Source organism: Salmo salar, chromosome 20, assembly GCF_965601325.2.
Source record: "Salmo salar chromosome 20, fSalSal1, whole genome shotgun sequence".
In the NCBI taxonomy this organism is placed as follows: domain Eukaryota; kingdom Metazoa; phylum Chordata; class Actinopteri; order Salmoniformes; family Salmonidae; genus Salmo; species Salmo salar.
This window is the reverse complement of record NC_138310.1, coordinates 54,534,296-54,605,982: the sequence shown is the minus strand read 5'-3', so window position 1 is coordinate 54,605,982 and position 71,687 is coordinate 54,534,296. Positions and strand designations below refer to the sequence as shown.

The 71,687-nt window shown below is 45.3% G+C and overlaps 3 protein-coding genes and 2 pseudogenes across 3 annotated transcripts in view; 3 read left to right on the top strand and 2 right to left on the bottom strand.

The window, feature by feature from the left end:
• Positions 1-11,221, top strand: part of LOC106580828 (zinc finger protein neuro-d4) — a 42,100-nt gene extending 30,879 nt beyond the window's left edge. The window contains exons 9-12 of the mRNA XM_045703628.2: positions 5,329-5,448; positions 5,626-5,738; positions 7,104-7,185; positions 7,586-11,221. Of these exons, the coding sequence (XP_045559584.1) occupies positions 5,329-5,448; positions 5,626-5,738; positions 7,104-7,185; positions 7,586-7,656 (386 nt within the window). The 3' untranslated portion in view covers positions 7,657-11,221. The remainder of the gene's footprint in view (positions 1-5,328; positions 5,449-5,625; positions 5,739-7,103; positions 7,186-7,585) is intronic.
• Positions 7,852-18,466, top strand: LOC106580901 (endonuclease domain-containing 1 protein-like; annotated as a pseudogene).
• A 54-nt stretch (positions 18,467-18,520) lies between these two features.
• On the bottom strand, positions 18,521-24,470 carry LOC106580827 (TRPM8 channel-associated factor homolog). Its single transcript, XM_014162292.3, has 8 exons — positions 24,352-24,470; positions 23,489-24,141; positions 22,216-23,207; positions 21,854-21,948; positions 21,509-21,722; positions 20,306-20,542; positions 19,486-19,823; positions 18,521-19,275 (listed from the first exon to the last, which is right to left on the bottom strand). Exons 2-8 carry the CDS (start codon positions 24,115-24,117, stop codon positions 19,033-19,035), a joined length of 2,748 nt encoding a protein of 915 aa, XP_014017767.1. The 5' UTR covers positions 24,118-24,141; positions 24,352-24,470; the 3' UTR covers positions 18,521-19,032.
• Positions 24,471-42,680: 18,210 nt separating this feature from the next.
• Positions 42,681-55,775, top strand: LOC106580891 (bifunctional polynucleotide phosphatase/kinase-like; annotated as a pseudogene).
• A 315-nt stretch (positions 55,776-56,090) lies between these two features.
• Positions 56,091-71,483, bottom strand: si:ch1073-280e3.1 (complement C2). Its single transcript, XM_014162291.3, has 18 exons — positions 71,326-71,483; positions 70,058-70,306; positions 69,733-69,918; positions 62,671-62,844; positions 62,405-62,509; positions 62,138-62,271; positions 61,772-61,922; positions 61,472-61,603; positions 61,263-61,367; positions 60,820-60,957; positions 60,537-60,652; positions 60,287-60,416; positions 59,917-60,070; positions 59,604-59,680; positions 58,821-58,927; positions 58,417-58,549; positions 58,234-58,283; positions 56,091-56,429 (listed from the first exon to the last, which is right to left on the bottom strand). Exons 1-18 carry the CDS (start codon positions 71,444-71,446, stop codon positions 56,265-56,267), a joined length of 2,427 nt encoding a protein of 808 aa, XP_014017766.3. The 5' UTR covers positions 71,447-71,483; the 3' UTR covers positions 56,091-56,264.
• Between the last annotated feature and the right edge of the window lie 204 nt (positions 71,484-71,687).

Here is a 71,687-nt window from a genome sequence, read left to right as displayed (position 1 = left end):
CAGAGTCACATGGGGGAGTGTATAGAACAGTAATCTGTTCTCCCTTCACCAAAGATTATTCATGTTTGCATTTTTCTGAGCATCAAACAGACATTCCAGTTGGCACAGGGGTGTATGTGAAGTGTGTATGTATGATTTGTGTTTGTGTGTGTATTATGCAGGTGTGTGTGTGTGTGTATGAATATATGTGGGTGTATATGCATATGTGTGTATGTGTATATATACAAATAAGTGTGTATGTACTGTTTATGTATGTGTATCTGCTACAGAGAGAGGTAGCCTCTTATGCTGCCACAGAGGCTGACATAGCGTGTGCAGGTCAGTGTGATTACACTGCAGCCATAGATCAAGTTTTATTATGCACCAAAATCTCCACCGTCCTCTCGCTTTGCAATGTCATTCTGTTTCAGACCCACAATGCACTGGGACTTACGCAACCTGCTGACTGGACAGGGAAGAGAAACGAGCATGTTATTGCATTGCGTCTTGCTGGTGTGTGTGTGTGTGTGTGTGTGCGTGTGTGTGCGTGTGCGTGCGTGCATGTGTGTTTAAAAGAGAGATAAAGAGGGAGAGATAGAGAATTGAAGGAGGTGGAGACAGATGGTGTAGGTATTTGTGTGACAATAGACGGATTGCAGAAGAAAAATCAAATTTCCTCTGTGAAAGAGAGAAGCACAGCCAGGATGAGAGAAGAAAGGTACCTCATGAGATATCTCATCTGTGACTGACACTTTTCGTCTGACTGACTCACACTCACTCTCCCTGCATAATACTGAATCCATTGTCTCTCTGTGCATTTGTGCTGTGTGTGTGTGTGTGTGTGTGTGTGTGTGTGTGTGTGTGTGTGTGTGTGTGTGTGTGTGTGTGTGTGTGTGTGTGTGTGTGTGTGTGTGTGTGTGTGTGTGTGTGTGTGTGTGTTAGCGCCATGGTTATGGATGAAGATCGTCATGAAAATAAAATAACCGTCATAAACATTTTTGGGGGGGGTGTAACGAACAGCTGACTGAAGACTGGATGGCCGGGCGTTCATGAGGTTGTCTGTTTCTGCGGTAACATGGACTACAACGTGATGAAACTTTGTTGCTCCTTGCTGAAATAAGCAACGTGTTGTAGCAAACAAGTCTTCAGTTGCCTAGGCAATACCTTCCTCCCCCATTTATATCATAAAATTCATGAAAACGTGGTCATTCAAGCTTGTAGCGTCATACCCAAGAAGACTCAAGGCTGTAATCGCTTCCAAAGGTGCTTCAACAAAGTACTGAGTAAAGGGTCTGAATTTTATGTGAATGTGATATTTCAGGTTTTTCTTTTTTATATACATTTGCAAACATTTTGGTGTGTAGATTGATGAATAAACAAACAATTTCATCCATTTTAGAATAAGGCTGTACCGTAACAAAATGTGGAAAAAGAGAAGGGGTCTGAATACTTCCCGAATGCACCGTACAATTATATTCTTATTCGTGGATTAATTCACTTTTACCTGATGCCTTTCATGAAGGTTTTCGATTGCTTTTACATTTTTTTTAACCTTTATCCATGAATACAAATATATCTTAAATGACCCCATTTTCATTAATTTTATGATATATAAGCCCAATCAAAAACAGTCCGGGACTTGCACCAGTAAGTAGGTGGGACATTCATAGGGTATAGCAGAGGAGAGGAGAAAATGTGTGAAAAAACAATAACTGTCATCCAAAATGTCACCCAAAATTCCATGACCGTCACAGCCCTAGTGTGTGTATGCATTGGATGAAAGCTGATACTGAAGGCTGGATTGGGGGCAGAGGGACTCTCATTCGTCACGTTAAAGAGAGAGGGTGGGGGTTGGGAGTGGAACGAGCCTTTAAAAGTTATTATGCAAAGATCTGCTGGCTATAAATCTGTGTGTGTGTGTGCGTGCGTGCGTGCGTTTGTCACAGTGTGTACTTGCACATGTTCCGGTGTGTGCTTGTGCACGTGTTTGCGCCTGTGTGCGTGTATTGTCTGTGAATGTGAGTGTATGTATACATTATATTAGTGTGTATCAGTATGTGTGTGTGTCTAGGTGTGGTGCTCCCATCATTAAGCAGCCTGGCGACAGGAGTGCAGAGTGTGTGTTTTCACACTGACGCTCTGACACAGCAGCAGCCACTTCTTCACTTCCCTCTCCTCTTTGTGTTCTGCTCTTCCTCTCTTCCTCTCTCCTCTTCTGTTCTAGTTGCTCCCCTGCCATGCTGCAATGTGTGTTGTGTTGTGGGGAAGGCAGTGTGTTGGTGTGTAGGTGAGACTAGGAGCTGATCTCTGTCTCTGTTGGTATGGTTTGTTCACAGGTAACATCATAGACAGCACCATCACTGGTTAACCCTAGACTAGTAGGATTGCTTTAGTGAAACCCTGTTTTATTGTCAGGTGCAAAACCATAATAACTAAGTTAAGCTTTCTAATAGTTGGCACTGTGTATGAGTTTAAGCTCATTGTACTGTATGCTGGGACCTGTGTGAATAGGTTTGTGCTCAGAAAACAGAGTGAAGAGACATGGGTGAGAGAGCAAAAGGAGGAATGAAAGTGTGGAGGAGAGTGAGACGCATAGAGAAAGTGAGACCAGGCAACAGGTGCTTGTGGGTATTCCTGCGGAAGTGTTAATTCGATAATGCTGTGGCCACTTTATTGACCAGCCAGTGCGGTATGGATCTTAGGCCAGGGATTGTGCTAGAATGAGATTGTGGAAACTCCAGGCGCAGGCTGTATTGAGAATGAAGGAGTGAGAAATGGAGAGTGAGTTGGAGAGAAAAAGGAGAGCGCGGAGAGAGAGGGTTGTAGAGAGATTGGGAGAGTGAGAGATCGGAAAAGAGGAAGAGAGAGGGGGATGGAGAGAGGCGGAGGGGAGAGGAAGAGAGGTAGAGAGGCTTATACTGAGAGAGTGAGAGAGAGGTAGACGAAGAGAGGGGAGAGAGTTAGGGGGAGAGAAAGCGAGAGAAGGGAACGGAAGGGAGTGGGGAGATATGAAGGGGGTATTTGAGGATTCATCTCTCTCCCCTAATTCCCAGTGGGTTCCCGAGACACACTTAAAAGCTGTGAAGTGTGCTGTTCTGCCTGTATTCTCCCAGTAATTGGAGGGGTGTTACAGGAAAGGTGGAGCTGGAGTTGAGATGGAGGGAGGGAGGTGTGCATCACCCTTGACAACCTCAGGAACGTGCTACTTGTGATCATTTTTATCTACCTCTCTCACGTATGTTCTTTGTCTCTGTCTGCCTGTTTGACAGTTTTCTGTGTCTCTCTGTCTGGTTTGGTCTGTATGTCTCTATGTCTCTCTCTTCCACTCGCTTTGCTGTCTCCCTCTCCCTCCCACCCTCTCTTTCTCCTTCTCCCCCCTCCTCTCTTTTTCACTCCCTATCTCTCTTTCTCTCTGTCTGTCTTAAGTATATACTACCTCAGGTTAGCGTCTCAGACTTTAAACATGGCCACAGGCATTTAATCATTGATGGGCTTTCCTTTCTGAGCAGGCAGGCCAGCAGGCAGCCCTCTCACACACAGATGTGTCAGGGCCTGCTGATTCACTCTCAGGGGTCCTCGCAGCCTCACGGTCCACAGAGCCCCAGAGCAACACTGTTTGTAGTATGTGCCGTTTGGCATATAGTTTTATGTAATTGTGTGTGCATATACAGTTTTGCTCCCCAGGGACTGTGGTAAAGCACAGTCAGCAGTAGTCTGTTGAAATAAAATACATACAAAGAAGGGGTGTGTGTTTTCTTCACACGGCCAGAGGCTTAATAAAAAAAAAACCTTACTCAAAGTGACGTATTTCATTAATAAACCTATTTTGCCTTGCTTTTAATGCTTGCACTGTACATGCATAATATATGTACCTGTTGTATATAGTCCATACATAGCTCAGTGCCCAAGTGGCAAGTGTTGTAGACGAAGGTGGCGATAGTGGTATGTTTGCCACAGTCCCCTGAATGTACGTAATGTACCACTCCACTGTACATTACTGCTCCTCATTATACAATAAAGTACAGAGCTGCCTGCTGCGCTGGTACCACGGACAGCTCCTCTGCTCTTTTCTCCTCCCCCCTCTCCTCTCATCCTGATCAGAGTTGTTTTTTTTCTCTCTGGGGTTTATTGACCAACCCTGTGGAGCAGAAAACCCAATCTCCCCCCCCCCCCCCCCCCCCCCCTGCCACAATCCACCCTGGTCTGGATTAATGACCTCGCTGGGGAGGGCCCTGGCTCTCCAAATCACACACCAGACAGCCACTGATTACTCCACCATGCCGACTGCTGCTGAATTCTCTGTGTGTGTGTTTGTGCGTGTGTGTGTGGGTGTGTGTGTGTGTGTGTGTGTGTGGGTGTGTGTGTGTGTGTGTGTGTGTGTGTGTGTGTGTGTGTGTGTGTGTGTGTGTGGGGGGGGGGGTGTGTGTGTGGTTTACGTATTCGGGATGAATTCCTGTGTGTACTTGTCTAGTCTACTGTATACTGTTGTCTGTTTGTCTTCTTCTGTCTTACATGGCACGATGATGAGTCATTGTGATGTTCCTGTCCATTGCATTGCATCTTAATACAGGAAAAAAGGACACAATCAAATACACTGTCCTGGTTACGTGATCAGAGCTATTAAAGTTATTATGCAATCGACTGCAGTCAGTGAGACAGCGAGGATGCATGCAGGGGGACGTTCTTCTCCATTAATGGTTATTCTAAAATGGCTTCCCGCCGCGCACCTGCCGCTTGATGCACAGCAAGTCTGTCCCAACCCCCCCACCGCTCCTTTGACAATATTTAACAGACCCCTGGGCCTCCCAGTGGAGTTCCCTTCCCGTCTTACTCGTCCCTTCCCTGGCTAAGCACGAGCTGGCGAGTCCCAGGCTTCAGCGGGCCTGCTGCTTGCTTTACCAAAACCAACATATGGAAGAGGGTGAGTTTTATCCAGCTGGGACGCTCTGCAGTCTGGTTGGCTGGAAGTCTCATATTCTCTCACTCTATGTTTCCTGTCTCTGCCGCTTTCACTCGTTTCTGCTTACTCTCTCTCTCGCTCTGTCTCTCGCTCTCTCTCTTCCTCTTTCTCTCTCCAAACCTGCGATGTTCCTCCTACGTCAGTCTAGTTCTAAGACTGTTGAGTCCTCAGCTCTACACCAGCCTCAGTAGCAGGTCATCAGTAACCACAGACCATAGCTATAGACTCTGTGCTCTAGGTCTGTGCTCAATGGAGCTTCATACAAATGCTGGATTACTCTTATATTCTAGAGCATAGAACATAAGAGTAATATGCAGCTTTTCTGTAAGAGAGTGTTTGTTATGGAAAGAGCTCTATCGTATTTAACCTTTCCACCTGTGTGATTTCAGCTAAGAAAGCTGCAGACGGGTCAGTCATCCCTAATGGCTACTGTGACTTCTGCCTGGGCGGCTCCAAGAAGACCGGCTGTCCCGAGGACCTCATCTCCTGTGCCGACTGTGGACGCTCAGGTACGGACAGACAGACACTCCTATGGACACCGGTTTCAGTTGGTTTTAAATGTGTCATTATTACACAGATGTTACTTTGTGTTGGTGTAGTGGAAACAAGCCCAACTTGATGACGACGACAACGATGGCGATGAAGTGGAACATGAAGAGTGTGTATGTCCCTCTCTGTGTCCCCAGGTCACCCGTCCTGCCTGCAGTTCACAGTCAACATGACCGCAGCAGTACGGACCTACCGCTGGCAGTGTATCGAGTGCAAGTCCTGCAGCTTGTGTGGCACCTCCGAGAATGACGTGAGCACCACACGCACACACACACACACACACACACACACACACACACACACACACACACACACACACACACACACACACACACACACACACACACACACACACACACACACACACACACACACACACACACACTCCTTCCTACTCCCAAAACATCTATACTGAAAAAATATATAAACGCAACATGCAACAATTTCAAGGATTTTACTGAGTTACAGTTCAAATAAGGAAATCAGTCATTTGAAATAGATTCATTAGACCCTAATCTATGGATGTCACATGACTGGGAGTACAGATATGCATTTGTTGGTCACACATACCTTAAAATAAAGTAGGGGTGTGGATCAGAAAATCACCATTTGCCTCACGCGACGCAACACATCTCCTTCGCATAGAGTTGATCAGGCTGTTGATTGTGGCCTGTGGAATGTTGTCCCACTCCTCTTCAATGGCTGTGCGAAGTTGCTGGATATTGGCGGGAACTGGAACATGCTGTCGTACAGGTCGATCCAGAGCATCCCAAACATGCTCAATGAGTGACATGTGTGGTGAGAATGCAGGCCATGGAAGAACTGGGACATTTTCAGCTTCCAGGTTTCGGCTTTCAGCTTCCATTCGGATGAATGGCATGACAATGGGCCTCAGAACCTCATCACGGTATCTCTGTGCATTCAAATTGCCATCAATAAAATGCAATTGTGTTCGTAGCATATGCCTGCCCATACCATAACCCCACCGCCACCTTGGGGCACTCTGTTCACAACGTTGACACCAGCAAACCGCTCACCAACATGACACTATGCACGTGGTCTGCGGTTGTGAGGCCGGTTGGACGTACTAACAAATTCTCCAAAACGACATTGGAGGCGGCTTATGGTAGGGAAATAAAACATTTCTGGCAACAGCTCTGGTGGACATTCCTGCAGTCAGTATGCCAATTGCACGCTCCCTCAAAACTTTAGACATCTGTGGCATTGTGTTGTCGGACAACTGCACATTTTTTTGTGGCCTTTTATTGTCCCCAGCACAAGGTGCACCTGTGTAATGATCATGCTGTTTAATCAGCTTCTTGGCAAAGGAGAAATGCTAACTAACAGGGATGATAATGATATTTCAGCTCATGAAACACGGGACCAGCACTTTACTTGTTGCGTTCATATCCCACTCTCCATTTACCCCAACACACACTCGCCTGGACTCTCCTCCTCCTTAGTAAAGGTTAATAACACACAAGAAAATGGGTGCAATCTTTGCACCGGGTGTGAACGTGTAGCAAATCTGGGCCTGTGTGTTATGTGTAGTATGTGCTATATTTGATTGATGATGTCATAACATTATTTGTGTTTGTGTGTTTCCTTGTTCCAGGATCAGTTACTATTCTGTGATGACTGTGACAGAGGCTACCATATGTACTGCCTGAGTCCCCCTATGGCGGAGCCCCCAGAGGGTAGGTACACTACAGGATATGTGGAGGATATAGGCCTAGTGTAGTCCTATAGAATACAGTATAGTATACCTAGGCCGGCATATTGTCGGTAATTGATGACCATGCAATGGCTGGGTTCATAATGTCACTTATACAGTAGATGCATTATTTTACATTTACATTTACGTCATTTAGCAGACGCTCTTATCCAGAGCGACTTACAAATTGGTGCATTCATTATAAGGGGAAAGGCCATGTGCATAATGCTTGTGTCATCTGCAAGTCAAGTTGACATGGTTAAGAGATTGCAAATCTATCACACTACCTGACCACAGTAAATTTACAGTGTTCATTTATTCTGCTAGGGTTAATCCCTAGGCTTTCCAATAACCAGTGAACTTGTGAACTGTTGATCTTCCAGGGAGCTGGAGTTGCCATCTGTGTCTGCGACAGCTGAAAGAGAAGGCCTCGGCCTACATCACCCTGACCTAATCAACCACGCTACCCACCACCCCCCCTAAACATAACAACTGGACCAACTCCAATCTGAGAAGACACCCTCAACGCCCTGCAGTTTTTCCTCCTCTACAAAACGACAACAGACGTCTGTCCACCTCTCCAGTCATCAGGTTTCCCAGCCCCAGCTGTTTTAACGTCAATGGAAGTACCTACATCCCAGGGTGCACCATGCTCCATCCAGGTCTCCCCCAGTCTGCCCCTGCTGAGGCCCAGCCACCTGCCCCTGGAGTCCCCTCCACCTCCGGCACCTCTGGCCCAGGAGGAACCACCTTCTATCCCAGCAGCCTCAGCGGGGAGCATCTGATCATCAATAGCCTAACTGGGCTGCCCCCCGGGGCTTGCCGGCCCTCCACCGTCTGCCTCCAAAGAGCCGTTTATCAGTAGCCCAGAAGGGCACTCAAGAGGCACGCTCTCCCCTGTGAAGGGTCCTTAGAGGAGCCCTAACGAGCATCAGCTGCCACTATGGCCCTATACTCCCATACATTTGGGCCCTGTATTTGGGCCACTCGGCTGTGGCCCTGGCAGCAGAGTACACAGAGAGAGGGAGAAGCAGGCCGTAGTGACGACCAGACTCCTCCTTAGGTTTAAAGCAGCTGCAGCCCCGCCCCCTTCCTCCCACATGGAGCCGCCACTCAAAGCCTTTGAAAGTGAAGTACTCTGGGATTGATAGCATCGCGCAGAGCTATTGTGGCTTTATGACATTTACAGAGGAGAGAGAGTGGAGAGGTTGTCACTCTGCCATCAGCCACTTAGATCAAATTGTGTGTCCAAAAAAATTATGAATTAGAGCAAAGGTTTTCCTCAACTATGAACTTCTGGTTACCTTCATTTCCTTCAAAACAACAACTGAAAAAGCCAACATCAGACTGCTATGACTTTGGCGGAGCTTGGTGTATTTTGTCTTGTGTTTAGCAAGAATGTAGGTATGTTTTAAGTGTGGACAATGCAGGTTTTATTGTCTGGCCTTGTCAAAAATGCAGGGCCCAAATGTTTTTTTTACATTTTATTTGGTACTTTATTTGCATGGTGTTAACATTATAGTTTTTAAAGATATTTTAAGGATAAAATGTATTTAAGAAAGCACACTTAATTCGCAATAATGTGTTTGTGACCCATTTGGGTAAAGTTGTGTGTGTGTGTGTGTGTCTGTGTGTCCATCTGTATATGTGCGTGTGTATGCGTGTGTGAGTGAGGGCAAATGTGCCCTCCTAAAACTGCGTGGAAATGAGAGCCAACCGTAGCCAACCAGGTGCTAGGCAGGACCTATGGCAGGGTCGGGGAGCAGGAAGGGGAGGGGCTTCTGATGATTCTGATTCCTAGAAACACCACCATGACTTACTGTATTACATTTTCTGTTGGACCAAACGAATTCAAGCCAGCTTGCGCCGTTTCTCTCTTCCGAGCCCTGTTTTTTCTCAAAGAATAACTCATTTTTGTGAAAAGTCATCAAAACTAGTAGAATGAGCTCTTTACTATCTGCAAGACTGCTTTGTGTGCTAGGAACTTGTAATATAATGTGCTTTCAAATAGTAAGCTAAAAGCAAGGACTTCTACTAACTGGGACGCCAGCATGTGAGTTTGTGAGCTTGCACTGAGACGAGTCTTTTTTCAACCCAAAGTCCCCTCCCCCAGTGGCCTATCTGACTGGACTATTGTATGAGGCTGCAACTTTGATTGGTCCAATGATCCCTCCTACTCTTCCTAGAGCTTTAGGTTGGGAGACATTTTGCTGTAAATAGATTGTCACTCTCTCTGTTTATCAAAAAGACTAATTGCCATTTCATAATTCACCGTCTCAGTGCATATCGAAATATGAACTCAAAAATACAATTTCTGTCTATTTAAATGCACTTAAAATTGGTTGTCCTATTAGCCTCCATATTTGGAACGTCTCTCACTCTTCAAATGTATGTGTTTATATTCTCCTATGGTATGATCCAACACACACAGCCATGTTGGGGAAAAGGTTACTACCTGTGCTACCCAAAATGTATGTACCATCATTTAGGCATGTGATACCAGAAATTCTCTCAATTTCATATTTTGATATCTACTTCATTTATTTTTCTTGAATAACTAGGGATGTTTTCACCTCTTCTCTCTCAGTATTGTTCTCTTATTTGTTTATGTCTGTGTTTTTCTACTTCAAACATTTTGCACAGTGTGTTTGTTTGTTTGGCATGTGTGTGTGTACGTGTGTGTGTCTATGTGTGTGAGAGAGAGGGAGAGACACTCAGACTGACTTGAAGGCGCTGTCTGTCAGTGGTTCCATTCCAAATGACACCCTTTCCTCTTTATAGTGCACTACTTTTGAACAGTGGCCATAGGGCTCTGGTGAAAAGTAGTGCATCACATAGGGAATAGGGTCCCATTTGGGATACACACAGTCTCTTTAAACTCATAATGAGGTCCTCGAAAAACAAACAAAGACAGTGAAAAGATGGTTATTATTTTTCAAACTTCCTCTCCATGACACAGGCTGCATTCCGATACCTCCAACAATACAGTCAACACTAGTGTACTACACTAGAATGGGTACTGCTGAAGCCTCAGTCCTCGCTACTGTAGTTGGTCCCGAGTGACAGTAGCCTGATCCCAGATCTGTTTGTGCTGTCGCATGACAATGACCCTTGGAGAACAGATGTGGTATCGGGCCAGACTGACAGGATGTTATTCTACTGAATTTGATTGATTGTGATAAGTGCAGTGTGTCATGATAGATTGTGTCCTAGCGGTGAATCCTTCAATAATTCAACTCTTCACCTTTTAATGGACGGACTCCTCAAAAGACAATGTGAAAAACTTCACCACATTACTGTTCCATCCTTTTAAGTTTCCCACCAATACCCAATCAGAGTTGTGTTCAGAGCCAGTACTGAGGGAATAGCCAGATGATGACTTGTGATTCTGTGTGAATGAGGTGAGCTGATCTGAAAGTGTTTACTGATAAGCCTTTACTTCTGAATTTATTCCTGGCACTTATGAGGATGTGGTGGTCAAACTACATTGATTGTACTATCTGAGAAGATGCAGTTGCAGAAAGAGGGGTGACTCAAGCTCAGATATGACCTTTGACCCCCCCCCCCCCATCTTTAGACTGGGGGTGGGATCAGAAGGGAAAGAAGATTATTGGCCAGTCCTCAAACGAAGCAGGATTTTGGCCCTCTTGTAAATTGTCGTGCTGTGATCTTGCTTTTTATTCCCCAAATAATAAATTCCTGTGTGAGTGTGTGCACATTTTCCTTTCTTGTAACTGTCTGTTGGAAAAAAAGAAACACTGGATAAAATGAATTTGTTAGTATTTACCCTGATGGAGATCAAATGTTCCTGGACACGTGGGTTGTTTTTTCCTTCTCTGCTGTCTCCTACCTACCTGGGAACGCTTTGAAATATTGACTGCAACTGCATAGCTGTCATTCATTCATTCACTGTAAATTCATCTTGTCTTTCTCGAGGCACCCAATTTTCCCACATTTTTCTGTCCTGACTCCTTTTTTCATTTACAAACAATCATTAATAAAAGTAGTAACTCCTGAAACGGTCTGCTGTGGTGTGTGTCTGTGTGGAGCCTCTGAACACCCACCAATTTAGCAATGGTTGTGTATTTCTGAAGAAAATGTGAAAAGCTGAAAATTCATCCATTATGTTTTAAGTGTCATAAATACGCTATTTACAATAGATGGTTTGGAGCTTGGATCCATAAACCCACGCGAGCACTTTTCTCCCAAAAATATAATGATCTACCACAGTATGATTGCATTACTTGAACCTCTTATGGCTTGAAAGCAAACAGGTTCTCTTTGAGCTATAATGTTTGTATGGGATAGATTGGAGAATAGGCATCTATCATACTGTAGTCCTGGAGAGACCTGGCTCAAGCAAATCCTGAATTCCATTCTTCACCTTCCAGAAGCCAGAATCATCACTAGTGCACACCTTTTTTTCTTGGGGAAAATTTGTATTTTAAAATATATATATTCTTCCATCCATTTCTTGGCAAATTCCCACTTCCACCTTATCCCAAATTCTGTATATCCATCCAACCCCCCCGCCCATCCAGCAAACAAGAGACTACTACTAGCCTACTCCCACCTCTCTTCCTGCCCACGTTATTCTGACCCCTTGTCTCCCTCTTCCATTTCCAAGGATGTCTGTGAAGCTTATGTGGATTGTGTTTGTGTGTTTATAGTACTGTATGCGTGTTTTGTGTTTGTGTGTATCTGTATGTGAAGTGGATGGGGGGGGGGGGGTTGAGACTCCCAGCCAATTACCACATCTACCAGACAGGCTCAGACTGCCTCTGTGCCAGCCAATCAGGGAAGAGCTGCGCATAGCTGGGCCCATGGTGGTTGCCATGGTAACTCTGGGGCTGTTTGCATGGTGGATGATGGAACAGTGATGGATTACAGTAACAGGGTGTGGGGAGGGAGGGAGGGAGGGAGGGAGGGAGGGAGGGAGGGAGGGAGGGAGGGAGGGAGGGAGGGAGGGAGGGAGGGAGGGAGGGAGGGAGGGAGGGAGGGAGGACTAATACATAAATATATTGGAAATGTATGAATACATCTTAAATGAATTGATGTTGGGAAAGAAGAGGGAAATGAAGGGAGTGATTGGGTGATGGGGGTGCCTAAAATGTAGGCTACCTATTTGATTCTGTCTGTCTGTCTGTCTGTCTGTCTGTCTGTCTGTCTGTCTGTCTGTCTGTTGTCTGTCTGTCTGTCTGTCTGTCTGTCTGTCTGTCTGTCTGTCTGTCTGTCTGTCTGTCTGTCTGTCTGTCTGTCTGTCTGTCTGTCTGTCTGTCTGTCTGTCTGTCTGGTCTAAGGCTGATAATGCTTAAAGAATAGCCTGGGATGCAGTCTGACCTTTTGTCTCCTCAAGTCATTGGGCCATTAGGACCTTAGACTGTGCTTTGAATGATTTCCTCAGTCCAGCTATAGTCCACTGTCGGTCCAGCAGTAGCCTACCAGAAAGGTAGCTAGATGACAATTTGTGGAAAGGGCTCAAGATTTGGAACACTAAGCACAGTTCAGGTACAGTCAGTGGCCCAGTACTGTATCACTCACATGCTACACACTTATAACTAAACACACATTTTACTACACAGTATGCACAACAATGGCTTGCAAATAACTAGGAAAGCAGCACTTCTGAACAAACCATTGGCGTCCAGACAGACAACTATTAAAGTAATAATCTGTCTGATCCATAAGCATTATTTACCCATAATCCATGTGATTAGTAACACGCAATTAAAAAGGAATGGGCCAATCAATTGAGTGACCAGGATCAATGTCAATATAGGCACATGTGCCTGTAAGTCAAGGAAAGTCTATTCACATTCAGTAATGCAGCCTTGACAAATTAATGACCGGGTCATTAGAAACAGTTGTCATTATTTAGCTTAATAGTGTTCACTTGTCACTCATGTTTAATAGCCGCAAATGAATGTCTGCCAAAAATCAGCCTGTGTGTGCCGTGTTCTAGCTTTCCCGGAAAACCAATCCTCAAGACAATAATTCTACATTTTGAGATGTAGCACATTTCAATTTTACAACAATGTCTACTGGATAAATGTATACTGGGTAAAAATTGGTACTGCTACTGCCTGCATTCTGGAATGTTATACCATGAGGACCATGGGACATGTACAGTAGCCAGGCCTCCCTGTTACATCCCAAACATCTGATACAAACCTGACATCTAGTGGCAGACTTTAAGAGCAGCACCAACCCTCATTACAATGTACTGTCTGTGTGAATGGGGAAACCAGACACAATTTGACAGCCAGTTACCACTTTGAATGCAACATGGTGTGAATGATTGATATGAAAGATGAGAGTGCATGGCCAAGGCAAAGTACTTACTATACATGACAAATCTAAGACTGTACTGTATACTGTAGATCTGAGTTAACAAGGTTATAGTCAAATTATTTACTTGATGTAAGTGTCCTCAGAAGCCTACTGTTGTGGAAAAACCATGCCTGGTTAAATCCCTTGTTTCACACTTTTGATATCTCTAATCTGATCTGCTGTATTTTCCCCTCATGCCTCTTAGGGTTCCTGGGCGAGCGCGTCTACCAAGAGGGTGAGACCAGACCAGGAATCTAGCTAGGTTTACCCTTGCCTGGGAAGCCAACACGAGACTACTGTTATACAACCAAGACTTAGCCATTGACTTTGACTACACCAACAATACTTCATAGAAGCTCTACCATAAGATTGACATGTGAAGGAAAAATGTGTGTCATTTAGAAGTTTGAACATAACAATGTACAGTACCAGTCAAAAGTTTTAGAACACCTACTCATTCAAGGGTTTTCCTTTATTTTTACTATTTTCTATATTGTAGAATAATAGTCAAGACATCAAAACTATGAAATAACACATACAGAATCATGTAGTAACCAAAATTCTAAATATATTTCATATTTGAGATTCTTCAAAGTAGCCACCCTTTGCCTTGATGACAGCTTTGCACACTCTTGGCATTCTTTCAACCAGCTTCATGAGGTGGTCACCTGGAATGCATTTCAATTAACAGGTATGCCAGACAGTTTTGTTGTGACAAGGTAGGTGTGGTATACAGAAGATAACTTTATTTGGTAAAAGACCAAGTCAATATTATAGCAAGAACAGCTTGAATAAGCAAAGAGAAACGACAGTCCATCATTACTTTAAGACAAGAAGGTCAGTCAATCCGGAAAATGTCAAGAACCTTTAAAGTTTCTTCAAGTGCAGTCGCAAAAACCATCCAGCGCTTTGATGAAACTGGCTCTCATGAGGAACACCACAGGAAAGGAAGACCCAGAGTAACCTCTGCTGCAGAGGATAAGTTCATTAGAGTTACCAGCCTCAGAAATTGCAGCCCAAATAAATGCTTCACAGAGTTCAAGTAACAGACACATCTCAACGTCTTGTGGGGCTTCCGAGTGGCGCAGCAATCTAAGGCACTGCATCTCAGTGCTAGAGACGTCACTACAGACACTCTGTTTTGATTCCAGGCTGTATCACAACCGACTGTGATTGGGAGTCCCATAGGGTGGCATACAATTGGCCCAGCATTGTCTGGGTTTGGCCGGTGTAGGCCGTCATTGTAAATAAGAATTTGTTCTTAACTCACTTGCTAAATGTATGGCCTTCATGGTCGAATTGCTGCAAAGAAACCACTACTAAAGGACACCAATAATAAGAAGAGACTTGCTTGGGCCAAGAAACACAAGCAATGGACATTAGACCGGATGAAATCTGTCCTTTGGTCTGATGAGTCCAAATGTGAGATTTTTGGTACCAACCGCTGTGTCTTTGCAAGACGCAGAGTAGGTGAACATATGCTCTCCGCATGTGTGGTTCCCACCGTGAAGCATGGAGGAGGAGGTGTGATGGTGCTTTGCTGGTGACACTGTGATTTATTTAGAATTCAAGGCACACTTAAGCAGCATGGCTACCTGAGCATTCTGCGGCAATACGCCATCCCATCTGGTTTGCGCTTAGTGGGACTATCATTTGTTTTTCAGGACAATGAACCAACAAACCTCCAGGCTGTGTAATGGCTATTTGACCAAGAAGGAGAGTGATGGAGTGCTGCATCAGATTACCTTGCCTCCACAATCACTCGACCTCAACCCAATTGAGATGGTTCGGGATGAGTTGGAATTCAGAGTGAAGGAAAAGTTGCCAACAAGTGCTCAGCATATGTGGGAACTCCTTCAAGACTGTTGGAAAAGCCTTCCAGGTGAAGTTGGTTGAGAGAATGCCACGAGTGTGCAAAGCTGTCATCAAGGCAAAGGGTGGCTACTTTGAAGAATCTCAAATATAATGTATATTTTTATTTGTTTAACACTATTTTGGTTACTACATGATACCATATGTTTCTTCACTATTATTCTACAACGAAGAAAATAGTACAAAAATAAGTAGGTGTGTGCAAACTTTTGACTGGTACTGCACATTGCTCTATCGTCTTTCTGATTAAAATTTTTCAACTAAAATGTCAATTAATGTTACCGGAACTATCTGCACTGCCCCTACACACACACACTTACTAGACTTTACATACAGTGCATTCGGAAAGTATTCAGACCCCTTGACTTTTTCCACATTGTTACGTTACAGCCAAATTCTAAAATTGATTAAATTTTATTTTGTCCTCATCAATCTACACACAATACCCCATAACGACAAAGCAAAAACTGTTTTTTCAAAATGTTTGTAAATGTATACAAAGAAAAACGGAAATATCACATTTACATACAGGTAGGTATTCAGACCCTTTACACAGTACTTTGTTAAAGCACCTTTGGCAGTGATTATATGCTCGAGTTTTCTTCGGCATGATGCTGCAAGCTTGGCACACCTGTATTTGGGGAGATCCTCCCATTCCTCTTTGCAGATCCTCTCAAGCTCTGTCAGGTTGGATGGGGAGCGTTGCTGCACAGCTATTTTCAGATCTCTCCAGAGATGTTAGATCAGGTTCAAGTCCAGGCTCTTGCTGGGCCACTCAAGGACATTCAGAGACTTGTCCCGAAGCCACTCCTGCGTTGTCTTGGCTGTGTGCTTAGGGTTGTTGTCCTGTTGGAAGATGAACCTTCACCCCATTCTGAGGTCCTGAGTGCTTTGGAGCAGGTTTTCATCAAGGATCTCTCTGTACTTTGCGCCATTCATATTTGCCTCGATCCTGACTATTCTTCAGTCCCTGCCACTGTAAAACATCCCCACAGCATGATGCTGCCACCACCATGCTTCACCGTAGGGATGGTGCCAGGTTTCCTCCAGACGTGACGCTTGGCATTCAGGCCAAAGAGTTACATTTACATTTAAGTCATTTAGCAGACGCTCTTATCCAGAGCGACTTACAAATTGGTGCATTCACCTTATAATATCCAGTGGAACAACCACTTTACAATAGTGCATCTAAGTTCAATCTTGGTTTCATCAAAAGCAGAACAGCTGGTCTATGTAATGTACACACCACCTGAGAGAACCATGTACATTTGGATCTACCCAGACACTGTGACCTGCTGGTTAAACAGGCTATACAGGTTCAACCATTGTGCTCTGCTTCAGAGGCATAGCTTGGTGCAGGACAGGTGAGTGGGCAGACACAGCTAGTCGTGACCAGAGAACACGAGACGAAAGCAATCAACTAGGAAGTAGGAACGTCCCATCCAATGATGCCGATCCCAATAGCCCTGTCTGTATTCCTGGCTGGAACCCTGTCCCTTGTTGAGGGGGATGTGATGGCCAACTTCAAGGACATCCCAGAGTGTGTGAAGTATTTTTACCAGGGAAGGTACTCGGCTGGGGCGCTGACACCCCCGGTGCTGCCCGCCTGTGCCAGCGCTTCTACAACAGGTACCAGTTTGCCACGCTATACAACACCAACCACCGCATTGCTGTGTATTCAGCCTACCGCTTCCAGCCCAGCAACGGAGGAGGCAGGGAGAAGCGCTGGTTTGTGGAGCCCCAGGTGGGTCATGAGAACAGGGCAGATGTGTCTGTGGCTAGAAACAGACTTGCCATAGGATGGTCTCCTCAACAACTCACATCAATAACTCTATGCTGGTGACACAAATTCAAAAAGGCTCTAGATCATCATATTTGTTGTGTCCTGTGTTGTACAATATGGAGGCAGATTGTTGTCTAAAGAAATTGGGGGAAAAAACATTGAAATAAAGTGAGATGCCTAAAAAGACATAATTTGCCTTAAAGACAAATTATCTTTTCTGTTTGAATTGATCTAAAACTTTGGGTTGTAACAGCAGTTTATTTTCCCTCCCAGCTTGTGGGGTGCAGAGATGAAGGATGGGTACTGGCTGGGGAAAGATCACTCTGGGGTTTACCTGGGTGAGAGCAGACACTCAACGAGGACTACACCCACTCTGGCCTCGACCGCGGCCATCTCAACCCCAATGGACACCATGCAGGTAGTCTACTCCACAATACCGACTCTGCTTTGAACAGATATCATGCAATTCCAATTCCAGTATTGTTAGGATTGTTAGAATTGTTTCTTAGTTCACTGTGGATTACAATAATGATGGTAGACTATTGAGCTGAAAGTTAAGTACAAGGTAAAGTACAAGTATTAATGCAACCCAACAAACACACAACGTTGCCTCAAAGTTGACTCCAACTGGGACTCAATATGCCATTGCTACTTTGTAACACTTACTAATTAATCTCATGACAAATTGCTTAAACCTAAAATATATCTCTCCTTTTTCTCTCTTCTTAATCTCACACGGTCACCCACTTCCTTTTCCCCCCCAGGCGTAACGCCACCTTCACCCTGACTAACGTGGTGCCCCAGAACCCCAAGCTCAACCAGAACGTCTGGGTCCGCCACGAGTCCCAGCTCACCGACCTGTTCAAGGCCCGGTGCGCCCAGGCCTGCGTGCTGGTGGGCGCCATCCCCTCCACAGACAACTGGATTGTCAAGGACAACGTCCGATGCGTCAACATCCCCGAGTACATCTGGAACGCCTACTGCTGTGTGGACAACAACGGTAAGCCTGTCCATAGCGGCGGCGCCACCACCCGCAACGCTGAGCAGAACTGAGTGGACCAGCACTCACTGCTGAAGCTGAACGGTTTCCTGCAGCACTACTCTAAAGCACCAACAGGGGACTTGTTTCACAACAACTGCCAAGCAGTGACCGAGAAGTAGTATCCCACTCATGCGTTTCTATTCATGATTTGACAGTGGCAAAGTGAGCTAAAACTTCAGTTCACATACCAGTACTAGTCCTTCAGCCCAGTCCTGTGCTTTCTACTGTGAAAATGTAATTATGAACTACAGTGAATGAATAAAAAACTATGTTTGGAGAGATACATATTTTATTATTCTTTATATGTGCTTTCTAGGAATAAGTGAGAATAATATAATAATAATAATAATAATAATACAAATTAAATAACAAGAGGTACATTTCTATAGCTTTGTATACAGTATCAAGAACATACACAACTTCAGAATAAGGGGCTTCACTGGGCACATAACTACATTTGGAATGAAATAGACCCTGTAAAACATCCGACTTATGATTAATAAGGCACTTGCGCGGACTCTTCTGAAGTGCACTAGAATATACTATTGCATTTATAGCCAACAATAGACCCAATCTCCTCAGCCAGCCCTTTGTGATGACTTCAAAAACCGATATAATTATTTATTTCTTTGCACAACAGACGCAACCATGATTGTTGCAGTAGCATTTCTACACCAGGCCAGCAAAGTCCTAATCACCACTCCTTCACCTTAACACGTCACCAAACGGTACCTACCCTTCACCAGCAATCCCTGACCTGTGACCTCTGACCCCCAATATAAGGGGGTGACATCCCCTATAGGTCAGCCATACTGGGCCATAGGGTGGTCGCTCCACACCGGCATGTTAGAGAGCTTTTCCTCTGTAGCGGGCTCAATGGGCCAGCCCCAGGCCTTGAAGAAAGGAGCCAGGTTCCTCTCGACCGCCAGGGAGAAGGTCTCAGCATACAGGTTCATCTTTCCCTGGTTGTCCTTGGGCACGTTCTGCATGGTGTGGTAGGCAGAAAACACCTTCTTGAAGGCGTCCCAGCCAAACTGGTCCTGGAGCTGGTGGGAAGGAGGACAACGAAGAGAAACAGTTTACACAAACTCAACCCTTGATAAAGTAATTTTTTTTGTAGATGTTTTACTGTTGCATCTATACTTTCCTGTCTATCTACACATGCCTTTTCACAAGCACTAACTGTTGGGTTTGTACACAACATACTCTGCAGCATGGAGTACTATACAGTATACATCACTACAATCTCATGTCACCTGCATGTAGGTCTCCAGTGCCACCCACATGTCCCAGCTGGCCAGCTTCCTGCCCCCTTTAGCGTACCCCTCGGCACGGCTCTGTCGGTTGGCCAGCGCCATGTTGGGGTGGGCCTGATCCCTATTCACCCCCAACACCTCCTCGTGCACGTACACAGACCACAGGTTACACGTGCACTCAGTGGTGTGCGAGGGGAACTCCCAGGCTCCTCTCTGCTGGTTGTGACCCAGCTCGTGGATGGCTCCCCACAGGCCCGAGCTGCGGGCTGCCACAGGGTTCACCAGGTTTGGGGCGGAGGAGGATTGTATCATGATAGGGTAGCCTGCATGCATGAAGCCTGTAGGGGGGAAGGGAGAGAGGAAGAAGATTGTCTGATCAATGTCTGGATTCTGGCAGGGCAGAGGTTGTGCAGCCCACTGCTATACACTCTTTAAAAAAAGGATTCCAAACGGGTTCTGTGTCTGTCCCCATGGGAGAATACTTTTTGGTTCCACGTAGCTCTGTGGAAAGGGTTCTACATGGAAGCAAAAAGGGTTCTACCTGGAACCAAAAGGGGTTCTCCTATGGGGACAGCCGAAGAGGTTACTTGCATACAACACATTTTCTACAGCACAACAACTTACTCACTTAGAAACTGTATCGGTACTGTCCTACCTGACTCAAAATACATATACATTTTTTGGGGGGCAATGTCTTTTCAGATAATCTCTCTTTTTCCTGTTCATATCCAGCAATTACACAATCCCTAGTCCCCTACCATAGTCAATTCCAGTCATGACAGTTAGTCCATGCTAAGAAATAAGAGGAACAGACGCTGACCATGGGAAATCTGGACGTCGGCCACAAAGCGCTCCTTGCGTGGGAACTTTGCGGGGACGGCAGCCAGGTCAGCTATTCCCCTCATGATGTCATCCCAGAGCGCTGCCACCAGGTCAGGCCGATCCAGACCTCGGACCACATCAGAGTGGACGGTCAGGATGATGTTCTCAAACTCCATCTCTGCCCAGGGGGAAGGGGCGGTCCGCAGAACTGCCCAGTCTGCAGGTGTGGTCACCCCTAGAGACAGGAGAGAGGCAAGGGTTGGAGAAAAATCTTGGATAATCTGACAGAATTGATCATTTTAATGAGGTGTTATGACCGGGCTGTGTGTCTTCATGATCAATCAATCTCATCTCAGCTTGGTATGCCAATTAGAGGAAACAGATAAGCCTAGCATAGGTGAACAACATACATTAAATGGCCTTCATGATGACTATTACAAGACAAATCTTTGGTACAGTGTGATTTCCTACCACAATGATGAGTAGCACATTGCAAATCCATTCTCATAACAGCAGGGATTCAGCTTCAGTTTTAGTAACACAGCTGCAATGACACAGTCTATCTGAGAGCATAGCTGTTCTCAGCTTAGTTCATCTCTGTATTCTACAGATGTTTCATACAGAACAAAGGCTGTGTCATTACCCCTTTTAATCTGTGGCAGCCTTCATCATTGTACATTCTAAATGGCAACAGAGAGCAGGAAGCAACTCAATTATGTTTTAGGAATACATGAATAGCAGATCAGAATACATGAATACAACTCTGAGGAAATGAATAAAGATTTGATTCATTTACAAGAAATTGGGTATAAAAAGAGGTTAAAAGATATGAAATATTCTGCCTGGATGAAGTCAAAAGGGTCCCAGACACATATATTGTAAATGAGTAAATGAGGGGGCTGGATGGAGTAATGTATTTTGTTCTCTTTATGGTGTATGTACTTTGTGTTATATTTTATTCACCTGGTATTTATCCAGGTTAGTCTCATTGAAATACCCTCTCTGTGAAACTTTCTATGAGGCACACACATATAATAATGGCACACTTATAGTGCATTATAACACTTGCTACAAGTGGTCATAACAACTCATGAGTTATAGCAACTCATAGTTGTAACACCTTTATAATACATCCCTTGGATGCATTATAAGACCAAAGTGTAAAATGCATCATAGGCTCCCACCTCTCCCACCCACTTACCAGTCTTGTAGTAGGGGGCCGGCACAGCCCCCTGAATAATGACCTCCACCCCCTCCACCTGGGTCTTAGGAGGGGCGATGAGATAGAGAAGACCGCCCCACAGGTTCCACACCTGCATCATCTCTGAGTCTATGGGGAAGCGCTCATGAACCACTGGCGCTCGCTTCAGCTCGTTCGAATTCCCAATGTTGTCAGTCTGACAGCCTATCTGGACCTGATGGTAACAGGGGCATCAGTCAATCAATTCACAAAGTTCTTGAGGGCTTGATCTCAAAACAAATAAAACATTTGTTTATTCAATAGAATTTATAATTATAAGACAAAACAAAAAGCAGTATTGGATACCTTCCAGCCCTGGTTGACGATTTGTGGTGGCATGGCCATGTACGTCCTCATCCCAGGGGAAAGGAACAGACCAGTGCTGAGCCACTCCTCTCCTCCTAAGACAATGTTCAGTAGTGGTTATATTCAAACACAACAAAATATAATAGTGAGAGTAAGGTTAGAAACACGTATTACCACGCTAACCATTGAACTTGCATATAAGCAGAGTAGCTATTGCGAAAAGTATTTTTTCGCCCCCGTTTTAGCTAAGCCATTACTCCTGGTGTTTCATATTGGTTCCCAAGACTAAACCATCTCCATTAGACCCATGATCCTCCATTTTAGAGCTCATGTCCCATAAGAGAGAATGAGAGACTACTAACCTGCTGTATTACAGTTGATCCTAACCCTGGCATTGGACAAGGCAGGCATCATGGGCTGGTCCTTGATCAGGTAAGGCAGTAGGGCGTCTGGGTCCTGGCACACCTTGTACACCTCTGCGCCTACACTGAGCAGCAGGTGGTCCTTGGCGCTTATCACCGGACAGCTGTGGCACACCTGGGGGATGCCTGCCTCCTTCAGCACGTCAGTGAGCATGGCCACCACCGAGGTGTACGAGGCACAGTCGTGCGCCCGCATGTGCAGATAATTGGCACAGTCGCCGCCAAGCTTCTTCAGACCGGCCTCCTCATGGTCCGTCAGCGCCTCGCCCTGGGTCACGTGATCAGCAAAGCGGCGCAGCAGGTGGCGGAAGTGGAAGCCCTCAGAGCAGGTCTGACCTGGGACTGGGGCCTTGTAGCAGCCTGCAACCAGAGTGTTCCCCAATAGGCTGAGGCCCATCTTGTTGAGGATGCGGTTGCCTGCGTACCCTGTCATGGCGCTGTGACCCGGGTTGGCCTGGGCCCAGTACCAGGCGTGGCCCCCGATCAGTAGGCCCCCGCCCTCGGCCACAAAGTCCTGGATTTCGTCGGCCTGGGCGTCGCTGTAGGAGGTGCAGACGTAGACGCTGAGCTCCTTCCTGAAGCCGCTCTTCTCACAGCGCAGGCCAGACTTGCTCAGCAGGGTGTGGGCGGCACCGAGCTGGGGTAGGACGCCTACCAAGCCGTTACGACCCTCGTCCAACCAGCGCACGGCATTGAGCATGAAGGGGGACAGCTGCTCTCGGCCCAAGTATCCCTCGTGGGTGACCACGATGACTCGGCCCTGGCCGTAGTATGCCCCGGCCAAAAAGGCCCTGCCGTCCTGTGTGGTGCCAATGGGGAATGCCAGAGGGCCGTGTACCAGCACCTCTGAGCAAATAGTCCCGCCCTGGATATCAAACTCAGTCACGCCCTCCAGCAGGAACTCCAGGTCATCCTTGAAGTCCTTGCCTATCCTAGGGAAAGAAGAGAGTGAAAGTGTAGGTATGATTTGACAAGAACTTAAGACACATAAAAATAGCTCAAATAAACAATTGATTAAACATTTATTAAACCAGGTGATTTCTGGAGTTAAATAAACTCTGCTTTCTTGTTTTGTTTTTTACACCTGGTTATAGGAGGTGGTGATATGAGGCAGAAAATACCACCATGTATACATTTCCGTTTTACTACAGTATCTCTATATTAATATGCCACCGCCTTTTTCTCTTCTCTCTATGAAGTGCCCAATACTTACGCCACAGCCAGCCAGCTGGAAGGGATCTGTGGAGGCACAGGGAGAGTACCCAGCTCCCCAAGTTGGTCCGAGAAGTAGATGCCAGCCACACTGGACACCTTGTTCCCAGGGAAACCCAGCAGGGTGTTCTGTTTGGGTCCCTCGGCCCAGCTACATGCCTGGCCAGCCATCAGCAGCCCGCCTCCCGCCTTCAGGAACTCTACCAGCTCCTTCACCTCTGGACCCACGCAGTACGCATCCGTCACATACACTCCCAGGCCCTCGCAGAAGCCCCCTACTTTGGGTTGGAGGCTGGAGTAGCTCAGATTGTCAGCCACGGCCTTACAGCTCGGGTGAACGCCCACGGTAGTGCTGTCACAGGACGAGCCTGTCAGCCAGGTCAGTGCATTCTCCACCAGGGCAGGAAAGGCAGTGAGGTAACCCTCGTGACCCAGCACCACCACCCGGCCTCGGCCGTAGAATGAGGCAGCCATCAGGACCTGGCCACGGGCGTTCATGGCCAGTGGGAAGGCTTGGTCGCCGATCAGTATTAAGTCGCTGGGTATGTTTGGCCCGTTGAGGTCCAGCTCCTTGACCCCCCTCATCAGGGCACTGTAGGCCTCCTCACGGGACATGCTGCTTTGGGTCATGGCTTAGTCTGTGGGCTGACGATCCTATTGGTGATGGAGAAAAAAATGATTTTAAATGACATATGTTTAAAACAGTATAAGTACTGGAGGTTGACAGTCCATGTACATGCATTTAACTCTTTAAAACTGTTGTTAGGAAATAAAACAAGTTTCTGAATTTTGCTTTGCGGTAATCTCTACAACAGAAGCATCATACATAGATCAGAACAAACAAAGGCATCTGTAAAAACCTACCTAGATACAAAGGAAAACCAACAGCGGAAGATCAGTGTCAAGCCAAAAATGGAGTTCAGAGCAAGCAGAGCAGCAAGCTGTGTTATATTCTACTGAGCATACCTGGTGCACAGTCTGAATGAAGGGAAGAAAGAGATCATCACATCAGCAAAACAAATAAAAGGAGCAGGGAGGGACATGTGTGTGGCCAATGACTGGCCACTGTGACCTGAGCAGATAGGGCAGGGCAGGGCAGGGGAAAGGGAGGCATCTGTCAACAGTGAATCTGTAGGAATACGGTGTGCTCAAATGGGTGGAGTCAGCCAATTACCAGAAGGGTTGCCTAATGCATCAGACTGAAATGAAGTCGCCCTAAAAAAGAAGCCAGAATGATGAATACAATGATATTTAAACTGACTTTATCGGTTGTCTGTGGTGTTGGTCATTTTGATGATAGGATGTGAAGATAAGATGTCCACAGGAAAGTATTATTAACCAGACTTTTTGAGGCACCGGTCTGGCTCTGTCGGCTTGTATTTCCGGTATGTATTTTTAATCTCTGATGCATTGCCCTGCCCTGCCCTGTCTACTCATATCTCCCTCACTAACTTTAAGCATCAGCTGTCAGAGCAGCTCACAGATCACTGCACCTGTACATAGCCCATCTGTAAATAGCCCATCCAACTACCTCATCCCCATATTGTTATTTATTTATTGTTGCTCCTTTGCACCCAAGTATTTCTACTTGCACATTCATCCTCTGCCCATCTATCACTCCAGTGTTTAATTGCTAAATTGTAATTACTTCGCCACTACGCCGTATTTATTGCCTTACCTCCCTAATCTTACATCATTTGCACACACTGTATATAGATTGTTTTCCTATTGTGTTATTGACTGTACGTTTGTTTATTCCATGTGTAACTCTGTGTTGTTATTTGTGTCGCACTGCTTTGCTTTATCTTGGCCAGGTCGCAGTTGTAAATGAGAACTTGTTCTCAACTGGCCTACCTGGTTAAATAAAAATAAAATAAAAAATTGCACTTGATGCACATTATGTAAACAATAGCCAAATGTATGCGAACATTGGACCGAAGCAAGTTTCCTTGCAATCAGCTGGAAGTGTTTGAATCTTACTGAAAATTAGAAGTTGGCAACGTTCAGTCTGTGGTTCGGTTGGCTAGGCCATTGTTTGCAAATTGTGCAAGTGTTTACATCGGGTGCTACAGCATCAGTCATTGAAACTACAAACTGAAAATACAAAATCGCCAGAACCTACAGACCAGTGTACTGAAAATCGAGTTAATAACATTTCCCTGTGGATATTTTGTCTCAGATTACCCCCGACAAAATCAGTGGACAACAGGTAAAGTAAGTCAAAATTAAGTTTATTCAACATTCTGATTAATGGGGGACTGTTTGAAATGTGAAGTCGGTCACAACTTGCAGACTTGTTTACGCTGCTGTGCGTTTTGTTGCCGATCTTACTTTGCTACCTGGCGGTTTTTACTTTTTCATTACCGTATATTTTTACTTTTTCCCCTCACTCAACTTTTTCACCCCGGAAGTTTTATCTGGACTTCAAACAGCCGAAGCTAAGTAACATTAACATGATGCCTTCTAATTGCAGTCGTTGTACTTATAATATACAGGAGAACGATCGCCTTACGGCAAGGATAGCTGTGCTGCAAGCCCAGCTTCAGACGCAATCGTTAGGCAAGGGCAATTTCAGTGTAGGAAAGGATGAAACAGCGTCTGTGCCACCAGTAAGTACAGATAGTAACGTTAGTATAAACCCCCTCGCACGGTCCCCGCAGCCGTACAACTTTCTCATGGCTTCTGGAGGGAAACGCTGTAGGAATGCTCAACCGGTGTCGCTTATTCAGCCGACAGAAACTTTCAACCGGTTCTCCCCATTAAGCGAGTCGGAGTCGGAGGCCGAGACTTCTCTGGTCTCTACTCCTCCCGTTGTGGGGTCTGAGACGCCGACGGCTCCCACCATTAGCTCTGACAAATTGAAAACCCTAGTCATTGGCGACTCCATTACCCGCAGTATTAGACTTAAAACGAATGATCCAGCGATCATACACTGTTTACCAGGGGGCAGGGCTACCGACGTTAAGGCTAATCTAAAGACGGTGCTGGCTAAAGCTAAAACTGGCGAGTATAGAGATATTGTTATCCACGTCGGCACCAACGATGTTAGGATGAAACAGTCAGAGGTCACCAAGCGCAACATAGCTTCAGCGTGTAAATCAGCTAGAAATATGTGTCGGCGTCGATTAATTGTCTCTGGCCCCCTCCCAGTTAGGGGGAGTGATGAGCTCTACAGCAGAGTCTCACAACTCAATCGCTGGTTGAAAACTGTTTTCTGCCCCTCCCAAACGATAGAATTTGTAGATAATTGGCCCTCTTTCTGGGACTCACCCACAAACAGGACCAAGCCTGGCCTGCTGAGGAGTGACGGACTCCATCCTAGCTGGAGGGGTGCTCTCATTTTATCTACGAACATAGACAGGGCTCTAACTCCTCTAGCTCCACAATGAAATAGGGTGCAGGCCAGGCAGCAGGCTGTTAGCCAGCCTGCCAGCTTAGTGGAGTCTGCCACTAGCACAGTCAGCGTAATCAGCTCAGCTTTCCCCATTGAGACCGTGTCTGTGCCTCGATCTAGGTTGGGCAAAATTAAAAATGGCGGTGTTCGCTTTCTTTATCTCACTAGTATAAAGACCTCCTCCATTCCTGCCATTATTGAAAGAGATTGTGATACCTCACATCTCAAAATTGGGTTACTTAATGTTAGATCCCTCACTTCCAAGGCAGTTATAGTCAATGAACTAATCAGTGATCATAATCTTGATGTGATTGGCCTGACTGAAACATGGCTTAAGCCTGATGAATTTACTGTGTTAAATGAGGCCTCACCCCCTGGTTACACTAGTGACCATACCCCCGTGCATCCGGCAAAGGCGGAGGTGTTGCTAATATTTACGATAGCAAATTTCAATTTACAAAAAAAAACACAATGACGTTTTCGTCTTTTGAGCTTCTAGTCATGAAATCTATGCAGCCTACTCACTCACTTTTTATAGCTACTGTTTACAGGCCTCCTGGGCCATATGCAGTGTTCCTCACTGAGTTCCCTGAATTCCTATCAGATCTTGTAGTCATAGCAGATAATATTCTAATTTTTGGTGACTTTAACATTCACATGGAAAAGTCCACAGACCCACACTCCAAAAGGCTTTCGGAGCCATCATCGACTCAGTGGGTTTTGTCCAACATGTCTCTGGACCTACTCACTGCCATACTCTGGACCTAGTTTTGTCCCATGGAATAAATGTTGTGGATCTTAATGTTTTTCCTCATAATCCTGGATTATCGGACCACCATTTTATTGCGTTTGCAATCGCAACAAATAATCTGCTCAGACCCCAACCAAGGAGCATTAAAAGTCGTGCTATAAACTCTCAGACAACCCAAAGATTCCTTGATGCCCTTCCAGACTTCCTCTGCCTACCCAAGGACGTCAGAGGACAAAAATCAGTTAACCACCTAACCGAGGAACTCAATTTAACCTTGCGCAATACCCTAGATGCAGTTGCACCCCTAAAAATTAAAAACATCTGTCATAAGAAACTAGCTCCCTGGTATACAGAAAATACACGAGCTCTGAAGCAAGCTTCCAGAAAACTGGAACGGAAATGGCGCCACACCAAACTGGAAGTCTTCCGACTAGCTTGGAAAGACAGTACCGTGCAGTATCGAAGAGCCCTTACTGCTGCTCGATCATCCTATTTTTCCAACTTAATTGAGGAAAATAAGAACAATCTGAAATTTCTTTTTGATACTGTCGCAAAGCTAACTAAAAAGCAGCCTTCGCAAATGGAGGATGGCTTTCACTTCAGCTGTAATAAATTTATGAACTTCTTTGAGGAAAAGATCATGATCATTAGAAAGCAAATTACGGACTCCTCTTTAAATCTGGGTATTCCTCCAAAGCTCCATTGTCCTGAGTCTACACAACTCTGCCAGGACCTAGGATCAAGGGAGATACTAAAGTGTTTTAGTACTATATCTCTTGACACAATGATGAAAATAATCATGGCCTCCAAACCCTCAAGCTGCATACTGGACCCTATTCCAACTAAACTACTGAAAGAGCTGCTTCCTGTGCTTGGCCCTCCTATGTTGAACATAATAAACGTCTCTCTATCCACCGGATGTGTACCAAGCTCACTAAAAGTGGCAGTAATAAAGCCTCTCTTGAAAAAGCCGAATCTTGACCCAGAAATTATAAACTATCGGCCTATATCGAATCTTCCATTCCTCTCAAAAAAAATTGAAAAAGCTGTTGCACAGCAACTCACTGCCTTCCTGAAGACAAACAATGTATACGAAACGCTTCAGTCTGGTTTTAGACCCCATCATACCACTGAGACTGCACTTGTGAAGGTGGTAAATGACCTTTTAATGACGTCAGACCGAGGCTCTGCATCTGTCCTCGTGCTCCTAGATCTTAGTGCCGCTTTTGATACCATCGATCACCACATTCTTTTGGAGAGATTGGAAACCCAAATTGGTCTACATGGACAAGTTCTGGCCTGGTTTAGATCTTATCTGTCGGAAAGATATCAGTTTGTCTCTGTGAATGGTTTGTCCTCTGACAAATCAATTGTAAATTTCGGTGTTCCTCAAGGTTCCGTTTTAGGACCACTATTGTTTTCACTATATATTTTACCTCTTGGGGATGTCATTCGAAAACATCATGTTAAATTTCACTGCTATGCGGACGACACACAGCTGTACATTTCAATGAAACATGGTGAAGCCCCAAAATTGCCCTCGCTAGAAGCCTGTGTTTCAGACATAAAGAAGTGGATGGCTCCAAACGTTCTACTTTTAAACTCGGACAAAACAGAGATGCTTGTTCTAGGTCCCAAGAAACAGAGATCTTCTGTTGAATCTGACAATTAATCTGGATGGTTGTACAGTCGTCTCAAATAAAACTGTGAAGGACCTCGGCGTTACTCTGGACCCTGATCTCTCTTTTGAAGAACATATCAAGACTGTTTCAAGGACAGCTTTTTTCCATCTACGTAACATTGCAAAAATCAGAAACTTTCTGTCCAAAAATGACGCAGAAAAATTAATCCATGCTTTTGTTACTTCTAGGCTGGACTACTGCAATGCTCTACTTTCCGGCTACCCGGATAAAGCACTAAACAAACTTCAGTTAGTGCTAAATACGGCTGCTAGAATCCTGACTAGAACCCCAAAATTTGATCATATTACTCCAGTGCTAGCCTCCCTACACTGGCTTCCTGTTAAGGCAAGGGCTGATTTCAAGGTTTTACTGCTAACCTACAAAGCATTACATGGGCTTGCTCCTACCTATCTTTCCGATTTGGTCCTGCCGTACATACCTACACGTACACTACGGTCACAAGACGCAGGCCTCCTAATTGTCCCTAGAATTTCTAAGCAAACGGCTGGAGGTAGGGCTTTCTCCTATAGAGCTCCATTTTTATGGAATGGTCTGCCTACCAATGTGAGAGACGCAGACTCAGTCTCAACCTTTAAGTCTTTACTGAAGACTTATCTCTTCAGTAGGTCCTATGATTAAGTATAGTCTGGCCCAGGAGTGTGAAGGTGAACGGAAAGGCTGGAGCAACGAACCGCCCTTGCTGTCTCTGCCTTGCCGGTTCCCCTCTTTCCACTGGGATTCTCTGCCTCTAACCCTTTTACAGGGGCTGAGTCACTGGCTTACTGGTGTTCTTCCATGCCATCCATGGGAGGGGTGCGTCACTTGAGTGGGTTGAGTCACTGACGTGGTCTTCCTGTCTGGGTTGGCGCCCCCCCTTGGGTTGTGCCATGGCGGAGATCGTTGTGGGCTATACTCGGCCTTGTCTTAGGACGTAAGTTGGTGGTTGGAGACATCCCTCTAGTGGTGTGGGGGCTGTGCTTTGGCAAAGTGGGTGGGGTTATATCCTGCCTGTTTGGCCCTGTCCGGGGGTATCATCGGATGGGGCCACAGTGTCTTCTGATCCCCTCTGTCTCAGCCTCCAGTATTTATGCTGCAGTAGTTTGTGTCGGGGGGCTAGGGTCAGTCTCTTACATCTGGAGTATTTCTCTTGTCTTATCCGGTGTCCTGTGTGAATTTAAATATGCTCTCTCTAATTCTCTCTTTCTGTCTTTCTCTCGGAGGACCTGAGCCCTAGGACCACGCCTCAGGACTACCTGGTATGATGACTCCTTGCTGTCCCCAGTCCACCTGGCCGTGCTGCTGCTCCAGTTTCAACTGTTCTGCCTGCAGCTATAGAACCCTGACCTGTTCACCGGACGTGCTTGTTGCACCCTCGACAACTACTATGATTATTATTATTTGACCATGCTGGTCATTTATGAACATTTTAACATCTTGACCATGTTCTGTTATAATATCCACCCTGCACAGCCAGAAGAGGACTGGCCACCCCTCATAGCCTGGTTCCTCTCTAGGTTTCTTCCTAGGTTTTTGGCCTTTCTAGGGAGTTTTTCCTAGGGAGTTTTTCCTAGCCACCGTGCTTCTTTCACATGCTTTGCTTGCTGTTTGGGGTTTTAGGCTGGGTTTCTGTACAGCACTTTGAGATATCAGCTGATGTACGAAGGGCTATTTAAATACATTTGATTTGATACATATTAGAGATGAGTGTCTTCCTTTTGACAGTTTGTTGCAAAAGTTATATTTTGGTATTTTAGTAGTAAATCTAGCTCTTTTTACCCCTAGCTGTTCAACTCTACCATTGAAATGGTGATCTCAAACTTATCTCACAGACTGGGCTCATAGACTAGACGTCACATAGTAAATGTAAATCCGGTACACTCAAGTTAGTATATGTTACGTTTGTTATGGTTACATGAGATAAAGGTTACTTAAGGCAAAAACGAAAGGAGGGTGGGTGTATAACTCGAATGTCTAGCAACTCAAAGTTTGCGTGTTCGAATCTCATCATGGACAATTGTATCTAATTAGCAACTACTTACTACTTTTTTGGCTATTTTATAACTACTTTGCATGTTAGCTAACCTTAACCCTTTTAGCTAACCCTTCCTAACCCTTTAACCTAAATCCTAGTGCTGAGTGATTAACCAAAATGTCAGTAATGTTTCTGTTTTTAAACAACTAATTGACTGATGTCAGTTAAATTATTTGAATTTGATTTTATTTGTTTTTTTCCCCGTGAACTCAATGCAGTTTCTCTAGAGATAAATCAGATCATGCCCGAACTGTGTGAAGTATTAGGGAGTTGTAGTTTCCAACAGGCCAATGTTCTACATAGCGCATAAAACGTGATAATAAACTACAATGACCACAATCCATTGTGTGGCTACTTGTCTGGTCTTTCTTTTACGCCTGCCATGTAAGAGAAGAATGCGAGATCAAGTGGGGATACATAGAGAGCAGTTGCTTTGCAAGGTATTGGTATTCATCAGTCATAAAAATGTCTTATTTACTTTCAATAATTACTAAAAATAATGATTTTGTCAGACAGCATAGGCAATTTTTTTAACAGACGTGGGACCAAGTCACTATTATTCTAGTCACAAGGAAGTCTCAAGGTCTGAGTCTCAAGTAGATTCTCAAGTAGAATGGGTTGAGTCTCAAGTAGAACGGGTTGAGTCTCAAGTAGGACGGGTTGAGTCTCAAGTAGGACGAGTTGAGTCTCAAGTAGCACGGGTTGAGTCTCAAGTAGCATGGGTTGAGTCTCAAGTAGAAAGAGTTGAGTCTCAAGTAGAACGGGTTGAGTCTCAAGTAGAACGGGTTGAGTCTCAAGTAGAACGGGTTGAGTCTCAAGTAAAATGGGTTGAGTCTCAAGTAGCACGGGTTGAGTCTCAAGTAGAACGAGTTGAGTCTCAAGTAGAGCGGGTTAAGTCTCAAGTGGAACGGGTTGAGTCTCAAGTAGAACGGGTTGAGTCTCAAGTAGAACGGGTTGAGTCTCAAGTAGAAAGAGTTGAGTCTCAAGTAGAGCGGGTTGAGTCTCAAGTAGAACGGGTTGAGTCTCAAGTAGAACGGGTTGAGTCTCAAGTAGAACGGGTTGAGTCTCAAGTAGAACGAGTTGAGTCTCAAGTAGAACGGGTTGAGTCTCGAGTTAAGCCCAAGTTGTGCATTCTAAGAGCAATCGCGTTATGTGTCTCAACGAAGAGGAGTACTGTCTGCTGGTCCATCTGTTAAAGTTTTGGAATAATCCAACAGTTACCAAACGTGAGAAATGGCTCGTAGTCCACTGGAGGAAAGGCGCCAAGGAAGCAGCTCGCCACAAAGGCAGCCAGGAAAAGTGCACCATCCACCGGAGGAGTGAAGAAGTCCCATCGTTTCAGGCCAGGAACCGTGGCTCTGAGGGAGATCCGTCGTTACCAGAAGTCTACTGAGCTGCTGATCCGCAAGCTGCCCTTCCAGTGCTTGGTGAGAGAAATCGCCCAGGACTTCAAGACGGACCTGCATTTCCATAGTGCTGCCATTGGCGCTCTTCAGGAGGCCAGCGAAGCACACCTGGTGGGTCTGTTTTGAGGACACCAACCTGTGCGCCATCCACGCCAAGCGTGTCACCATCATGCCCAAAGACATCCAGCTGGCCTGCAGGATAAGGGGAGAGAGGGCCTAAATGGCACTCAACCTTCTGCTCCAGACACAGAATCCTATTTATCTCACTTAACCATTTTGTGAAATTAAAAAAAAATGTATTTCTTGTTTTTTTCCCCTTTTGTAATGTATTTTAGAATGAGGTAACGATCAGTCATTCCACAACCAACATGACTTCAGATATGGCTAGTGTGCAGATAGGACTATCGGCTTGCCTTCAATTGCAAATGAGGCTTGTTTTAACGTTAGAGGATAGAAAGTTTTACATGACTGTCACTGTGTTGACTTCAGTCAGATGGCCTCTTCACATGTTAACTGGCTCATTTAGGGTGACAGTTATCCATGCTCTAGATGACATTGGATCTTTTGTGGTTGGGGGGGGGGTAAAGAGATGACTTGATCTGTCAGCTTCCAGGGTGGTGTGTCAGGGTGTTTCCTCTACTACCACCCTTTGTCTCAGCAGTCTGCCAGCATGTCTTGCACAACAGTTCACTCCTAACACTCCAGAGGGGTGTCAGGGGGATTGTCTATGCACAGTTACTCCTCCTGACAGTGTCTGGGACAGCCAGGAGCATGACCAAGACTCCCTGTATATTCTGGACAGTTTTCTTGCAACATGCAACAAACCTTGGCAGCTACATTTAATATTTGTGTGTCACATTGTCTTTCTATTAAATGTCTTTACAAGTAAAACCCTCTTAGGCCTCACTCTCCCCTATCTGAGATATCTACTGCAGACCTCATCCTCCACATACAACACCCGTTACATTCTGTCTAAGGTCCCCAAAGAGCACACATCCCTGGGTCGCTCCTCTTTTCAATTCGCTGCAGCTAGCGACTGGAACGAGCTGCAACAAACACTCACACTGGGCAGTTCTCAATCTCTTCATTCAAAGACTCAATCATGGACACTCTTAATGACAGTTGTGGCTGCTTTGCGTGATGTATTGTCTCTACCTTGTCCTTTGTGCTGTTGTCTGTGCCCAATAATGTTTGTACCATGTTTTGTGCTGCTACTGTTGTGTTGCTACCATGTTGTCATGTTGTGTTGCTAACATGCTGTGTTGTCATGTGTTGCTGCCTTGCTATGTTGTCTTAGGTATCTCTTTATGTAGTGTTGTGTTGTCTCTCTTGTCATGATGTATGTTTTGTATTATATTGATATATTTTTAATTTGTTTTATTTTAATCCCAGCCCCCGGCCCCGCAGGAGGCCTTTTGGTAGGCCGTCATTGTAAATAAGAATTTGTTCTTAACTGACTTGCCTAGTTAAATAAAGGTTAAATAAAAAATTAATAAAAAAGTCAAGTCAAGTTTTTTCCAAGTAAAAAAATGGAATAATCTTTACATGCAATGACTTGTTCAGCTACACATTTTTGTCTATTCACTGAGGCTACCAGACAGCCCTTTTCATTATTTTGTCTACAACGCATTTTCATTATGTAATAATTAATTTGAACAACAAATTCCAAATGCAACTTCATAAGTAAATGATAAATGTCAAGAAATTTGACATACCAAAAAAACATTAGGCCTATGCTAGTAATTGTTGATTGATGCCCCATTGCTGGTCAACTTGCAAAGTAAACAGTTAACCGTGTAACGATCGTCTGGAAGAGGGGACCAAGATGCAGCGTGGTAAGTGGTCATAATGATTTTTAATGATACACTTCAAAAAACAAACAGGGAAAACGAAAGCCAACAGTTCTGTCGGTGCAAACCACAAAACAGAAGCAACTACCCACAAAACCCAAAGGAAAACAGGCTGCCTAAGTATGATTCCTAATCAGAGACAATGATAGACAGCTGCCTCTGATTAGGAACCCTACTCGGGTGCGGGACGTGGACCCCGCTCCACCCTTGGCTTCGGCCACTTAGGTGGCGCCCCTAGCTGCGCCGGAGGACTGGTGGGCGACCCTGGCTGCGCCCGGCTGGCGGGCGATTCTGGCTGCGCCCGGCTGGCGGGCGACCCTGGCTGCGCCCGGCGACCCCGGCGGCTCCGGGCTGGCGGGCGGCTCTGGCCCAGGATTCACCAGGCTGGGGAGATATGAAGGAGGCCTGGCCCTGGGCGCAGGCCTCACCAGGCTGGCGGGCGGCTCTGGCAGCTCCGGCGGCTCCGGGCTGGCGGGCGGCTCTGGCCCAGGATTCACCAGGCTGGGGAGACATGAAGGAGGCCTGGCCCTGGGCGCAGGCACAGGACTCACCAGGCTGGCGGGCGGCTCTGGCGGCTCCGGACAGGCGGGCGGCTCCGGACAGGCGGGCGGCTCTGGTGGTTCCGGACTGGCGGGCGGCTCTGGCGGGCGGCTCTGGCGGCTCCGGACTGGTGGGCGGCTCTGGCGGGCGGCTCTGGCGGCTCCGGACTGGCGGGTGGCTCTGGCGGCTCCGGACTGGCAGGCGGCTCTGGCGGCTCCGGACTGGCGGGCGGCTCTGGCCCAGGATTCACCAGGCTGGGGAGATATGAAGGAGGCCTGGCCCTGGGCGCAGGCCTCACCAGGCTGGCGGGCGGCTCTGGCAGCTCCGGCGGCTCCGGGCTGGCGGGCGGCTCTGGCCCAGGATTCACCAGGCTGGGGAGACATGAAGGAGGCCTGGCCCTGGGCGCAGGCACAGGACTCACCAGGCTGGCGGGCGGCTCTGGCGGCTCCGGACAGGCGGGCGGCTCCGGACAGGCGGGCGGCTCTGGTGGTTCCGGACTGGCGGGCGGCTCTGGCGGGCGGCTCTGGCGGCTCCGGACTGGTGGGCGGCTCTGGCGGGCGGCTCTGGCGGCTCCGGACTGGCGGGTGGCTCTGGCGGCTCCGGACTGGCAGGCGGCTCTGGCGGCTCCGGACTGGCGGGCGGCTCTGGCCCAGGATTCACCAGGCTGGGGAGACATGAAGGAGGCCTGGCTCTGGGAGGAGGCACTACAAGGCTAGTGCGAGGAGCAGGAACAGGACGTACTGGAGAGAGAGTGCGAGAGGCAGGCACCTGAAAAGCATGGGTTGTTGACTCAGGCCTCACCCCTGGTCCAGCCGAAATACCCGTGTGCCCCCCCCCAAAAAATGTTTGGGCCTGCCTCTCGTTCTTCCCGGGTAGGCCCCAAGTCCAGTCTCTCCTCCAAATCCACTCCTGATGAGACCAGGTGTCCATCTCCTCCCGAGCACGCTGCTTGATCCAGTTGTGGTGGGTAGTTCTGTAACGATCGTCTGGAAGAGGGGACCAAGATGCAGCGTGGTAAGTGGTCATAATGATTTTTAATGATACACTTCAAAAAACAAACAGGGAAAACGAAAGCCAACAGTTCTGTCGGTGCAAACCACACAACAGAAACAACTACCCACAAAACCCCAAAGGAAAACAGGCTGCCTAAGTATGATTCCTAATCAGAGACAACGATAGACAGCTGCCTCTGATTAGGAACCCTACTCGCCCCAAAACAAAGAAATTCAAAAACATAGAAAAAGGAACATAGAACGCCCACCCAATGTAACACCCTGGCCTAACCAAAATAAAGAACAAAAAACCCCTCTCTATGGCCAGGGCGTTACAAACCGCCATTTCCTGATTGCAAAAAATCAGGTTGAGACAAAACAAGCACATATAGTGTAGAGAATCATTGTACCCTCTAAACCACTGTAAAATGTATTTTCCATAACCAAAAATATGATGTTTTAAGATGTTTGAAGCTGGTGTACAAAACTGAAAGTAAAAGACTCAAAAACAAAAGTTAAGAACAGGTAGCATAGAAATAGTGCACATAGAACAAATCTACCGCTTTTTAGACTTGCTTTCAATGAAAATTACATACCTAAAACTCATATTTCTATGTGAATTTTGTCAGGTCCCCCCAAAAATTACTTATTGCAGATTTAATATTCTTTTGAAACTGCATATTTATTTATGGCAATCCTCTCTCTCTCTTCAATTCATGTACTTTGAAATTATTCTGCATAATGAAAAGCACTTTACAAATGTAATTTATTTTAATCTTTTTTTACCTTTATTTAACTAGGCAAGTCAGTTAAGAACATATTCTTATTTTCATTGACGGCCTAGGAACAGTGGGCTGACTGCCTTGTTCAGGAGTAGAACGACAGATTATTATTTTGGTATATATATATTTTTTTACCTTGTCAGCTTGGGGATTTGATCTTGCAACCTTTCGGTTACAGTCCAACGCTCTAACCACTAGGCTACCTGCCTATAATTATTATTATTATTATTACTACTACAATTTGACGTTTGCGCTGCACCCAATCCTATAGCTGTACAGCAAATTCTCAAACTTTGAGCCGAGACTCCAGTAAGGAGTGGTTCAAAGCTTGCGAACCTCCGCACATGTACGCGCGAGCATAATCGCTGCGCAAATGTAGCCTGTCATTTTCATAGAAATAAGAATTCATACAGCCATAAACAGCGATGCATTTTCAAAACGCAAGACACAGAAATAAACTGCCATTTACACCTGCATTTTGAGCTGAAAGTCAATTTGTAAGTCATTTTTAGCTGAAAGTCAATTTGCTTACTGTTTCATACACATCCATAATATGGAAGCCCATTTCCGCCACAAATGTACTTTTAAAACATCAATACTATCTCAACATTTCTAGATACTAAGTCAACATTTTTAGGATACTAACTCGAAGTACTAACTTTACATTTCGAGATAGTAGAACATACAAATAGGCATAGCCGCGGGAAGTAGGGGTGCTACAGCACCACCTGAAATATCAGAATAATAAAATAAATAAAAAAGTATTATTATTATTATTCTGTTTTTGTATTACTAAAGTAGTGCACTGGGCCTTTAATAGTGCTGTATTAGCAGATGATATAGCATCTGTAGTGCCGGGAAAAACATTTTCTTTCAGCATCCCTCCCCCAAACTACTTCTCACGGCTATGCATATAGGATATGTTTCTTCATTTGTAGCACTATGTGGCAATTTCCAGAGATCAGCACAGCAGTGCAAACGTGTGGCGAACTGGCATATGCCCAAACACATTTGATTTGGTTTAATAAAAAATATTGACACAAAAGCGTTGAAAAGAGGAACAAAGCACTGTTGTTTAGACTGATTTGCCTCATGATTGCCAACTCGTGCACAATTCATCTGTGCTTCAGTTTAAATCAACTGTAGCCTACTGATAACCACAGCCGCAGGTAGCCTAGAGAAGCCTATGCTCTCTGATCCTCTTTGCCTGGGGAAATAAAGTGGTAACCTCCTGTATTTATAGCCTAAGCTATGTATTTACAGCATAAAATAGGCCTATTTATTTGCTTTAAAAGAAAATGTGATTTATATTCAAATTTCAGTCCAAATTATTGACTGGAATTAATCAATCAACACAATATTGATGAGATAATGTGTAACATTTTAATTACAGATGCAAAGGCCTACATGCATGATGCAACCCTGCACAAAGCAAACTCAGCCCTGTTAGTTATATTATCCAATCGCAGTTGTTGTCAATTTTTTTTCAACCAAATGACCCGATTGAAAATAAATTTGGTCTCATCATAGCCTATATAAAACCGTTTTACAACAGATGTATTACTATGTCATACCCTGCAACTAGTTTTACCTGGTTCGGTTAGCCCAGTGGTTCTCAAACCTCTCCACGGGGACCCCAGACATTTCACAATTTTGTTGTAGCCCTGAACAAATTCAACTGATTCTACTTGTCGTGATGTGTGTTTTGTCCTATATTTTTATTTTTTTTCTAACATGTTTAATCCCAGCCCCAGTCCCTGCAGGAGGCCTTTTGCCTTTTGATAGGCCGTCATTGTAAATAACAATGTGTTCTTAACTGACTTACCTAGTTAAATGTGGTGCCACCACTGAAATCACGCTACAAATGAAGAAACAGATCCGATAAGTATGCTCTATGCTCTAAATATATACTGTATAATAATTGTGGCGGGAATGGGCTTCCATAGCTTCCATACATCTACACTACCGTTCAAAAGTTTGGGGTCGCTTAGAAATGTCCTTGTTTTTGAAAGAAAAGCACATTTTTTATCCATTAAAATAACATCAAATTGATCAGAAATACAGTGTAGACATTGTTAACGGCAGATTTTTAATGGAATATCTTCATAGGCGTACAGAGGCCCATTATCAGCAACCATCACTCCTGTGTTCCAATGGCACGTTGTGTTAGCTAATCCAAGTTTATCATTTTAGAAGGCTAATTGATCATTAGAAAACCCTTTTGCAATTATGTTAGCACAGCTGAAAACGAAGGTTACATATGTAACCACGGTTATGTGAGCTATATGGATCACTCCAATATACTGGTATCACTCTGCGGCAGAGGGATACATCCGAGGTGAGGATTTACAGATTTACTCCCGTGTACACCTGTGTCACGGCTGGGGTCCGCCCCTATACAGTATATAGACGAAATGGCCGTGACACACATTGAGGCGCCTTTAGCACCGTAGAGGATTGGAGTGATCCATATAGCTCACATAACCGTGGTTACATACGTAACCTTCGGGGGAACCAGATTAGTCGGTGCTAGAGGGACCTGGCCAGCCAGCGTCAAAGTCCCAGCGCGGGACCGAGACGCATGGGCGGTCAATGTGGAAGGGGGTCCCGGCACAGTCCCTGGAAGGGAAGGTGACGCCCAGGACCGCTGAACCAACCGCAGAGGGAGGTGCCACATTTACCCAATAGTACCTAGTAAAGGTGCAAGAGGAAGCCAAGCTGGCCACAGCACAGATATCAGTGAGGGGCACTCATCTCAGTAGTGCCCAGGACACAGCCACACCTCGTGTTGAACGTGCCACCACAGATCCCAGCACTGGCCTCCCAGCCAAGGCGGTATGCTGTCGTAATCGTGTCCACAATCCAGTGAGAGAGCCTCTGCTTTGATAGCCCAGTCCCCAGGACTCTCTCATCATAGCAGACAAAGAGCTGGTTTGTTCTCACTGACCATGTCCGCTCCACATAGGCAGCCAGTGCCCGCACAGGGCACAGTATGCCGGAGGGAGGCCCAGACTCCCCTGCCACTGCCGGGGGATCGTAAGCAGAACCTCTTCGGGAGGAATGAAAGGTTGGGGTGGAGAGATATACTCCTCTCACCGGGGTCCATCCGGCAGCACTCAGAACTTACCGAAAAAGCATTGAGCTCACCCAACACTTCATGGAAGTAATCGCTACCAAGTAAACCACCTTCATAGAGAGGTGTTTCAGGGAGGCAGACTCCAACGGTTCGAAAGGCGGCCAAAGCTGCCAAGACCACATCCAGATCACGGCTCACCATTGAGCGGCTCCTAGTTGAACACAGGCAACGAACCCTCTTCAGAAAACCTGGAGACCAAGGGATGGCGCCCCACAGGCCTGTCAATCCACCCCACATGGCAGGCAGATATAGCGGCCAAATACCCTCTCAGTGTAGAGGCTGCCAAGCCCTCATCCAAGCGAGATTGCAGGTATTGGAGGAAATACTGCACCCCGCATGACTCAGGCACAACCTCAATAGCAGAACAACTTCCAGCACAACTGGTATACCACGGTTGTAGCCGGTGCCCTTGCGCCCTTGCGCTCTGCATGGTGTTCATTACGCCCTCCTGTAGTCCTAACATGGACCATTGGTGCCATTCAGTGGACAAGCCCACAGACTGTGACTGTGCGGTCTCGGACGCCACAGAGTTCCCCCGGCAGGTCGGGTCTCAGGGGCAATTGCCAAGGTGTCCCAGACAACAGGGACAGGAGAAGGCTGAACCAGGGTCGTCTGGGCCAGTATGGGGCCACCAGCAGCAGACGATGCTCCGCCATCGTGGTCCTGTCCAGCATAGCCTGGATCAGGGGAAAAAGAGGGGGGAATGTGTAAAGCTGGCCAATCTTGAGCCAGAGCATCCAAGCCCAGAGGCCCTAGTAGATCCGACATGGAGTACCACAGGGGGCAGTGTGCATTGCCCAGGGAGGCAAACAGGTCCACATGAACCCTCCCAAACTTGTCCCACATGTGCTGCATGGCCTGGGGATGTAGGCTACAGTCCAAGGTGGCGGGCCCTCCCTCGAGAGCATATCCGCTGCCACATTAAAGATTCCAGGTACGTGTGCTGCACGTAGAGACGCTAGACGTCCCTGAGCCCAGAGAAGGAGCTCCCGTGCCATAAGATGGAGGTGATGGGACCTCAGGCCACCCTGATGGTTGATTTAAGCCACCACTGTGGTGTTGTCCGTTCTGACCAGGACACGTCTTCCCCTGGAAGGAAAGACCGCAGAGCCAGCGGTACAGCTCAGAGCTCTAGTGTACTGATGTGCCTGCTGCTCCAAGGGGATAGCCAACAGATACTGGCCGACCGGCCCTTGGTCACACCCCCCCCCAGCCGATCTGGGAGGCGTCTGTGCTGACCAGCTCCCGGCGGCACATCCTCAGCATCTCCACCCCACCTGAAAGAAAGGAGCGACAGCTCCACCTCAACAATGCCCTGAGGCACTGTGCAGTCACCCGCAGCTGGCGGTGACGGTGGCTCTTCGGGTGCAGCAGGTGGGAGCTGAATCACCGCTGAAGAGGTCGGAGATAGAGCAGGCCCAGGGGAATCAGCAACGAGGCCACCGTCAGCAAGCCCAACAGGCATTGGCAGGTCAGGGCGGATACCACCGCCCCTGCCAAACGTGGTTGAGGTAAGATAAGATTGCCTGAACCCTTCTGGTGGGCAGGTGTGCTCTCATGAGGTCTGAGTCCAGTTCGTCCACCCTCTGGGTGGGCATCAGACAACTCTTCCTGTCATTTACAGTAATGCCCAGCCAGCCGATGTGGGTCAGAAGCATGTCTCTGTCTGAAAGGACCTGGGTCCTGGTTGGGGTACAAATCAGGCAATTGTCCAGGTAATTGAGGATCAACAATCCTGGGGATGTGAGAGGTGCCAGGGCACCGTCCATGCACTTTGTGAAAGTGCGGGGTGCCAAGGAGAGGCTGAAGGGAAGAGCCATGAATTCGTAAGCCGTCCCTTCGAACACAAATCGGAGGTACTGCAAATTAGCTGGGTGAACAGGAACATGGAAGTACGCATCCCTCAGGTCCAGCGTCCCAAACCACTGGTCCCTGGACACGGCCTGCAACACTCGGGCTGGGGACAGCATGTGGAACCTCAGTACCTTCAAATACCCATTGAGGTTTTAGAGGTCCAGAATCGGTCGAATCCCTCCGTCTCTTTTTGGGACCACAAATAAGTGGAGTAGAACCCACCTAGCCGTTCTGATGTCTCGATCCTGTGGATGGCACCCTTGTCCAGGAGTGAGGAGATCTCCAGCCGCAGGGTTTTCTTCAGTGGGTCGGCCACAGTGGTGACACGGAGGCCCCTAAAGGACGGTGGCCGGCACCGAAATTGGAGTCGGTACCCCTCGAGCATTGTGGGTACCCCACTTTGCCCTTTGAGACCGGGAGAAGCGGCCGAGGCCAGGGAAGGGTGTGTTATGGGTAATGCTGGGGCCGGCCTCTCCTCTGGCGCCCTGAGTGTCTGGGTCCCCCAGGCACGTCCCTCTGGCGGTAACAGTTGACACCATCACACCTGTCACAACTTGAAGCCATAAGCTCAGCCAAGCCAACAAGGCCACGGAGCAGGGGTCCGACACCCTGGGAGAGCTTATGTCATGACCCGCTTGGAGGAATAGGAACCCGGTGAGGGAAGAATTACCCAGTACCTCTGCAAAAAAACGGGGAAGATCCGTGTGGGAAAAACAAGCTGTTGCTTCATCGCACGCTGTGCCCCTCCCCGCTGTCGTCCCTTAGCACGAGGCGATGGGGCAGGAGAGGGACCCCACCATCATTCGGGTGCAGGTGGGTGGCGACGGTCTGTCTGCCTTGGACCCGGGGCCTGACAAGGTGGCATGAACTGTCTCAGGGTCTCCCGGTCCCTACAAACCTTATCGGTCTGCTCCAGAATGTCATCAACCCCTCGGCCAACGTCAGCCCTGGGGTGATGGGGTGAGTGGTAAATGTGCTCTGGAGAGCAGCTGGCAGACGGGATTGGGCCAGCCAGAGATGGCGCCGGGAGGTAACCGGCTGCACAATGGCCCGTCCGTTCAGTGCGGGCCATATGCCTCTAGAACAGGGAAAGCAGGCGAGACACCTCCATTGCTTCCCAGAGAAGCTCGTCTGTGCCTACCTGCAGCTGAGGCAACAGAGTCTGTAGGTAGGCCTGCAGCACCATGGCCGCGTCGGTAAGGCGGCCAAGAGAGCAGAGGGACGAATATGTGGCTTTCAAGTCTGTATCAAAGACTCTGGGGGGGTCCCGGCTTAAGTCGCGGGTTCTACCCTATAATCTCCCGGTCCGGGAGGACCATGGCAGCTATCATGGTGTCCATTGTCGGGTACTCCCAGAGACCGAGTGACTCCACGCCCGCAACATAACTCCATTGTCTAGTCTCTGCTGTGAGTCAGAAGCGCTACCCGAGTGAGTAGGCTCCTCATAGTCTCTCGAGCTGTTGGGGGCAATGAAGCCCCACTACCGGCTTCTGGCCTGTCAGCCTGGTAGCCCCGCTCACGGTGGTGAACAGCTGTCGTCGCCATCGAAGCCATCAACCTCCTGACACAGGGCATGCGCCTTTAGTACAAGGTGGTCCCAGCGGTCTGACTCATGCCCCAGTCCAGGACTGGCAGCAGAAGGGCCCAGTAGAGAGGCCTGCGGTGGCTCCGGCCACGCTTCCTGGGAGGGGAACAGGGCCCTGTAGAGGGACTAACAGCTCGCTGCGCACCACTCCTGAGGGAGGGAGGGGTCCGACACCCTGGGAGAGCTTATGTTGTGACCCGCGTGGAGGAATAGGAACCCGGTGAGGGATAAATTACCCAGTAACTCTGCAAAAACCGTGGAAGACGTTTCTTTACTGCAATATTATCTTTAATATCCAAGCAGTAAAAACAGCACAATATGATGGAGTAACTCCGTTAAGGAACTCCAAAGTTAATGTCTCAACATAGTGGAAGCCCACCACAATACTCTTACACTCTGCAGGGAAAAGAACAAGAAAAAACCCTGCAGGATAATTAGCTTTAATTTCCTGACTGATGTCTTGAGATGTTGCTTCAATATATCCACATTTTCTTTCTGAGGTCTTGGCTGATTTCTTTTGATTTTCCCATGATGTCAAGCAAAGAGGCACTGAGTTTGAAGGTAGGCCTTGAAATACATCCACAGGTACACCTCCAATTGACTCAAATGATGTCAGTTAGCCTGTCAGAAGCTTCTAAAGCCATGACATAATTTTCTGGAATTTTCCAAGCTGTTTAAAGGCACAGTCAACTTAGTGTATGTAAACTTCTGACCCACTGGAATTGTGATACAGTGAAATAATCTGTCTGTAAACAATTGTTGTTAAAATTACTTGTGTCATGCACACAGTAGATGTCCTGACCGACTTGCCAAAACTTTAGTTTGTTAACAAGAAATTTGAAGAGTGGTTGAAAAACTAGTTTTAATGACTCCAACCTAAGTGTATGTAAACTTCCGAACTTCAACTGTATACAAATACAATCAGTGGGAATAGGGGCCAGGTGTGCGCAATGAAAGTTCCAGAGGGTTCCGTGACAGTACCCCCCCTGACGTGCTGCACCAGCAGCTCAAAGACACCGGTCTCAAGGACGATCACAGGAACGCAGTGCGGGTCGATCAGGACCCGATGCAACTGCCGAAGTTGCGTCGTCATCGGACGGGCCAGTTGCCGCTGCCGAAGTTGTGGTGGCGTTGGACGGATAAGTAGCAGTGGCGTCGGACGGACCCGTTGTGACGACGTCGGATGACCCAGTTGTAGCTACCGAAGTTGTGGCGCTGCCGGATGGACCAGTCGCAGCGTCGTCGACGGGCTATTCCCACTGTCTCCCTTGATGGTCGATTATTCTGTCACGCTGCTATGAAGAGATTCGGGAGATAGACGCAGGAATGCGTAATGTTTTTTTTATTAAGCTCAAATTACGACGTGCCTTGTAAGGGCACGGGGACAAAGACCAAACAAACACGTAACAAAAACACAGGGTTGAAACCCGTAATCATCTGTGCAATCCACAATGGCACGAAAGCCAAAACACACAGCACAGGTACTCACACGCACCAATGGACATTGTAACAATAATGGACAGGACCATGGTGAACAAAGGGCACATATAAACAAATACAGTCAGTGGGAATAGGGGCCAGGTGTGCGTAATGAAAGTTCCATAGGGATCCGTGACAGCAGGATGTTAAAGCAATTCACAACACACACATAGAAAAAGCCAGCGGGCAAGTAAAGGTAAATTACAGTTTGTGACAGCAAGAGCCACCATACTAATGGATGCACATGGAGTCATAGTGTAACGCTAACAAAACACAAGTACGACAAACCACGGGCGGAAGATACAGATCAACCGTGTGCAGCGAGTGGAGCACTCACGAGGAGGGGCTGGCCATGTGGCCAGCTGCTCCAGGCTGCAAACAGCCAATGAGTATACTTCCACGCAAGATATTACACTTACCAGTGACTTACCAAGTGAACTTCAGAAAGTTTGTATCTCAGACCTTGCGGACGTCCGTCGAGAAAATGAAAGAGAACGTGTGTCGCGGCCATGGGGTCTATATATGGGGCGGACCCCAGCCGTGACACAGGTGTACACGGGAGTAAATCTGTAAATCCTCACCTCGGATGTATCCCTCCTGCGCAGAGTGATACCAATATATTGGAGTGATCCAATATAGTGAAACATAGCAGTTGTCCTGATTAAAGAAGCAATAAAACTGGCCTTCTTTAGACTAGTTGAGTATTTGGAGCATCAGCATTTGTGGGTTCGATTACAGGCTCAAAATGGCAAGAAACAAAGAACTTTATTCTGAAACTCGTCAGTCTATTCTTGTTCTGAGAAATGAAAGCTATTCCATGTGAAAAATTGCCAAGAAACTGAAGATCTCGTACAATGCTGTGTACTACTCCCTTCACAGAACAGCGCAAACTGGCTCTAACCAGAATAGAAAGAGGAGTGGGAGGCCCCGGTGCACAACTGAGCAAGAGGACAAGTATATTAGAGTGCCTAGTTTGAGAAACAGATGCCTCCTCAACTGACAGCTTCATTAAATAATACCCGCAAAACACCAGTCTCAACGTCAACAGTGAAGAGGTGACTCCGGGATGCTGACCTTCTAGGCAGAATTGCAAAGAAAAAGCCATATCTCAGACTGGCCAATAAAAAAAAACTATTAATATGGGCAAAAGAACACAGACACTGGACAGAGGAAGATTGGAAAAAAGTGTTATGGACAGACGAATCTAAGTTTGAGGTGTTCGGATCACAAAGAAGAACATTTGTGAGACTCAGAAAAAATGAAAAGATGCTGGAGGAGTGCTTGATGCCATCTGTTAAGCATGGTGGAGGCAATGTGATGATCTGGGGGTGCTTTGGTGGTGGTAAAGTGGGAGATTTGTGTAAAAGATTTGGGTAAAAGGGATCTTGAAGGAGGAAGGCAATCACTCCATTTTGCAACGGCACGTCATACCCTGTGGACGGTGCTTAATTGGAGCCAATTTCCTCCTACAACAGGACAATGACCCAAAGCACAGCTCCAAACTACGCAAGAACTACTTAGGGAAGAAGCAGTCCGCTGGTATTCTGTCTATAATGGAGTGGCCAGCACAGTCACCAGATCTCAACCCTATTGGGCTGTTGTGGGAGCAGCTTGACCATATGGTATGTAAGAAGTGCCCATCAAGCCAATCCAACTTGTGGGAGGTGATTCAGGATGCATGGGGTGAAATCTCTTCAGGTTACCTCAACAAATTGACAACTAGAATGCCAAAAGTCTGCAAGGCTGTAATTGCTGCAAATGGAAGATTCTTTGACGAAAGCAAAGTTTGAAGGACACAATTATTATTTCAATTAAAAATCATTATTTATAACATTGTCAACATCTTGACTATATTTCCTATTCATTTTGCAACTAATTTAATCTGTTTTCATGGAAAACAAGGACATTTCCAAGTGACCCCAAACTTTTGAATGGTTGTGAATGTGCTTTTAAGAAATAAAAACATGTAGGCTATGAGGATTATACATCTATAGTTGTAGCTAAATCCATTTGAACAAGAAATAGATGACAATGGTGGTGTCAACTCGTATGTCAACTCGTATGTCAACTCAAATGTCAACTCGTATTTGTTTCCCAACGTCTATGACTGGTGGTGTAGTCTGCTAAAACAATTGGCTCATAGTTCAATGATTGGGAGTTCTAATCCCACAAGTATAAGGGCACAAGGTGAGACCCAGATGCAGACACAGGAGGCTGATGTTTAGAGTCTTAGTTGTTTATTTATATCCAAAAGGAGTAGGCAAGAGAATGGTCGTGGACAGGCAAAAGGTTAAAACCAGATTCTGAGTCCAAGAGGTACAGAGTGGCAGACAGACTCGATGTTAGGGCAGGCAGAAAGGTCAGGCAGGCAGGTACAGAGTCAAGAAAAAACAGGCAAGGGTCAAAACCGGAAAGACTAGGAAAAGAGAATAGAAAACAGGAGCACAGGAAAAACACGCTGGTTGACTTGAAAACATACAGGACGAATTGGCACATAGAGACAGGGATAAATACACTGGGGGAAATAAGTGACACCTGGAAGAGGTGGAGACAATCACAAGAACAGGTGAAACAAATCGGGGCGTGACAACACGGGCAGATTTTTTATGTTTAAAAAAAATCCTTTATTTACTATATTAATGCCGTACCCACACAGTTCTAATTCTATCAAGTGAAATCATACCTGTGAGAGGGTCGCCCTGGTAGTAGTTGTAGGTTTTTATACGGTACCCAAGACCAATATGTGAGTTCATTTGACCCTGGGAAAAAGAGCTACTGCGTGAATACTGCAATACAGGTTGGATTGAACTGAGCTCTTAATCTTCATTTTCTAGGTGATGATTGTACTTTTCTTCCCAACACAATCAAACTCGCCACTTTTAGTCCTAAACCCGGGAATGACCTCAGGTTCGTTCAGCCATCCTTATGGGAAAAATGAATGGGGAAAGAATAGGGTTTCGGAATAAATGCTGAAAGTAAGGTCTGAGGTTAACACAGGTTTAGGAAATCTTATACATTTTGTTCTATGCGATATTAGCAGTCAATTAACATGACCTTTATGAATTATGAGCCTTTATGTGCTTTAAAACATCAATTCTTCCAAAATGGTCCAACAAACCATGCCTACAAAAAGACTCCATCACTATTTCTCTAACACAGTACCGCAATAAATGAGAGTTCACATATCAAAGATTTTTTTTGCACCCATGGGGGATTCAAAATTAAACTGGAAGTGGCAATACACACAGATCAGCTTCCTGTTTAAAGTGGTAACAGGGGAAATTGTTCTCCTTGCAAAGCAGGTAAATGTTTTAATCAAATTATTATATTAATCTGACAATCCACAATAATCGCAAGTAATCGTACTCATTGGGGTTGAGTAACCTTTAACAAAACATACAACTCTATGCACAATGAGTACTTTTAACAATAAACCAAAAAATAATACATTTACTGGAAAAACTGCAGATGTAAACTTTATCTGCACATTTCTTCCTGTAAATTAGTTTTTTTTGTCATATTTGGTGGAATTTGTTCAAAGTACTCACTGTGCATATAATTGTGTGGTTTGTTAAAAGTTTTTTTTAATACATAAAGTGAAAATTGGAGTATCAGTTTAATTCCATTACTATGGAATTGCCAAACGAACTACATTAACCTGAGCTATCTCTTGAAAACCCTTCTCCATATGTAATGTTAGGGTTTTCAGCAGTTAATGGGAAAAAAAGAGAAACTGCTACAGTAAGTGTTGCACAGATCCGCGAGCTGTGTGTGCCTCTAATTGTCGAACTACACTTCCTCCCAAGTTTCGCTTGGCTTATGCACAGGTGTTCGGAGCGAGCTAGATAGCTAATTAGCACAGATGGCAGCCTATGTCTTCTGTAAACATGCGATGTAACATGGAGATATGGCCTTGTGGGAACACTAACCATATTAAGGAGTGTAGTATCTTCTGTTGAACAAAGGGTACATTAAATTACTATGTCAATATGTGCTAAAGCAGTCCCGATTAGAAGATACTATGTCAATATGTGCTAAAGCAGTTAGCGTCTATGAATTGGGTAAACTTCGGCTAGTCAGATGTCTATTTTGACAAACCGGTTTTTCGGCAGGCAGGTATTCTAATAGCACTTCTGAGACTGACTCCACCCATGTGAGCAGTCCTATTGTGGAAAACGAATAGAGGGTATGATGACAGGGTGATAAAACATGGGAAAAACAAGCCCACTAGGTTCGGAATCATATATGAGATGGATGTTTCTAAACAAAAGTGTTTTTGTGACGAACCAATTAAAGTTGGCAAGTGCTACCTTTAAAGTGTTCTGCTTATTTCTCTGCAATATTCCATTCTTCCTCTTGTGTAGTTGTGAACTGAAAATGATGAGTACACTTTTGAATGGCCGATGTGGGTGTATTCACCATGCAAAGCTTGGCTTTGGCCCGTGCATGACGACATGTATACATGGCTAGCCAGTAGCTAGCGTTGAACTTATAACGCTACAGTAGTTATAATCGCTCTTGACTTCAGTCAAATTTGGCATGGTTAATTCACTTTACACCCATTTTAAAATGACATGTTATGTTATTTGTTGTTCACTACTGTCTCTTGTCTTTGCAGATGCAGCAGTGCACAGTGCACAGTAGTCAGTGCTTCCGGAGTTTGTGTCCCACTAGCCGATAGCCGAGCCGTGATCCTAGGTCGTGGTCCAGAGACTGGAGTTGTTGACAAGAAGTGCTCCCGAAACCAGGGTAAGAGGACTTGCGGCGTTGTCTACCAGGGTAAGAGGACTTGGTCCAAACCCCTCTTCCTTGGGCAGCGAGAGTCTTGGTAGAGGCCAGTCTGGCCGACTGACCCATGACAGCACCCTCTACCTGGTCAACCAGAGCCACCCCTTCAGAGTGTAGTTCTCTACTTCCAACCAAACCTCCTCATCCTCTGCCCAGAAGGGGAAGGCTGTAGAAAGGTTGAAAGCATTGGATAAGACAAAAGGAGGAATGAACAACAGAGGGAGGGAGGTTCAGAGCACAGGTCTCAAACGCAGTATCCAATACTTTTTTGCTTCCTCTCCCGAGAAGGTATGAGAACACGTTTATCTTTAACCTCTATGGGCTAGGTGGGACGCAAGCGTCCCACCCGTGGTGCACTCCATCAACAGCAGGTGCATTTCAAGAGCGGCAAATTTGAATCCAAATAAATGTCAAAATTCAAATTTTTCAAACATACAACTATTTTACACCCTTTGAAAGATAAACATCTCCTTAATCTAACCACGTTTTACGATTTCAAAAAGGTTTTACGGCGAAAGCATAAATTTAGAGTATGTTAGGACAGTACATTTACAAGAGTTGTGTGTAATGTTTTGTCAATTCAAAGACAGGGTCACCAAAACCATAAAACCAGCTAAAATGATGCACTAACCTTTTACAATCTCCATCAGATGACACTCCTAGGACATTATGTTAGACAATGCATGCATTTTTAGTTCTATCAAGTTCATATTTATATCCAAAAACAGCGTTTTACTATGGCATTGATGTTGAGGAAATCGTTTCCCTCCAATAACCGGCAGTCAAGTCAGCACCACAAATTAAATAATTAAAATTAGAAAACATTGGTAAAATATTATATTGTCATTTAAAGAATTATAGATTTACATCTCTTGAACGCAATCAACTTGCCAGATTTAAAAATAACCTTACTGGGAAATCACACTTTGCAATAATCTGAGCACTGCGCCCAGAAAAATACGCGTTGCGATACAGACTAGCCGTCATGTTGGGGAGATCTAAAATCGAAAATACTATGTAAATAATCCATTACCTTTGATTCTCTTCATCAGATGTCACTTCCAGGTATCACAGGTCCATAACGAATGTAGTTTTGTTCAAAAAAGCTCATCATTTATGTCCAAAAATCTCCGTCTTGTTAGCACATGATCTAAGCCCGCCGGACTTCACTTCATGAACGAGGGGAAAAAATATATTTACGTTCGTTCAAACATGTCAAACGTTGTATAGCATAAATCATTAGGGCCTTTTTTAACCAGAACATGAATAATATTCAAGGTGGACGAATGCATTCTCTTTTATAACGTATTGGAACGAGGGTACCCAACATGAACTCGCGCGCCAGGTGTCTAATGGGCCATCATCGTTCCATGGCTCTTGTTCGGTCAGATCTCCCTCCAGAAGACTCAAAACACTTTGTAAAGGCTGGTGACATCTATTGGAAGCAATAGGAAGTGCCAAAATATTCCTCAGCCCCTGTGTTTTTCAATGGCATAGGTTTAAAGGTAATACAACACATCAGGTATCCACTTCCTGTCAGAAAATGTCTCAGGGTTTTGCCTGCCAAATGAGTTCTGTTATACTCACAGACACCATTCAAACAGTTTTAGAAACTTTAGGGTGTTTTCTATCCATATATAATAAGTATATGCATATTCTAGTTACTGGGTAGGATTAGTAACCAGATTAAATCGGGTACATTTTTTTATCCAGCCGTGCAAATACTGCCCCCTAGCCCTAACAGGTTAAAGGAGAAAATGGCATGCATTTTAATTTGTCTAGCAATATTTTGAGTAACCAAGAGGATTGAACGTATCACTTCATCTGTTCAAAATACACCAAGTTTTCACAATGCCAACCTCAATTTACTTGAAGTTTTATTTGACCATACCATGATTGCATTTTTCATGCAGGCATCCAAACTGCCACACAGTTCCTAGGAGGACCCGCCGGAGAAGCATCGGAGGACTGAGGGCTCAGACATTGGGGGTGAGGATGAGGCTGAGAAGCTTGCTGAGGAGAAGCTCTGACAGCTCCAAGAGATATCAGAGAGGGCTTCAGGGACCATCAGAGATGGTTTCCAGCAGCAGGCATCAGCCTCAACATGTTCTCAAAGCCACTGGCAACAGATTGGAAACCTCATGCTCTACACTGCTGCTAGTGTCACTGGAAGCACCAAGGTTAGAGGTAACTCTGTACAACTAAATATTTGATTAAAGCCAATTAATCACTTTGGACCAACCAAGCAGTACAAACACAATTACTTTTAGTAACGTAATTTATTTTTAAAGCCGACCCATCTTTCTTCCTGGCTCAGACCTTCTGTTCTGCCAAGTTCTGGCTTTGCATACGACCTCCCTCTTCTTCGTCTCTTGACTTTTCCTTCCCTTTATTTGTTCTCTTATCTCCTTCACAGGATTCTCTTTCCTGAGATCCAGCCCAGACTGGACAGCTTATTAAAGAAAGGCTACAAGGTAGTGGCAAACATAAATGTATTGTCAAGCATGAATACTGAAAAGCTGTTTTATGAGACCTGCTTCTTACATGCTGACCACACCGCTCGCGTTTCAAAATAAATGTACACATACGTTATTCAATCATTGCACCCACACTGCTCGTGCGTGCCAACGAGCATCTGCGTTGCCAAGCGCTAAAATAGAAGTCAGTTCTATTTGTGACGCTGAACTTGGTGCAAGTCCTGCCTCTCCTATATCCTCATTGGTTTATAGAAGCAGATACCCACGTGCCATCTCCTCATTGGTTATATCCACGTGGGTGATTGAAAGATGAACTGAGATCGGTCAGTTGTGGTAGTACACCTTATTATGAAGGTTAGATGCCAATCGCCATTTAAAATCCAAAGAAGAAAAAGCCTAGAAGAAGGAGTGATGACTAGAAGTGATTCGGTTGACCGTTTTATGTGTGGATTAATTGTCGGAATTGAGGACCTTGTGCATTTCAGGTAAAATAACAACTCGACGTTTATATCCCAGGACAAATTAGCTAGCAACTGCAAGCTAGCTAGCTAAATTGCCATCAATGTTTAATGCTTTTCGACCTGTCCCCAAATTAATATAATTGGTTCAGAGTTTGTTTTGATATTTCAACCTGTGTGTTGTGATCGTGTTTGGTGTCGGGACAAAATCAATTTGCGCACACGGACGTACACGCGCGTCCAGGGCATGGTGTTATGCATCCTTTTAATGGTCATTTGTGTCTAGATGAATAGCTAACGATGTCCCTGTTGCCCTCCCAGGTTGTGTTCGTCACCATTCAGATGGGTATCTCTGTGTGTGTCTCATGTCTTTGTGGCATCTGATTCTGGGATCTACAGGAAGCCAGCGATGGGGATGTGGGAGCACCTTTGTGAGAAGGTGAGACCAGAAGACATGCCTCATATCAGACATTGCGAATAGGGATTAAAGGGAGACTATGATTGTATCCTTCTACAAAAGACCACAACACAGGTGTCGCAAAAGGTTCAAAAACCAACTCCCTTTGGCGTTGTCTAGTTGTGCTTGTCATCCGCTCAGACCACATTACCCTGGTGAGTCATGACATAGACCAGTCACTGCTTCAACATTTACTTTACATTTTAGTCATTTATCAGACACTCTTATCCAGAGCAACTTACAGTAGTGAGTGTATACATTTTCATAGTTCAACAAGCGCATGGTGCAGGAAATAAATGGAATAGAATAGAAATATCAGATTAGAATACAATAGAAATATTAGGATAGGATAGAAAAGTACTTTAATTTGTCCATATGCTTCCAGCTTGAAATGTATTTTTCCCAACCCCCCCAAACAACAAACAAACATGTTTGGTACACCATGTGTCTGTGCTTTTCCTCTCTCAGGCAAATGGCGGTGTGGCTGTAGATAAGAGCCAGTCTCTATGTGGGAGGTGAGTCAACAACAACAGAACACCCCATAGCAACATAACGTCTTCCTCTTACATAGCCTATTCTTATCTTGACTCTTGTAAGTGATGTGATGCTTATGGTCGTGTTTGATGAACGTGTACTTGCCCTCCAGAAACTGAGAGCCTGAGACCTTTGTCTCTCCTCTGCCACAGATGCAGCGGGACGGCCTGTTAATTGGGCTCCTGGCAAAAAGAGGAATGACTTCTCCTGCAGTGACCGACTGGTGAGAGGAACTGCACTAACCTCTAGACCAGTCTGTTCAACTGTCCACCAGTCTGTCCTGACCTCTAGTTCCAGCGCATCTTCATACTCACCAAACATAAAAGTGTCCCAAATAGTGGGTTGAAATAAGGAATTTGAATATGATAAAAATCAATGGAGACAAATCAGCAGAGAGAGTGTTCTGTGTCCACTGACTGTATGAAAGGTGATTCTTGCTATGTTGTAGATACTTTATGACCAGATGTTGTACAGGCATGCATTGCACGTCTTAATAGTGCCTGATTGTCTCTCTTGACTAGTTTGCTCTGAACCTTGAGCTGCAGTTCCAAACTCCAGAGGAGTTCTTCCTGGGCTGGAAGAGCGCCCCCTTCAGTCTTCCTCCATTTGATCCTGTGAGTAACCTGGTGAATTTCAGTGGTATTCTGTCTGCACAGAATACGTATCTGAAACTTTTTAAGCCTCTGTATGTGTCTCTCTTTCCAGAGGAAACGTGACTCCAACGCCCGTCTGTATGACCCGCCCAGTGCCTCCATCACCTCCACCAAGCATGAAGTCATCATTGCCGTGGGTTTCCCTGTTTGTAAGTGGACGTGTATTCCTTTCTCTTCTTCACTTTTTACTGACAACTATCTGCCTTCTTTTTTATCTAGCCGGGAAATCAACCTTTTTCCACACACACATCATCCCCAAAGGTTACGTGAACAGAGTGAGTGGATCAGTGCGCTGTTGGATCTCTTAACATCCACACACACACATATACACACACTGACCTGACCTGTGTTTGTCAGGACACCCTGGGCTCGTGGCAGAGCTGTGTATCGGTCTGTGAGCGGGCTCTGATGGAGGGCCGCAGCGTGGTGGTGGATAACACCAACCCAGATCCTGAGTCTCGCAAACGGTACCCGTCTCTGTGCTCCTACTGGTGTGTGGCGCACTTTTGGTTTGTAATTCATGAACAACCTAAACCACATACATAGCAGATAGTGGCAAATCTGCTACATGCATGAACCTAACCCTCCAGGTATGTTGCTGTCAGCCAGTGTTTGGGCGTGTCCTGTCGCTGCATCAACTTCTCTGCCTCCCTGGAGCAGGCCAAGCACAACAGAGTAGGTCTCCTCTCTCCATCTACTGGACTACACATGATTCATTATAGTAGAGTAGAAGGTGATGTGAACTTGGGACCTGATCGCCCACACAGTATAGCCCAATCTGGGACTTAAACTACAACCATCTGGTTCAATGTCCACTTCTTAAACCTTATAAGGTACAGGCCATGGGAGACACCCAGTTCAATATAGGCTCTGAGGTGCTGCCCTGATGCAGTGTTGTTCACTATTGGGCTCTTCCTGTGCTGTACAGTTCCGTGAGATGGCCCCCTCCACCACTAAGCACCTCAAAGTCAATGACATGATCTTCCGCAGTTACAACTAAGTGACATTGGATATTATCAAGGGACTTCACAGCATCACATTCTCAAAGTAGGGATTCACTGGCCTCTACATTGGGTTGAAAGGATCAGAGCACACTAATATAACAAATATGGCTTTTATGGTTTACACAGCCAGCCCAATTCCGATCTTTTGCCCAATAATTAGCAAAAGTGCTGATCTGATTGGTCAAAAGACCAATTAGTAGAAAAATATCAGAATTGGGTTGCCTGTATAAACGCAGCATATACATATGTCATGCAAAATAAATGCATGTCCGAAGGTATTTGCCCACTCTGAACAGAATTTCTCTCCACACAGGAAGAAGTTTGTGGCGCCCAGAATATTGGAAGGTTTTTCAGAAATCCTGCAACTTAATTTTGTCCCAACCTTTACAGACAGCCAATCAGAGGCCCTCTTCAGGCAGTTCTCTGAAGGCTGATTGGATGGCTGGCATTCTAACGGTATTCTAACCTAAGATTTGTCAGAATGTTATTGGTGCAGAGTAATTTCAGGAAAATAATCTAGCAGTTGTACCCTGTGGCTGTATGTAGACAAACTATTTAGTTACCTGCTGCTAATCAACAAATCACTGTTATTGCACTGCATACATTTGAAGGTACAGATGGTTTAACTAAATGTAACCACAGCAGACAGCATTTCTGTTTGATTTGCTTGAGTTTCATATTATGTTTTCTTGTCAGATATACAGTACTTGTTTCCAGAAAGCCTAAAAAGTAAAAAACCATGACCAATGTTTATTCATTTTATATTTTAATAAATTGTTATTAATTTGATTCATTTTAGGAATGGGTCCTATTCTGTAAAGTAGGGAAACGGAAAGGCATTTTCTTCTGCTAGTAAGCCACCGTCCTAAAATGGCGCTACTAAATCAATATTTTAAGCTTTATGTGAGAATCCAAGTTGAAACTCAGTCGTCTATAGGTAGAAACTCCAGGTCCGTCCCCAGGTGCTGTTTTAACCATGGCAGCAAGTGGAAGACACTAATGTGGAAGTCCCTTGCGTCAGGAGGGGGCCTGTCACTCCTGTCTTGTGGCTCACACACGTTCTTGGTGCCCCAGCTCACTACTCCCACCTGAAGGATAGATGAAATAGAACCGCGCGTGTGGATTCATTCCTACAGTTGAAGTCGTAAGTTTACGTACACCTTAGCCAAATACATTTAAACTCAGTTTTTCACAATTCCTGACATTTAATTATATTAAAAAAGTTCCTGTCTTAGGTCAGTTAGGATCACCACTTTATTATAAGAATGTGAAATGTCAGAATAATAGTAGAGAGATGTATTTAAGCTTTTATTTCTTTCATCACATTCCCAGTGGGTCAGAAGTTTACATACACTCAATTAGTATTTGGTAGCATTGCCTTTAAATTGTTGGACTTGGGTCAAAAACGTTTCAGGTAGCCTTCCACAAGCTTCCCACAATAAGTTGGGTGAAGTTTGGCCCATTCCTACTGACAGAGCTGGTGTAACTGAGCCAGGTTTGTAGGCCTTCTTGCTCGCACACACTTTTTCAATTCTGCCCACACATTTTCTATATGAGGTCAGGGCTTTGTGATGGCCACTCCAATACATTGACAATGTTGTCCTTAAGCCATTTTGCCACAACTTTGGAAGTATGCTTGGGGTCATTGTCCATTTGGAAGACCCATTTGCGACCAAGCTTTAACTTCCTGACTGATGTCTTGAGATGTTGCTTCAATATATCCACATAATTTTCCTGCCTCATGATGCCATCTATTTTGTGAAGTGCACCAGTCCCTCCTGCAGCAAAGCACCCCCACAACATGATGCTGCCACCCCGTGCTTCCCGGTTGCGATGGTGTTCTTCGGCTTGCTAGCCTCCCCCTTTTCCCTCCAAACATAACGATGGTCATTATGGCCAAAAAGTTCAATTTTTGTTTCATCAGACCAGAGGACATTTCTCCAAAAAGTACGATCTTTGTCCCCATGTGCAGTTGCAAACCGCAGTCTGGCTTTTTTATGGAGGTTTTGGAGCACTGGCTTCTTCCTTGCTGAGATGCCTTTCAGGTAATGTTGATATAGGACTTGTGTTACTGTGGATATAGATACTTTTGTACCTGTTTCCTCCAGCATCTTCACAAGGTCCATTGCTGTTGTTCTGGGATTGATTTGCACTTTTCGCACCAAAGTACGTTCATCTCTAGGAGACAGAACGCGTCTCCTTCCCGAGCAGTATGACGGCTGCGTGGTATCTGTACAAACAATTGTTTGTACAGAGGAACGTGGTATCTTCAGGCATTTGGAAATTGCTCCCAAGGATGAACCAGACTTGTGGAGGTCTACCATTTTTATTCTGAGGTCTTGGCTGATTTTCTTTAGATTTTTTCCCATGATGTCAAGCAAAGAGACACTGAGTTTGAAGGTAGGCCTTGAAATGCATCCACAGGTACACCTCAAATGATGTAATTAGCCTATCAGAAGCTTCTAAAGCCATGACATAATTTTCTGGAATTTTCCAAGCTGTTTAAAGGCACAGTCAACTTAGTGTATGTAAACTTCTGACCCACTGGAATTGTGATACAATTAATTATAAGTGAAATAATTGGTCTGTAAACAATTGTTGGAAAACTGACTAGTCATGTACAAAGTAGATGTCCTAACCGACTTCCCAAACTATAGTTTGTTAACAAGAAATTTGTGGAGTGGTTGAAAAACGAGTTTTAATGACTCCAACCTAAGTGTATGTCAACTTCCAAATTCAACTGTATATGCCTGGTCATTGAATAGAGTCATACAAAAAGTACACTTAGCTTGGCCTAATGAACCCAAACACCAGATACTGGTACATAGTTCTATATGCTAGTATGAAGTATGCTTATCATGGACAAGATTTAGCAGAAGGGGAGTTTCTCACTTGAAAATACCGCAGTCTGTTAAGAAGGAACAGAGCGCCTCCAGAATCACCTGTTAGGAAAAGTTGGATCATATCACGCATGAGAATAACAAAGGTTTATCCTATTATTTGTATATTAATTAATGTATGTGTTCCCGAGTTGTATAATGTGGCTTCCCATGCTGTGTATTCCTACAATCATACCTTTGCAAGTTACTGCATCTATATGATCGGCAGATCCGCCCGAGCACAGAAACCTGTCTGGCACGTATTCATTCAGAGTTGCATCGTGAGGAGTTAGAAGTGTGTTCTCAGCCTGTTTAATACAGTCAAGCCTCTGCAAATAGGAACATCAAACAATGGTGCTACCCATTAACACCGCGCCCTTCACATGACACCCTTCACAAACATGCACATCAATTAGACATAATTTGCAGGCATACATGAAGACAAACTCAGTCTTATTCAAAAAGTACATTTGTAGAACTTCACTCCTCATACACAAATGGTAGTAAATGCAGAGCCAATGATAGATTATACTGTAGAAGGCCTGTGGATGTGACCTATGACCTTTATGAATGTGTGTTTGGTTGTTGAGTACCACTAACCTTACTCCCTGTATGAATGTGTGTTTGCTTGCGTTTTGCAACCTTGACTGTAGCCCCCTTGTTGATGAAGTATGCTCTGGTCTCCTCCATGGGTAGCAGGGCTTTCTCTGCAGACACACACTCCATTAACTGGTTATTATACACTCACCAATGTATTATTATTCCACCTCTCTCATCAACAAGCTGTTTTCGCCCACAGGACTGCCACCGACTGGATGGTTTTGTTTGGTACTGGATCTGGCTCACCAGGGACGGCAGGTAGCCTAGTGGTTAGAGAGCTGGGCCTGTAACCGAAAGGTTGCTGGATCCGAATCCCCGAGCTGACGGGGTAAAAATCTGTCATTCTACCCCTGAACAAGGCAGTTAACCCACTGTTCCCCGGTAGGCCGTCATTATAAATAAGAATATGTTCTTAACTGACTTGCCTAGTTAAATAAAAATAAAGGCACCGACAATCATACCACGCTCAAAGTCGCTTAGGTCACTTGTTTTTCCCATTCTAACGTTAATTCGAACAGTAACTGGATGCCTGTCTGCCTCGTGACTCACTGTCTGAGTGATCCATGTTCATGAACGGGGTGGTGTACGTAATAAACTGGCCGGTGAGTGTATATATATTACAAATAGAACTCGAGTCAAGCCAAGACATGATCTGATTCATGGGTGGATGACACCAGTCATGGCCAGCAGTACCAAGTTCAACGAGTTGAGTTGGGCTTGTCAAGCTAATAAAAAAGGATTGCACTCCGTCTGCTTGTTCAGGAGGAGTAGTAATCATCTTACCGTGGTGTTCACAGGTGGAGTTGGGACCCATCTTCATGGCTCGGTTGGCGGGCTTGGTACACGGTAAGCAGATGGGCCTGTAGAGAACACATACCAGATAAACAACACAGGGAGGTACAGGAAGTCATGTAGCTAGTCATGTAGTTACACAAGATTAGAGTGCAATAAAGTACTCATGTTAATATTGTAACAATGAGTAACAATGTCATTGCTGGTGAATGATTTGACCAAGTAGATGGAATCGTGGTGGTTTGGAATGAGAACGATTTACAAGGGAATTATTTCATGAGCTAGTGTTGCTGCTCGAACCCACCTCGCCGTCCATGACGGCTTGATTTCTTCAACCTTGACCAGAGCAATGTCATAGTCATAGAACTCTTTCACGTTCTTGTGGCGGAGTCCATCAATGTTGTACTGTGGGTGCGGGATCACAAGCAGCACCTTTGCTACCTCCTTTCCTTCAAAACCTGGGGGACATTGGCTTGAGGTTGATACTTACTAGTAAGCATTACTTGGGGATGAAAGGCAGAATAGACATCACCTATTTAATAATCAGTATTCTGTGTTATCTATCATCTGTGTTATAGATTGGTATTTCTAAATGGGCAGACACACTGCCAAATGACCCATGAACATTTTGAGGTCAATGCAGAGACCTATGTGCAATTAGGTAGGCTACTGACCAATCTTCACAGTCACTTTGTCTTGGTTCACTTTCCCCCCAGATCTGATGGCAGAAAAGCAGTGAGCTGCGGTCAGGATCCAGTTCTGGGTCACGATGGAACCCTGGCAGGTCTCAGACTTAGCGCTAGTCTGTAGCGGGATGAATAGAGTAGATTTTGTTAACTAAATACAGTACCAAGGAATGTACAGTAATGTCGTTGATAGTGTTTCTTGTGTACAATCTTCTATGTTCTGTTAAATAAGGCTTACTGTGATGACATTGACATGCCACGGCCTGGTATAGGCTGTCTTGGTGGGCCCAAACTCCTCCTGATTCTCTGACACGTCTTCCTGTGCCACCCCACACATGATCACACTTTTATCACCTAGAAATAAATGCATCATCAATACTACATTTAACTTCATTCTGCGTGGTTCAGCCATTCTATTGCTAAATATACTACATACAAAGACTTTGATACAGAATTTGTACCAAGAAATGATCAAATGCACTTGTTACAGTAAATGTAATGATGACACTAAGACAACCCACTGATCATGCTGTTGAACACTTCTCCCAGCTGTTTGTAGTCCTTCAGAATGAAAAGGTGCTTCTCATGTCTCTTCCTAGAGGCAATCAGATTCAGCTCGTTCTTATTCACGTTGTCCCCAACACCAAACACGTAGACATCTGCATAAAATACACACACACACAATCTGAGTAGATATTTATACAGTCTTGAGTGAAGCATCATAGAGCTGTACGGTTGTCAGTGTGGCTCCCTGTGTAACTGACCTAGCAGCTTGTCTTCAGTGTGACTCCCTGTGTAACTGACCTAGCAGCTTGTCTTCAGTGTGACTCCCTGTGTAACTGACCTAGCAGCTTGTCTTCAGTGTGACTCCCTGTGTAACTGACCTAGCAGCTTGTCTTCAGTGTGACTCCCTGTGTAACTGACCTAGCAGCTTGTCTTCAGTGTGACTCCCTGTGTAACTGACCTAGCAGCTTGTCATCAGTTTGGTCGAGAGCCGAGGTGCTGTACCCAAGCAGGGAGCGGATCTTAGCCAGGACAGCCAGGGGACTACCCCCTGTGTTGGAGTACCCTACGGGGCAGAGAGAATACACATGGATGCCTCTCTCCTCTCCATACACAATGAACATTATATTGAAAAAGTCCTTGAGTAGGTTGAACCCTCCTACAATGTACCATCTGTTTCAATGAGGATGACGTTCTGTGTTTCACTGAATCGGGTCTCGTTCCTCTCTTTCAGGATGGCCATGCGTTCATACACACGATACAGAGCAGCGTACAGGTTGGTGCCAGTCTGGTTCCCGTGGCCTGTAGGTGACAGGTATTGTATCAAACCACACCAGGCACTGTACTCTAATCAGTAATGTATGCTAATCAGTCACGCACACCTCAACCATTGTCAACTGCTAAAGTATATATTTTCCTGTACAGTGTCATGGCTTCATAAAGTGCAGAAAGGGAGAGGTGCTGACATACTTTGGTGATCAAACGCTGCCAGTCTCTTTAGGACACTTTTTACGTTGCTCCTGACATGCTCATCGCTTCTGGACACAATGTCCACAATATCTTTAGCCTCGCTGGCGTAGGAGATCACCTGGAATTTCAGCTCAACCTCGTAGCTGTCAAGCTGAGAGAGAATCCTGTTAGTTAGACGTTAGTGTCTTTTAGAGGCTTATCATAGAATAGTGTGTTTATTATCTGTGAGAAGTTTATAAGTTCTGAGGATTCTCAGGGCTGATTTCGCAGGCACAGAAATGAAACGCCATTGAAAGTGCTATTCAGTCTAGGACTAGGCTTAATCTGCGTCCTCAATGTTTGTGGGGACATAAATGAAAGTAAGACCTTGCGTATGAGGGCAGCAATGGCGTCCCTGGCCAGGTTAAAGTGGGTCTTGGAGATGCTGCCTGAGGTATCCATCAGGATGAACACGTTCATACGACCATCAGACACCCGCAGGGTCCTACCAAAGGCGCTTCCTAGAACGCAGGGACAAGATAGGGGGTGTAATGATCTCAGCTTAAAGTAACACATATGACACACCGAGTATACACAGGTACAGAGATACAGCATACTCACAAATGCAAGCACGTACACACTATAATGGATCACCTTTGTTTTTCTTTATGAACTCAGGTGACAGAACATCCATGACTCCAGACAGAGAGCCTCCCATAGCGTCTGCCACTGCACTGGGGGAGTCAAAGGCATACTGGGCTGTTTTGAGACAGATAATAGTATATTAGCATGTCCAGAACTTTGACTCTGTAAATAACATTGGATTGAAAATTACATATAAAAAGGTAGCATGTAGGTATGGCCATAATGTTGCAGTAATGTATTAGTCTAGCGTAGCCTGATCCAATCAAGGCACTGACTCTGGCAGCGTGTCTCTGAGCCGCTCCACTCCCTGGACTCCAGACAGACCCTCTCGGCTGAGCCCAACAGGTCCAGACCCATCTGGCAGCGGTACTGGACCTTCTCCCCTTTCCGGAAGCGGCCCTCGGACCTCAGGGCACCCGGGGGCACACCTGGGTTCTTACAGTCATCAGCTGAAATGAGAAGATTTTGTATGAGCCATGACACATGCACTAATCACAAGTCCGGTCACAACTTGCAGACTTGTTTATGCTGCTGTGCGTTTTGTTGCCGATCTTACTTTGCTACCTGACGGTTTTTTACTTTTTCATTACCGTATATTTTAACTTTTTCCCTCACTCAACTTTTTTCATTCAACTTTTTCACCCCGGAGGTTTTATCTGGACATGGTTCGTCAGGACTTCAAACAGCCGAAGCTAAGTAACATTAACATGATGCCTTCTAATTGCAGTCGTTGTACTTATAATATACAAGAGAACGATCGCCTTACGGCAAGGATAGCTGTGCTGCAAGCCCAGCTTCAGACGCGATCGTTAGGCAAGGGTAATTTCAGTGTAGGAAAGGATGAAACAGCGTCTGTGCCACCAGTAAGTACAGATAGTAACGTTAGTATAAACCCCCTCGCACGGTCCCCGCAGCCGGACAACTTTCTCATGGCTTCTGGAGGGAAACGCTGTAGGAATGCTCAACCGGTGTCGCTTATTCAGCCGACAGAAACTTTCAACCGGTTCTCCCCATTAAGCGAGTCGGAGTCGGAGGCCGAGACTTCTCTGGTCTCTACTCCTCCCGTTGTGGGGTCTGAGACGCCGACGGCTCCCACCATTAGCTCTGACAAATTGAAAACCCTAGTCATTGGCGACTCCATTACCCGCAGTATTAGACTTAAAACGAATGATCCAGCGATCATACACTGTTTACCAGGGGGCAGGGCTACCGACGTTAAGGCTAATCTAAAGACGGTGCTGGCTAAAGCTAAAACTGGCGAGTATAGAGATATTGTTATCCACGTCGGCACCAACGACGTTAGGATGAAACAGTCAGAGGTCACCAAGTGCAACATAGCTTCAGCGTGTAAATCAGCTAGAAAGATGTGTCGACATCGATTAATTGTCTCTGGCCCCCTCCCAGTTAGGGGGAGTGATGAGCTCTACAGCAGAGTCTCACAACTCAATCGCTGGTTGAAAACTGTTTTCTGCCCCTCCCAAAAGATAGAATTTGTAGATAATTGGCCCTCTTTCTGGGACTCACCCACAAACAGGACCAAGCCTGGCCTGTTGAGGAGTGACGGACTCCATCCTAGCTGGAGGGGTGCTCTCATCTTATCTACGAACATAGACAGGGCTCTAACTCCTCTAGCTCCACAATGAAATAGGGTGCAGGCCAGGCAGCAGGCTGTTAGCCAGCCTGCCAGCTTAGTGGAGTCTGCCACTAGCACAGTCAGCGTAGTCAGCTCAGCTTTCCCCATTGAGACCGTGTCTGTGCCTCGATCTAGGTTGGGCAAAATTAAAAATGGCGGTGTTCGCTTTCTTTATCTCACTAGTATAAAGACCTCCTCCATTCCTGCCATTATTGAAAGAGATTGTGATACCTCACATCTCAAAATTGGGTTACTTAATGTTAGATCCCTCACTTCCAAGGCAGTTATAGTCAATGAACTAATCACTGATCATAATCTTGATGTGATTGGCCTGACTGAAACATGGCTTAAGCCTGATGAATTTACTGTGTTAAATGAGGCCTCACCCCCTGGTTACACTAGTGACCATACCCCCCGTGCATCCGGCAAAGGCGGAGGTGTTGCTAATATTTACGATAGCAAATTTCAATTTACAAAAAAAAACACAATGACGTTTTCGTCTTTTGAGCTTCTAGTCATGAAATCTATGCAGCCTACTCACTCACTTTTTATAGCTACTGTTTACAGGCCTCCTGGGCCATATGCAGTGTTCCTCACTGAGTTCCCTGAATTCCTATCGGATCTTGTAGTCATAGCAGATAATATTCTAATTTTTGGTGACTTTAACATTCACATGGAAAAGTCCACAGACCCACTCCAAAAGGCTTTCGGAGCCATCATCGACTCAGTGGGTTTTGTCCAACATGTCTCTGAACCTACTCACTGCCACAGTCATACTCTGGACCTAGTTTTGTCCCATGGAATAAATGTTGTGGATCTCAATGTTTTTCCTCATAATCCTGGACTATCGGACCACCATTTTATTACGTTTGCAATTGCAACAAATAATCTGCTCAGACCCCAACCAAGGACCATTAAAAGTCGTGCTATAAATTCTCACACAACCCAAAGATTCCTTGATGCCCTTCCAGACTGCCTCTGCCTACCCAAGGACGTCAGAGGACAAAAATCAGTTAACCACCTAACCGAGGAACTCAATTTAACCTTGCGCAATACCCTAGATGCAGTTGCACCCCTAAAAATTAAAAACATCTGTCATAAGAAACTAGCTCCCTGGTATACAGAAAATACACGAGCTCTGAAGCAAGCTTCCAGAAAATTGGAACGGAAATGGCGCCACACCAAACTGGAAGTCTTCCGACTAGCTTGGAAAGACAGTACCGTGCAGTATCGAAGAGCCCTCACTGCTGCTCGATCATCCTATTTTTCCAACTTAATTGAGGAAAATAAGAACAATCCGAAATTTCTTTTTGATACTGTCGCAAAGCTAACTAAAAAGCAGCCTTCGCAAATGGAGGATGGCTTTCACTTCAGCAGTAATAAATTTATGAACTTCTTTGAGGAAAAGATCATGATCATTTAGAAAGCAAATTACAGACTCCTCTTTAAATCTGGGTATTCCTCCAAAGCTCCATTGTCCTGAGTCTACACAACTCTGCCAGGACCTAGGATCAAGGGAGATACTAAAGTGTTTTAGTACTATATCTCTTGACACAATGATGAAAATAATCATGGCCTCCAAACCCTCAAGCTGCATACTGGACCCTATTCCAACTAAACTACTGAAAGAGCTGCTTCCTGTGCTTGGCCCTCCTATGTTGAACATAATAAACGGCTCTCTATCCACCGGATGTGTACCAAGCTCACTAAAAGTGGCAGTAATAAAGCCTCTCTTGAAAAAGCCGAATCTTGACCCAGAAATTATAAAAAACTATCGGCCTATATCGAATCTTCCATTCCTCTCAAAAAGTTTAGAAAAAGCTGTTGCACAGCAACTCACTGCCTTCCTGAAGACAAACAATGTATACGAAACGCTTCAGTCTGGTTTTAGACCCCATCATAGCACTGAGACTGCACTTGTGAAGGTGGTAAATTACCTTTTAATGACGTCAGACCGAGGCTCTGCATCTGTCCTCGTGCTCCTAGATCTTAGTGCCGCTTTTGATACCATCGATCACCACATTCTTTTGGAGAGATTGGAAACCCAAATTGGTCTACAAAGGACAAGTTCTGGCCTGGTTTAGATCTTATCTGTCGGAAAGATATCAGTTTGTCTCTGTGAATGGTTTGTCCTCTGACAAATCAATTGTAAATTTCGGTGTTCCTCAAGGTTCCGTTTTAGGACCACTATTGTTTTCACTATATATTTTACCTCTTGGGGATGTCATTCGAAAACATAATGTTAAATTTCACTGCTATGCGGACGACACACAGCTGTACATTTCAATGAAACATGGTGAAGCCCCAAAATTGCCCTCGCTAGAAGCCTGTGTTTCAGACATAAAGAAGTGGATGGCTGCAAACTTTCTACTTTTAAACTCGGACAAAACAGAGATGCTTGTTCTAGGTCCCAAGAAACAGAGATCTTCTGTTGAATCTGACAATTAATCTGGATGGTTGTACAGTCGTCTCAAATAAAACTGTGAAGGACCTCGGCGTTACTCTGGACCCTGATCTCTCTTTTGAAGAACATATCAAGACTGTTTCAAGGACAGCTTTTTTCCATCTACGTAACATTGCAAAAATCAGAAACTTTCTGTCCAAAAATGACGCAGAAAAATTAATCCATGCTTTTGTTACTTCTAGGCTGGACTACTGCAATGCTCTACTTTCCGGCTACCCGGATAAAGCACTAAATAAACTTCAGTTAGTGCTAAATACGGCTGCTAGAATCCTGACTAGAACCAAAAAATGTGATCATATTACTCCAGTGCTAGCCTCCCTACACTGGCTTCCTGTTAAGGCAAGGGCTGATTTCAAGGTTTTACTGCTAACCTACAAAGCATTACATGGGCTTGCTCCTACCTATCTTTCCGATTTGGTCCTGCCGTACATACCTACACGTACGCTACGGTCACAAGACGCAGGCCTCCTAATTGTCCCTAGAATTTCTAAGCAAACGGCTGGAGGTAGGGCTTTCTCCTATAGAGCTCCATTTTTATGGAATGGTCTGCCTACCAATGTGAGAGACGCAGACTCGGTCTCAACCTTTAAGTCTTTACTGAAGACTTATCTCTTCAGTAGGTCCTATGATTAAGTATAGTCTGGCCCAGGAGTGTGAAGGTGAACGGAAAGGCTGGAGCAACGAACCGCCCTTGCTGTCTCTGCCTTGCCGGTTCCCCTCTTTCAACTGGGATTCTCTGCCTCTAACCCTTTTTACAGGGGCTGAGTCACTGGCTTACTGGTGTTCTTCCATGCCGTCCATGGGAGGGGTGCGTCACTTGAGTGGGTTGAGTCACTGACGTGGTCTTCCTGTCTGGGTTGGCGCCCCCCCTTGGGTTGTGCCATGGCGGAGATCGTTGTGGGCTATACTCGGCCTTGTCTTAGGACGGTAAGTTGGTGGTTGGAGACATCCCTCTAGTGGTGTGGGGGCTGTGCTTTGGCAAAGTGGGTGGGGTTATATCCTGCCTGTTTGGCCCTGTCCGGGGGTATCATCGGATGGGGCCACAGTGTCTTCTGATCCCTCCTGTCTCAGCCTCCAGTATTTATGCTGCAGTAGTTTATGTGTCGGGGGGCTAGGGTCAGTCTGTTACATCTGGAGTATTTATCTTGTCTTATCCGGTGTCCTGTGTGAATTTAAATATGCTCTCTCTAATTCTCTCTTTCTCTCTTTCTGTCTTTCTCTTGGAGGACCTGAGCCCTAGGACCATGCCTCAGGACTACCTGGTATGATGACTCCTTGCTGTCCCCAGTCCACCTGGCCGTGCTGCTGCTCCAGTTTCAACTGTTCTGCCTGCAGCTATGGAACCCTGACCTGTTCACCGGACGTGCTTGTTGCACCCTCGACAACTACTATGATTATTATTATTTGACCATGCTGGTCATTTATGAACATTTTAACATCTTGACCATGTTCTGTTATAATATCCACCCTGCACAGCCAGAAGAGGACTGGCCACCCCTCATAGCCTGGTTCCTCTCTAGGTTTCTTCCTAGGTTTTTGGCCTTTCTAGGGAGTTTTTCCTAGGGAGTTTTTCCTAGCCACCGTGCTTCTTTCACATGCTTTGCTTGCTATTTGAGGTTTTAGGCTGGGTTTCTGTACAGCACTTTGAGATATCAGCTGATGTACGAAGGGCTATATAAAAATAAATTTGATTTGATTAATCAAGACTAACTTAAATAATAAGATCCAAAGGCCTTTATTTGACTGATCCTGTGGTAAAGCATGGAACAAGAAACGCCAAGGTTGTGGGATCAAGTCCCGCAGCGGTCACGTGTTGGTGTACTAAAATGCATGTCCTCACTTTAATGTAAGTTGCTTTCCATAAAAGTCTGCTAAATGGCATATATTATTATATAGTACTGCAAAAAGCATACGCAGAGACGTCGTACAAGCTTTGCTCATTGACCTGCTTTGGGGTTATAATGCACAATATCAAAAGCGCCATTCATCTCTGTGCCTGTCAATGTGTTTCTAAGATTCAAAAAGCTTCTTATACCTAAGTATTATACCGAAGTAAGTGGGGCTCTATGCACGCCTGTATGCACTTGAACACAATTGGTGCAGCCAACTCTCAACTAATAAATGCCGTCTTACACCAACCAGACATCTGTAAGAGTGGGCATTTGCCTGAATGCATAGAATATCAATATCAACGGTAGTTACAACTTTACGACTATGACAGTAACCAAAATGGCAGCCTATTACCTAAATAGTGCACTGGGCCCTGGTCAAAAGTAGTGCACTATAAAGGGAATAAGGTGGCATTTGGGACGCACACTATGTCTTCAGTGTAAAGGATGTGTTTATGTAAATAGAGAGGTAGTGCTTAGTTAGGATCGTTTACGTCCGGCCACAGGGTATATAGTGATTAATACATCAAGTCCAGCAGGTTCATACAGGAAATTTGAGTGTTGAATCAGCTGATAGCCTCGGCTGATATTGAACCAATTAGATAAATCACACTACCTTAATATGGCGGTCTATTTAGTAAACCAGGTTTGCACAAAAATTCTCTTTGCGCTTCTGTTTTTGGTGACATGCAATTTTTTTTATTTTATTCATTTAACCTTTATTTAACTGGTCAAGTCAGTTAAGAACAAATTCTTATTTACAATAACGGCCTAGGAACAATGGGTTAACTGCCTTGTTCAAGAGCAGAATGCCAGATTTTTACCTTGTCAGCTCTTGGATTCGATCTAGCATGCTGTAACATGCTGTAATGCTGAAACATGCACTACTCGCCACTCGTGTGCTTTCTGCTTTCACACCCCAGCCTCCACCTGTTGGGGCTCTGCTTTTGTTTCAGTCAGGGGGATCGGTAAAGCGTACATTGTTCACTGCCTGTTATTAATATATCTTACATGATTTATGCTCTCGCAGTGAGCTACCCAGAAGGAGCAGGGCCTAATGCCAAGACTATTGTACATGTACTGTAATCTTCTAATAAATGGTTAAACGAATACGTGGCGTTTCCTGTCTGAACTTAGCTAAGGTAAAGTCCACTCTCTTTGGCACAGATTTATTAATCAATACTGAGATTTTTTTGCACAAGTTCTTTGCACCAAATATTACCTCTACCTTAATGTTTTACTTCTGATTTGAATCCTCATTCTACCACTTAATATATTGTGCACTATACAGAGAAAAACATTCTAAAGCTTACTTTATCTGGCATGTTGTACAAGGGTGAGGGCTTCTCACCTTGGCTATCACACACTGGGATTGTGCCTGTCCAGTCTCCTAGAGAGGTGCAGTTCCTCTGAGCTGACCCAGACAGGCTGAAGCCACTGTGGCAGGAGAAACTCTGGCTCTCCCCTGGCTTCAACCACTGTTCCCTGGGCCAGAACTCACCATGGTCCAATTGGAGCTGGCCTGGACACATTATCGCTGTGAGAGAGAAAGAGAGAGCGAGAGAGAGGGAGAAACACATTTTGAGACAGAATGAGATGGAGAGAGAGGAGAATACAGCAGTAGTTTATCAGATACTAACTCATCACCTGCCTCCTGTATCCACCAGAAACACTACCTTTACAGGAGGCTCGCGACACTCGTCTGCCATTGGTCAGTCTCATGGTGGACCACTCCCCATCGGCGCTGCACACCCGTTGGCTGACGGGGTACGGGTAGTGTCCTGCCTTACAGTGATAGGTCAGCACGCTGCCCTCAGTACCTGCCTGAGAGTAGGACACGTTGCCGCCGCCGATCTTCTCAGCGATGGAACAGTTCTGGGGCTGTTCATCCTCATAGTCCCCATAGTCTTCCCCCTGCATCCACACTGAAATACAGGCATACGTATGACTGAAATGCAGACATATTCCTGAAATGCAGACAAAATACTGAAATACAGACATGTAACTGAAATCCAGTCACAAATTACTGAAATGCAGTCACTTTGATGTTTTAAGTAGAAATTGTGCACCAATATTGAATTTTAAAAGCCTGTTATATTAAATGAAGTGTCCTTTAATATAGACCACATGGAGAATTCAATAAGTCAGATTTATTATATGAATAAAGACTTGCTAATATGCCAAAATTCAGCATTTTGACATGTCCCTCCGTGAATCAATTACATCTGTCCCTCATTTTAAGGTCAACCCTGTGACGTGAACTGAACTCTTGTTTTAATATGGTGAAACCTTCATTTTTTCAATATTTGATATACTTGATATACTCTTTTTTGGACATTTTGTGTTTTTTTGCGGCGGAAAACTGAGCGGATCGAGCATAACACGTCTACCCTGTTACCCATAGAGAGGCTAGAAAGTGTTGAACCATTTATAATAAAAAAAAAGTGAAGCTTGCATTCAATTGCCTCTTCCTGTTGCACACAACAAGCTTCCTTTTGTCACAAGGGGATTCAGGACTGATTCATGATGAAATCATCAACCCTGTTACGGTAAACTTTATTTGTTACTTAATAGGCACTTACTATTGTCATTTTATTAATTTAATATCTTCAGATGGGATTTTTTTTATGAAGTTGAACATGTGCTCTTTATGACAGAATGTTAAAAATAGTTGTAATCAAACGTGTTTTTTTACCAAGTTACACTTCTAAAATAGGCTCCTTGTTGGTGGAACGACCCACACACATTTCTGAAATACAGATGTACATATGACTGAAATACAGACACATTACTGAAATACAGACATGACTGACATACAGACATATGTCTGACTGAAATTCAACATTTTACTGAGATACAAACACATTACTGGGAGATCATGAATGGTGTTGTTTGTTACAGTAACTTCTGACTCGTGCATCTCCCTGACCATCTCAGTACTCACCCTCTTTGACAGAGTTGAAGGAGAAGGCCGCACACAACAACAGAGTGACAGCATACATGACAAGTATGTGTTTATTCCTTTCCGTCTCTGTTGGTGTCTGACTTAAAATATATGTCTGCATGCTACTATGTAGTTATCTTATTTGATGAGTGACTATCCATTAACGAACCACAGCAAACACAAAAGCATGGATTGAGTAATGTTTTCCCAGAACTGGGTGATTCAACTTTACATGTAGGATTCATAAAACATTATTATCCATGTATTGGTATCTTTATTTTAACTGTAATATTTTACTTTGAGACTCAAATAGCCTCTAATATTTAGAAATTGTTGCATCATCTACTGAGTCAGTAATAAAG

Coding starts and splice junctions, on each gene's coding strand:
- LOC106580827 (XM_014162292.3), bottom strand. CDS start 24,117: ATGACCCAAAGCAGCATGTCCCGTGAGGAGGCCTACAGTGCCCTGATG. Junction 21,949..22,215: donor GATCAACTGTAATACAGCAG/GTTAGTAGTCTC, acceptor ACATTGTCTTAG/GAGGAGAGGAGTGGCTCAGC. Junction 20,543..21,508: donor GGCCCCCTACTACAAGACTG/GTAAGTGGGTGG, acceptor TCCTGTCTCTAG/GGGTGACCACACCTGCAGAC.
- si:ch1073-280e3.1 (XM_014162291.3), bottom strand. CDS start 71,446: ATGCAGACATATATTTTAAGTCAGACACCAACAGAGACGGAAAGGAAT. Junction 60,417..60,536: donor GGCATGTCAATGTCATCACA/GTAAGCCTTATT, acceptor ATCCCGCTACAG/ACTAGCGCTAAGTCTGAGAC. Junction 59,681..59,916: donor AAGCCGTCATGGACGGCGAG/GTGGGTTCGAGC, acceptor TGTTCTCTACAG/GCCCATCTGCTTACCGTGTA.